At 36.7% G+C, this 67,443-nt stretch overlaps 9 protein-coding genes across 22 annotated transcripts in view; 4 read left to right on the top strand and 5 right to left on the bottom strand.

Annotated features, from left to right (window-relative positions):
• The window catches only part of LOC109718152 (protein MOR1), a 23,915-nt gene extending 15,369 nt beyond the window's left edge, over positions 1 to 8,546 (top strand). For both annotated transcript variants that reach the window (XM_020244179.1, XM_020244178.1), the window contains exons 35-54: positions 931 to 1,026; positions 1,139 to 1,240; positions 1,652 to 1,753; positions 2,084 to 2,266; positions 2,345 to 2,456; positions 3,032 to 3,108; positions 3,255 to 3,334; positions 3,890 to 3,955; positions 4,069 to 4,195; positions 4,477 to 4,599; positions 4,711 to 4,788; positions 5,240 to 5,398; positions 5,486 to 5,644; positions 6,018 to 6,115; positions 6,196 to 6,352; positions 6,825 to 6,941; positions 7,062 to 7,157; positions 7,379 to 7,450; positions 7,543 to 7,789; positions 7,909 to 8,546. In XM_020244179.1, coding sequence (XP_020099768.1) covers positions 931 to 1,026; positions 1,139 to 1,240; positions 1,652 to 1,753; positions 2,084 to 2,266; positions 2,345 to 2,456; positions 3,032 to 3,108; positions 3,255 to 3,334; positions 3,890 to 3,955; positions 4,069 to 4,195; positions 4,477 to 4,599; positions 4,711 to 4,788; positions 5,240 to 5,398; positions 5,486 to 5,644; positions 6,018 to 6,115; positions 6,196 to 6,352; positions 6,825 to 6,941; positions 7,062 to 7,157; positions 7,379 to 7,450; positions 7,543 to 7,789; positions 7,909 to 8,162 — 2,505 coding nt within the window. In that variant the 3' untranslated portion in view covers positions 8,163 to 8,546. The remainder of the gene's footprint in view (positions 1 to 930; positions 1,027 to 1,138; positions 1,241 to 1,651; positions 1,754 to 2,083; positions 2,267 to 2,344; positions 2,457 to 3,031; positions 3,109 to 3,254; positions 3,335 to 3,889; positions 3,956 to 4,068; positions 4,196 to 4,476; positions 4,600 to 4,710; positions 4,789 to 5,239; positions 5,399 to 5,485; positions 5,645 to 6,017; positions 6,116 to 6,195; positions 6,353 to 6,824; positions 6,942 to 7,061; positions 7,158 to 7,378; positions 7,451 to 7,542; positions 7,790 to 7,908) is intronic.
• Positions 9,891 to 12,242, bottom strand: LOC109718726 (E3 ubiquitin-protein ligase RING1-like). 4 transcript variants are annotated; one of them, XM_020245114.1, is made up of 3 exons: positions 12,020 to 12,242; positions 10,413 to 11,591; positions 9,891 to 10,265 (listed from the first exon to the last, which is right to left on the bottom strand). In XM_020245114.1, exon 2 carries the CDS (start codon positions 11,440 to 11,442, stop codon positions 10,426 to 10,428), a length of 1,017 nt encoding a protein of 338 aa, XP_020100703.1. In that variant the 5' UTR covers positions 11,443 to 11,591; positions 12,020 to 12,242; the 3' UTR covers positions 9,891 to 10,265; positions 10,413 to 10,425. The 4 variants fall into 4 exon arrangements, with proteins under 4 accessions (XP_020100703.1, XP_020100702.1, XP_020100704.1 ...); XM_020245113.1 differs by having other exon boundaries at positions 9,891 to 10,270; positions 12,020 to 12,241; XM_020245115.1 differs by having other exon boundaries at positions 9,891 to 10,179; positions 12,020 to 12,241.
• LOC109718617 (gibberellin-regulated protein 12) lies at positions 15,367 to 16,958 on the top strand. The gene is made up of 3 exons (XM_020244925.1): positions 15,367 to 15,547; positions 16,219 to 16,255; positions 16,533 to 16,958. Exons 1-3 carry the CDS (start codon positions 15,464 to 15,466, stop codon positions 16,712 to 16,714), a joined length of 303 nt encoding a protein of 100 aa, XP_020100514.1. The 5' UTR covers positions 15,367 to 15,463; the 3' UTR covers positions 16,715 to 16,958.
• Positions 17,820 to 29,761, top strand: LOC109718619 (probable DNA gyrase subunit A, chloroplastic/mitochondrial). Of its 3 annotated transcripts, none has more exons than XM_020244929.1 (27): positions 17,820 to 18,432; positions 18,782 to 18,851; positions 19,607 to 19,672; positions 20,080 to 20,181; positions 20,730 to 20,774; positions 20,873 to 20,971; positions 21,130 to 21,216; positions 21,565 to 21,635; positions 21,725 to 21,833; positions 21,921 to 21,983; positions 22,345 to 22,410; positions 22,526 to 22,614; positions 22,883 to 22,931; positions 23,457 to 23,543; positions 23,636 to 23,729; positions 25,199 to 25,269; positions 25,374 to 25,463; positions 25,697 to 25,822; positions 26,146 to 26,303; positions 26,811 to 26,892; positions 27,139 to 27,303; positions 27,385 to 27,486; positions 27,734 to 27,870; positions 28,079 to 28,193; positions 28,581 to 28,635; positions 28,725 to 28,824; positions 29,165 to 29,761. In XM_020244929.1, exons 1-27 carry the CDS (start codon positions 18,002 to 18,004, stop codon positions 29,256 to 29,258), a joined length of 2,823 nt encoding a protein of 940 aa, XP_020100518.1. In that variant the 5' UTR covers positions 17,820 to 18,001; the 3' UTR covers positions 29,259 to 29,761. The 3 variants fall into 3 exon arrangements, with proteins under 3 accessions (XP_020100518.1, XP_020100517.1, XP_020100516.1); XM_020244928.1 differs by having other exon boundaries at positions 28,073 to 28,193; positions 28,728 to 28,824; XM_020244927.1 differs by having other exon boundaries at positions 28,073 to 28,193.
• Positions 30,133 to 47,780, bottom strand: LOC109718625 (ADP-ribosylation factor 1). Of its 3 annotated transcripts, none has more exons than XM_020244940.1 (8): positions 47,759 to 47,780; positions 33,903 to 33,988; positions 33,215 to 33,372; positions 32,060 to 32,130; positions 31,648 to 31,767; positions 31,293 to 31,411; positions 30,618 to 30,699; positions 30,133 to 30,399 (listed from the first exon to the last, which is right to left on the bottom strand). In XM_020244940.1, the coding sequence occupies exons 3-8, from the start codon at positions 33,360 to 33,362 to the stop codon at positions 30,394 to 30,396; spliced, it is 546 nt and encodes a 181-aa protein (XP_020100529.1). In that variant the 5' UTR covers positions 33,363 to 33,372; positions 33,903 to 33,988; positions 47,759 to 47,780; the 3' UTR covers positions 30,133 to 30,393. The 3 variants fall into 3 exon arrangements, with proteins under 3 accessions (XP_020100529.1, XP_020100531.1, XP_020100530.1); XM_020244942.1 differs by lacking the exon at positions 47,759 to 47,780 and adding an exon at positions 34,042 to 34,056 and having other exon boundaries at positions 33,903 to 33,991; XM_020244941.1 differs by lacking the exon at positions 47,759 to 47,780 and adding an exon at positions 34,021 to 34,039 and having other exon boundaries at positions 33,903 to 33,974.
• LOC109718623 (transcription factor GAMYB-like) lies at positions 36,892 to 43,659 on the top strand. 4 transcript variants are annotated; one of them, XM_020244936.1, is made up of 6 exons: positions 36,892 to 37,205; positions 38,577 to 38,955; positions 40,487 to 41,432; positions 41,898 to 42,061; positions 43,272 to 43,356; positions 43,425 to 43,659. In XM_020244936.1, the coding sequence occupies exons 2-5, from the start codon at positions 38,587 to 38,589 to the stop codon at positions 43,305 to 43,307; spliced, it is 1,515 nt and encodes a 504-aa protein (XP_020100525.1). In that variant the 5' UTR covers positions 36,892 to 37,205; positions 38,577 to 38,586; the 3' UTR covers positions 43,308 to 43,356; positions 43,425 to 43,659. The 4 variants fall into 4 exon arrangements, with proteins under 4 accessions (XP_020100525.1, XP_020100523.1, XP_020100526.1 ...); XM_020244934.1 differs by having other exon boundaries at positions 43,272 to 43,659; XM_020244937.1 differs by lacking the exons at positions 43,272 to 43,356; positions 43,425 to 43,659 and adding an exon at positions 43,137 to 43,263.
• On the bottom strand, positions 43,753 to 47,798 carry LOC109718620 (rho GTPase-activating protein gacV-like). The gene is made up of 4 exons (XM_020244930.1): positions 47,666 to 47,798; positions 45,066 to 46,828; positions 44,853 to 44,969; positions 43,753 to 44,269 (listed from the first exon to the last, which is right to left on the bottom strand). The coding sequence occupies exons 2-4, from the start codon at positions 46,789 to 46,791 to the stop codon at positions 43,986 to 43,988; spliced, it is 2,127 nt and encodes a 708-aa protein (XP_020100519.1). The 5' UTR covers positions 46,792 to 46,828; positions 47,666 to 47,798; the 3' UTR covers positions 43,753 to 43,985.
• On the bottom strand, positions 48,304 to 53,808 carry LOC109718624 (endoplasmic reticulum-Golgi intermediate compartment protein 3-like). Of its 2 annotated transcripts, XM_020244938.1 has the most exons (13): positions 53,443 to 53,807; positions 52,645 to 52,718; positions 52,154 to 52,237; positions 51,960 to 52,040; positions 51,515 to 51,595; positions 51,017 to 51,109; positions 50,539 to 50,718; positions 50,391 to 50,458; positions 50,264 to 50,315; positions 49,718 to 49,771; positions 49,480 to 49,569; positions 48,829 to 48,895; positions 48,304 to 48,728 (listed from the first exon to the last, which is right to left on the bottom strand). In XM_020244938.1, the coding sequence occupies exons 1-13, from the start codon at positions 53,579 to 53,581 to the stop codon at positions 48,637 to 48,639; spliced, it is 1,155 nt and encodes a 384-aa protein (XP_020100527.1). In that variant the 5' UTR covers positions 53,582 to 53,807; the 3' UTR covers positions 48,304 to 48,636. The 2 variants fall into 2 exon arrangements, with proteins under 2 accessions (XP_020100527.1, XP_020100528.1); XM_020244939.1 differs by lacking the exon at positions 48,829 to 48,895 and having other exon boundaries at positions 53,443 to 53,808.
• On the bottom strand, positions 54,973 to 59,648 carry LOC109718622 (histone-lysine N-methyltransferase, H3 lysine-9 specific SUVH1-like). 2 transcript variants are annotated; one of them, XM_020244932.1, is made up of 3 exons: positions 59,501 to 59,648; positions 56,766 to 58,935; positions 54,973 to 55,685 (listed from the first exon to the last, which is right to left on the bottom strand). In XM_020244932.1, the coding sequence occupies exon 2, from the start codon at positions 58,899 to 58,901 to the stop codon at positions 56,814 to 56,816; it is 2,088 nt and encodes a 695-aa protein (XP_020100521.1). In that variant the 5' UTR covers positions 58,902 to 58,935; positions 59,501 to 59,648; the 3' UTR covers positions 54,973 to 55,685; positions 56,766 to 56,813. The 2 variants fall into 2 exon arrangements, with proteins under 2 accessions (XP_020100521.1, XP_020100520.1); XM_020244931.1 differs by having other exon boundaries at positions 56,766 to 58,916.

Genomic DNA, 67,443 nt, shown 5'->3' with positions numbered 1-67,443 from the left:
TCGGAGTAAGTCACTCCCATTGCCAGTGTTTGGATTGAGGGATTAGCATTCCGATTCTCATTCCGGGGGATTCGAATCCCTCAAAAGTGACTCCCACCTTCATGATGGGAATCAACTTTGATTCCGAAGTGATTAAGATTTTTTTTTCCCACTAATAATTATTTGGATTCAAATCTAAATCATATAAAATATAAATTTAAAATTCAAATTTTAATTTTTTGAAATTTAGTTTAATATTTTCTAGTTTTAAATTTTGACTTTGACCTTGAATTTGAACTGTAAATTCAAATTTTAAGTTCAAATTTAGATTCAAATTTTGATTACAAATTTGAATAACAAATTTAAATTTTTAATAAAAATTCAATTTTTTGGAATGTCAATTTGGACATGATTCCAATTCCGATTCTGATTATGAACCAAACAAATTGTTGCTTTTATCATCCCGTTTTAGATTCCGACCCATTTCCATTCCTATTCTGATTTCTCTTCTAAACCAAACATGCCCTAAATTCAAATATCAAACTTGTATTAGAATTTAAATTTGAACTTAATAAATTTAAAATTAAAATTTGAAATCCATAATTCAAATTCAAATATGAAATTATAATTTAGTCTAAAATTAAACATAGATTTATATTTGAATTTAAATAAGGGAAAAAAGTTCTTTCTCCATCCCTTACGGAATGAAAGTTGATTCCCACCGCCGATGGCAATCATTTTGGTGGTTTTTGACTCTTCTCGAAATGGCAATCAGAATGCCAAACTCTCAAAGCAATCACCAACAATAGGAATTGATCATTCTGATTTCCATTCCACGCCTCAAATCCTTCAAACCAAGCATGCCCGGATAGTAATTTCATATTGCAAAACAATTTCCTTTATACTTAGCAGCATCTGACATCATGCTATATCAAAAACATTTGCTTGCAGTATGATTTAATGAAGCATTTCAGAGAAGACCTTAGCAGGCGACTTCTCTGCGCTGATTTTAAAAAACAAGTAGATGGGCTTGAGTTATTACAGAAGGTGCGTCCATATTTATTTTGATTCCTAACATAGCATATCTATGTTTCTAGACCTGTGCAGGCATTCTTTTCATGTGCATAGCTATTACATTCTCTTTTTCCCAATTATGCAGGCTCTGCCTACTTGTGCAAAAGAAGTGATTGAACTTCTTGATATTCTTTTAAGATGGTTTGTCTTGCGGTTGTGTGAATCTAACACAACATGCTTGCTGAAGGTAACTGGATCACTGCTTGGAGATATTTGCTTTTACGCCCACTGCAAATTATCTATTTATAAATATATCCCAAATTTCATATGTGCTCTTCATGTTCTTACATATCACAGATGTTCCTTGTACCCACAGTATAAGACCCGTTTAGAAAACTCTTTTTTTCTCATACAATTTAACCTTCATGAACTTGATTATGGCTTAAGAAAAGGGTAGTGTGGTCAGAAACTTCGCTTTTGAGGGGGTTATATGAAAATTCCGATTTTGCAGCGGTATACATGTGACTAGATGACTTTACAGGATTAATATGTGAAAGCCTGTATAGCTTGCTTGGAATGCCGTTTTCTTATCTTTTTGTTGATGTTTTCTGCTAGGCATTATGATGGTTGAACATCTACTTCTGGAATTTATGTGCAGGTGCTTGAGTTTCTTCCTGAACTTTTTGATGTTCTAAAGGATCAGAATTACACTCTGACTGAGGCTGAAGCAGCAACATTTCTTCCATGCCTTGTAGAGAAGGTATCTTTATTATTTAGATACTTGGTGCCTGTTTAGCGTGGCTCTTGGGACATCTACTGTGAACAGAAGTAGCTATGCACTCTGTTGAAGGACTTAAATAATCTCTGGGCCTCAAAATTTTGAGCCTTTGCTTCTGTGTTCAAGGATTGGATTTGTTGGGAACTATTTTAATGGAAATGTTGTTTATGCAATTTCTTGATTTTCCTCTCATGTTTCAAAGCAACATATGTGTCAAAATCAGTTATTTAGACTCATCTAAGATCCAGCTCCTGCGTAATTGTTTCTGCTTTAATCTGGACTATAACATACCCTATGTTGGTATTATTGCAGTCTGGTCAAAACATTGAAAAGTTGAGGGAAAAGATGCGAGAACTGATGAAACAAATTGTCAATGTTTATTCTGCACCGAAGCTTCTTCCTTACATTTTGGAGGGCTTGCGCTCAAAAAATAATCGTACTAGAATAGAATGTGTTGATTTTGTTGGCCATCTCATTGATCATCATGGAGCTGAGGTACATTGCTGGGTTTAATTTTGTATAATAGCTTGATGCCGATTCCATAAATTTGTTCATATGTTTTATCTTGTACAGATTTGTGGGCAGTTGAAATCTTTGCAACTTGTGGCTGGGTTGACATCTGAACGTGATGGTGAAATAAGGAAGGCTGCTCTAAATACTCTTGCTACTGCTTACAAGAATCTTGGTATGTGTTCTTTACTTCTTTTGGGTAAAAATAATATGTCTTTCGGTTACATATACTATCATCTTATATTCCTAAAGGATTAAGCCGGAAATACCGGAAATGCTCTTGTAACCATCACAAATGTGGTTTGTAAGGGAATTATGAATACTGTTCTGCAAGGATATTTATGTAAGAATTTGAACATTTACCTGGGCATCTGTATATGATTTTGGGGGTATGTAGGAATTATTCCTTTCTTTCCTAAACTTCCAAGTATTAGCAAGAATCATAAATGAGAGAAGGGTTTTGATTCAACAAACTTCTGATGTCTCTTCGCGGCAAATCATAGGAAGAAATGTGATGGAAATGTAATGGGGTCCCCTACCTAGTCCAAAACCCTTCTTTGCACCTGCGTTTCTTATTTCTTCTGGACCCTACTTCACACTATAAAATTGCTTTTATTGGGCTGAAAACTTCTAATCGATGGATATGGACTACAATAATTAATCAATAAACAAATACTAACTCATCATTGTGCTTTGCATTAGTGCTGAAGTTCCACTTAATATTATTTGGATCACTTCTTTCTCGAACAGGGGAGGATGTTTGGAGGTGTGTTGGGAAGCTGTCGGATGCTCAGAGAAGTATGCTTGATGATAGGTTTAAGTGGAAGGTGAGTATAGTGAAATGCTACTAGTCTTAACCCTTATTTAATTCATTCACGGTTTATAAATTAGTATGCACAATAAGAGAAATAGGGGTAAAATGTAAAGTATATATTGTGGTATATTTAACTATTTTTTGTTGTGCCCCTCACAGGCTCGGGAAATGGATAAGAAGCGGGAGGGAAGGCCTGGTGATGCTAGAGCTGCTATTAGAAGATCAGTCAGGGAGAATGGGTAATGATTTTCATCCCCCACTTATTTTTTTTAAAAAACTTTTTTGGTGCCTGTGTTTCTGCTTGGTTACATGCATGGCATTCTGGTTTTGGCATTGTGACTTTCTGGAAAAATATCCTCTGAGAAAATGAGCCTTGCCTTCACGAAGTAATTTCCTATACAGTGACCATTATAGTACAGATCAGCATCAGGAGGTCAATGCTTTGAAATGTAGTGTGAACTGTGTAGGGCTGAAATGTGAAGAAATTTTTTTCGTAAAAATTTTGAACTAGTGTGTGCTAGCCTGATGTCCTTGCGTAAAGAATGATCTGTTATATTCCTTTCTGACCTTTCAGTTGTGTGTCCTGGAATGGGACGATGATTTCTTTTGCTATTGCGTATGAGACGCGGAGTGGAAAAATTTCTTGAGACACATCATATAAGCTGTAAATATGCTGTTTGATTTCTGGCATAATTTTCTTGCGGTCATTTTAAATTCATTTGCATCCTGTGTGGCAATTTCCTTCACTGTGTATTAAACTTTCATGACTTTTTTTTTTCCACTTTGGACAACAGGTTAGAAATGGCAGAACAGAGTGGAGAAATTCTTTCACGTTCTGTCTCAGTTCCAATGGCAACTAGGTATTTCAAAGAATATGAATAAATAGTATCTAATATGATTTATGTCTATAAACATGATTTTGCTATTGATGACATGACTTTGCTATTGACATCTTATTTTTTTGCTGCACTAGGGAAAACGTAGGATATGCTGATACTCATTTGGAAAGGCATATGCTGGCCCGCCAGCTGGCCACCGCGAACGGTCCCTCAGACTGGCATGAGGCTCTTGATATCATCACATTGGGTGTACCGGAACAGGTTCTCTATTTGCTTTTCTGTAGCACATTATAACGTGAAATCCCTTATCATAATTGTCTTTCTTCGTTCCCTCTCTTATTATTGTATATTTGATCTCTATTACATCTCTATTTTCACTTTTATACCTAGATATATATTTATTTATATATCTCTAAAACACTTTTTCCATAATGACTTATTTTCTATATTATATATATTATATACTAATGTGTGCCTTAAAAATTAATATCACATGTTGTAAAATGATTTTTTTGGCTTATACAACCTTTCTTCTGGTACAGTCCGTTGAAGGCATGAAAGTCATCTGCCATGAGCTAGCCCAGGCCTCAGGAGAGCCCGAAAGCAGTTTAATCGAAGATCTTGTTAAGGAGGCTGACAGATTGGTTTCATGCCTAGCAATTATGGTAGACTACTTTTTTCTTTTTGACACCCTCTAATATCAAAACATACATATTATCCCTTCAAGGAATAGTTTCATGACTTGCACTCGCTCGTTTGTTGATTATATTTTTCAGGTTCCCAAGACATTTAATTTTAGCCTCTCAGGAGCTTCTTCAAGATCCTGCAAGTATGTCTTAAACACGCTTATGCAGGTAAAAATATCCATTGAGCGTACCGAGTGATGTCTACCACAAGCACCTGTTGCGTAACTAAAGCACAAAGCCTTATCTTAAACTTGAAACCCGAGGGCACCCTCCTCATGTTATAAAGAAAAATTGTCTTGTGAATTTGCAAAAATGGGTCTCTTTGATTTTTGCAACTTCAACCTACTTTTGAATGTTTAGGACTATACTGTTCCACTACTGGGCCAGTGCACAGTTTTGAATGTTCAATGACACTTTTGACCTACTGTTGCACCCTTTCTGAAACCCTGCAATTGTAGTAAAAGTTGTGCATTCCAGTTCTTATACTGGAGGAGCAGTTTGGTCCTTTTAAGTTGTAAAGTGGGTAAAAATTGTTAAAGGATCACTTTCATTTTCAGTTTATCTTTTGTTTTTTCTTGGAATTTAGCCACAAGTGTAATATAGTTGGATCATTCTGCAGACCTTCCAGATCAAAAGACTCGCTCGAGCTGTTAAGGAGAGTACTCTAGACAGTCTCATAACTGAACTACTACTATGGCTTTTGGATGAAAGAGTTCCTTTGATGGATGATGGTAGCCAATTGTTGAAAGCATTGAATGTATTGATGCTTAAGATTCTGGTCAGTATTTTTTTCATGGTTTCATTTCTTTTTTTTTTCTCTATTTTATTTTCCTTGTTTAATTCAATTTGCTGCCTACTCGAGCAGGATAATGCAGAACGAACATCATCCTTTGTTGTGCTAATTAATTTGTTGAGGCCTTTGGACCCTTCAAGGTGGCCTTCTCCTGCATCTAGCGAGTCATTTGCTACCAGAAATCAAAAGTTTTCGGATCTTGTAGTAAAATGCCTGATTAAGCTGACGAAGGTATGAAATTGTGTATTTGTGTGTAGTAGAGGAGCTTTTATATTTTTGTCCCTAGAAAATCATCTAGTCACATACATTTGCCTTTGTAAATCTTATTTCATATATAACCCTCAAAGGTGCAATTTCTTAGAAATTACTCTTATTGTAAGTCGGGGTTTTCGCCCAACTTATAGGAGAATTTGTTCGTAATAGAAAAACATTTTTGTTTTGGAAAAGGTAATAGGAAAACATTTTTAAGCATAATAAGAAGTTAGTTTTTGAAGGAGCGAGGTGATATATGTGAATAGCTTACTTAAGGCCGCTATATCGATAAATATTTTGTAAAAGAATTATCCACACATCTTTCTTCCTTGCGTGCTCGTGAATTCTCCAGGTGCTGCAGAGTACAATTTTCGAAGTTGATCTTGATCGCATCCTTCAAAGCATTCATGTGTATTTGCAAGAACTAGGGATGGAAGAAATAAGAAGAAGGTGCTTTATTTCCTGTTTGTGGCTTGCATATGACCGACCCTTTTCTTATATTGACTGCTTTCTGCTAACTGTGTTTGAAGGGCTGGAGCTGACGACAAGCCATTGCGAATGGTTAAAACAGTTCTGCATGAACTTGTCAAGCTTCGTGGGACCGCAATTAAGGGCCACCTCTCTATGGTCCCTATCGACACCGAACCTCAACCTATCATTCTTGCATATATTGACCTAAATCTTCAGGTAAACTTGGCGGTCTTGTATTTTTCTTCAATAGAGGTGGCATTTGGCGGGTGTGTCAATTGTTCAGGTTCAGTCATCTGGGTTTTTGGTGAAATTAGTTTAATAGCCAAACAGGAAAAGCCTATGGTCTGGCATAAACCAGTCCAATTGCCCAGTTAAACTGGTCAAAACGGTTCAGTTGGTTCACAATGTAAAACGCATTGTTCTTCCAGTTTGGTTGAACCGGATAGTACCGGTAGTTTAAGTTGTCTCTCCTTTTTTTCCAATTTTCGGATTAACAAGATCACTGTTACTTCCTGTTCTAGTTGGGCCCAATTCAACCCCCACTAGAAGTGGCTTTCTAAAACACGTTTATTTTTTTGTTGCTTAGGGTTCACTTTGTTTCAGGTTTATGATTGGTTTAGATTTTGGTTGTTGAGTGTCTGTTGAATGAGTTCTGAGACTGACTATTGGAAGCTTGCAACTTTTTCAGACTCTTGCGGCAGCTAGAATGTTGACTCCGTCGGGCCCAATGGGCCAAACACACTGGGGCGATGCTGCTTCAAACAGCCCAACTCCCACGACACAGTCGGCAGATGCTCAACTAAAGGTGCCTACTCACATTTTGTGTTTCTTGATCAAATCAATCCCAATATATTTCCTATTTCATCTTGTATGTTCTGTAATATTTATAATTATTAGACCTTCTGGTTTTGATTGTGCGAAACAGCAAGAACTTGCTGCAGTGTTTAAGAAAATTGGTGACAAACAGACGTGCACCATCGGGCTATATGAATTATATCGGATCACCCAGCTATACCCAAAGGTAAATGAACCTACCTGTTTTTTCATTTTATGAATTTCAGCAGGGACAAGGGATATTAATCTTACAGTGTAATACGATAAATAACTGTGATATACAACTATCATTACATTCTGCAGTTAAATAACTTTATTCCCTGAGCCCTCCGCTTTACTCTCATTATTTCATCTATTATATTGGTTTTTTTCTTAGTGTGAAATGTGATATTCTTGAATTGTCCGTAGGTTGACATATTTGCGCAGCTTCAAAATGCAAGCGAAGCATTTAGAACATACATCAGAGATGGGTTAGCTCAGGTTAGTATGTAACTTTATGTTTTGGTTATTCTTTAACGACATAAAAATAACTTTGAAGAAAATAAATAACCAATTTTATTCTTGTTGCATAGATGGAAAAGAATGCAGCGGCAGGAAGGACTCCTTCTAGCCTGCCGATGTCCACCCCGCCTCCCTTAGCTACTACCACTGGTCCATCCCCGAAATTCGCTCCTCTCTCTCCTGTACACACAAAACAGTTTAACAATGCAAAGACTGAGAACACTAACATCCTAGATGATGCAAATGGTGCAGCAGCAGCACCTTCCGATTTTAGGTCTCACTTTTGTGAGGACCCGAATGATAGATATCCGCCTTCAGGTCATCTCTCTCTCTCTCTGCACCCCCTAGCCTCCATCCCTGCTCCCCACGCCATTTATGTTTTTATATATTATGCCCACAGAACTAATTCTGATGTGGTGTTTGAATACGTTATACAGCTCCGGTGATGGCGGGGACATTGGATGCCATTAGAGAGCGGATGAAAAGCATTCAAGCTGCAGCGGCTGCAGGATACACAGAAGGTGGACCCCGCCCTTTGGCGTATAGTAATGGTATCGCTCTTCATGGACCAGATCATACAGATGGTGAACCTGTTCCACACACTAATGTACCTCCAATGGATGAGAGGGCTTTATCTGGTCTACAAGCCCGGATGGAGAGGCTCAAAAGCGGCGGTCTCGAACCACTTTAGTTGATAAATTGGTAAAGATTTTATTTTATTTTTCCTTCTCGGGAGTCTTATGGTTGTAAATGGGAAAAAGAAAGAAAAAAGGAGGCGTGGTTTACGCCCTGCAAAATATGTAGGTGTTGAGGTGAAGCGAGTACGATGATTGCATTAATATTGTTAAACCCTGCGCTAGTACCGATTCGAGCACACTTTTCTTGTAGCTCAGTAAGGGAAATTCCATATGCTTATTTGTATTGTCCAAAACCATTCGGTTATAACGAATCTGACTGGTCCTTAACAGATGTTTGTCTTTATATTTAATTATCTTGTAAATTGGTGCGCAATTGAGCTTTTAATCATGTTTGGGAGTTTTTCAAGTTCATATGCAATAAAAAGATGAATTTTACCTGTGACTCGTACGGATGTTAATAACTTGCTTGCTGATACGAGCTTTTGGCTTCTCGAAGGGATTTTCCCAGTCCGATATGCTGTAGCAAGATTTTTGAGAAGTAATTATAGGTTTCATAAGTATTAGAATAGTCCTTTCAAAATTATGATGCCTGAAGATATTGTACATCCGTCGAGGGGGTATTTGGATTGACGAAATCATAGATTGGCTAAAAATGAAAGAAGTTTGGAGACTAGTATTTGTTGTTGATAAACTTGATTTATGATCGAATTACAGTGGCATAGCTTTGTATGCCTAATATTTGTTCTGCCGAGCTGAAGTTTTACGCAAGTACTATTTAAATAAAACTATTTGAGAAAGTGCCAACACCTCCATTAAAATCTTCACGGTGACTTCTCACTTCTCAGTGTAGTAGAAGCAGAGTTCCAAGACTGAAAATGTGCTCATTTTACCTTCCTGACTCGGCACGTTTTCCTTTTTCCTTATTTTTTTTTTCTTCTTTCATTTTATCTGCTGCTACTCCTTGCGCCACAAGCATGCAAGCTACTTCTCCAACCAGCAAAACTGGAACCTACTAGTATTTACCATGTAAAATTCTCGGTGAAAATATAGATGGACGCACGAGCGTTTTCATAGCAGTGCCTCTAGATTTCAGAAACACTCCTAATATCCCCCTTGTAGACTATAATTTAGCACAATTGCGCTCACTATGACGTTCAATTTGTTAATTGTTACATTTAATTACCCCAATCAGTTACACCATAAGGAAATTAGTGAAGGCGAGAAATGGCACGCAACTCGTACTATATGCAATCTCAAACTATATGCCACCGCAAATAGCTTTTATGATTTCCACGCAGGTGATTTTAATATTTATATATTCTGATGCCCAATGTGTAGACTTAAAGTAAATAGGAAAAAATTAAACGAGACTAGAAGTTTGGTGAAATTCAAACTCAGGACTTTTTGCTCTGATATCATGTTAAATAATACAAGATAATTTTTATTCTCAAAAAACTTAAAAAGTTATCAAAAAATAATATTTTTTAATATTTATATTCAACAATACTAACAGCATTACAAATGGTCTTTACGGCATTACAAATGTAACAAGAGATACTAAAGTGGCAACAAATAAAACCATAGAATAAATGAAGTGCAAACACACCAAACCACGGGGGAAGTGTTTCAAGGGAAAAAAAAATAAAAAAAAATAAAATAAATCCTAGCAACTTTGCAGTTGATTCTCCATTTACTTCGAACTTTTGAAGGAATAGGCAATTCAACATTTCAGCTCAGTAGCGACTATTTATAAATAATACTCAGCAAGCAACAAAGAGGGGTGAAATTTTACAAAAGCAGACGAAAGAATCTCCACTGAATTCAATTAACATTCTGTACATAACTGATAACATGAAGCAGAGAGGGAAAAGCTTAAATTAACATCTTTTTTCACAATTATTTTGCAAAGGAGTTGCTTGAGTTCCAAATATGTATAATGGAGAATAAGCCTACTTACTTGGCTCGCCTGGCTCCTGGAACAGCTTCTCGCAAAGAAATTCCGGAGCTTTTGATATGGCAGAAAGCCAAAATCAGCTTTTTAGGCCTTGCTCCAATTTGAAGCTTCTGCTCCTACGGCAACACAAAGCTAATGAGGAGATTTCAATAACCATTGATTTTTAGTGCTTCTTCGAATAAACAGCATTTCTGCAGTAACTCTGCACTAATATGCCACAGAAACAAGAGAGAATAATAAAGAACACAACAGATTGGAATTCGAAATACACAAATATATTTATATTACCTCCGCTAACCCAAGGGGGGGAAAAACTGTTCTGATTTACTTTTTTTTTTATTTTACTCACCATTTTATTAACTTCAGGAAGTTGATGATGACGATGAAGAAGGATTCGAAGAAGGATCCCTACTTTCCCGCGATCCCCATGAAGAAAACAAGCCATTAAAAGGCCAAGGTAGAGGGGGCCACGGTCGACTAGTATTTCCTCTATCAGTATTGCTTTCTCTATTGCTACCCAAATCACCGCTATCATTGTCACCATTTTCCACTCTATTCGCAGTAGATGATTCGCCCGAATCCTTCAATTCGTCGCTCGGCAACTGAAATCTACAAACTGGGCAAGAACTATGCAATTTCAACCACGGTAAGATGCAATTCGCATGGAACTTGTGCTTGCATGGCATTTCCTTTGCCTCCGAACCAACTTCGAACTCATCAAGACAAACTGAACAGCTTAGGTTTTCTGCGACTTTCACATTAGGCAACGCATCGACCGCCTCCTTTTTAGCCGGTGGGGAGCCATATCGACTTGGATCATTTTCCGATAAATACCGCAGTAGAAGCTCCAATCCAAAAAGGTAGTCTTCGAACGAGGAAAATGTACTTGCGTTGTTTAATTCATCTCGGTTCGCACTTGATTCGAGGGGTTCTCGTAGAATTGTGGAACGACCAAGAGAATTGATAAGCATCCTACCTTCTCTTTCTCTCTCTAGATCGCTTTCCCTTGGAATTTCACCATCGAAATTGTCCAAATTTAGTCTAAACTCATCCCTTATGCCTTCGAGCAATCGAAGTAGGACAAAGTTCCGCATTCTCCTCCTAAACAAGTAATTGAACTCGCGATCACCTTCATCTTCTTCGCCGGTTTGATCTCTCGATCGAGTTGAAGAACCACCCATCAATCCAAGTAAATTAGGGTTTCTTTGTGAAACGGCTCGGTTTGACCTTCGATAGGAGAGAGATTCGAGGTCCGCACTATTCATTTCTTCCACGAAGCCACTTTCGCAGAAAGGGCATTTAATCTCCGGGTCCGTGATAGGATCAACTACTATTGCACAAAGGTGGCACCAATATCTGGAATCTAGGGTTTGATCCATGTTGTTATTTCTCTCTCTCTCTCTCTCTCTCTCTCTCTCTCTCTCTCTCTATCCTCTCTCCTTAGCAAGTGAAAGCAAATCTAGGGGCAAGACCTTTCTTTTCATCAGTCTCTAGTAACACTTTTGATGACCTACAATGGATGAATAAACTAGAAGAACCAAAAGGAAAAACAATATAAGCTCCAGAAAAAACAAATAAAAAAATAAACATTAATCCCCAAACTGTAATGTGATTGAGAGCACACTAAACATTGAAGAAGCCAAATTTCTCATGGAAAGGAAAATTCCTTATATGACAAAAGGGCAAAAGAGGATGGTATAGATCCTTGATATATACTTTTTTTTATTTTTAGATTCAATCATATGATAACCCCCTGAATCAAAAACCACATCTGAGCACAAAAGACATGGAATCATTGGAACAGAAATAAGCAAAACAATAAAAGAGAAATGTAAAAGATAACCCAAATAAATAATTAGGAAAAAAAAACATTTTCAGTGCTTGGAGTTTAAGATCAGAGCAAAAGGTGGAAACACAACTACAATAAGAGGAGCAGAAGAAGGTTAAGTAGATTACCTTTGGGTATTTTGCCATGGCCTTGATTGGATTCAAACCCTAGTTGTGTGTTTTGGCCCCCTTTTCTTATTTTTCTTTTGGTGGGCAAAGAGAGGAGGATAAAGAAACAGCAAGGTCTCCCCTCTGTTTGCTCCTAGAGTTGATTTGATTCTAATTTTTAATAATTTTTGTTTTTTTTAATCTATATAAATGATTCACATTAAGATATTAATAGATGTTATTATTAGAGATCTTCTTTGGAACTTTCCTTTATCATTTGAATTAGAGAGGCTTGTGGACCTTTATCTCTTGATTAACAAGTTAATATTGTAGGGTCTTCCTCTAGAAAAATGTAATATTTACCTAAAAAGTACCCCAAAATATTATTCATTTATTTTTTACACATTATAGTTAGCGAGTGCTTAAATTGTTATAATTCAAAGTTAACTTTCGGTGGAACATCAACTCAAAAAATCTGAATCAATTATTTTTAAGCATTTTTTGTTATATAACACTTTGATCATACAAATTGTGCAAATATTCCTACAAAGTTAGTGTTTATATGTTTACCTCTGCAATTATTATTTATTCATGCGCATAATTTATCCAATATCTTTTTGAAAAATAACTTCAGATATATACTTATAATTTTAGTATAAAATTTTGATCAGATGCATGAATGCCAATAAGTATGATTTTCAAGGGCACCCACGTAGACACAAACTTTGTATGAATATTTATACAATTTTGTCCATTGAGAGAGTTGTGTATGTGAAAAAAAAAATGGGTCTATATATAGCAAGTTTACTTGTCAAAATCCTATTATGATGTAATCGACCGTCTCTAGCGCAAGTGACAAAAGGCTTGGTGGTTGGTATTCGAGGTTCCAAGTTCGAATCCGAATTGATTCACCTTGCCAACTAAGTTTATTTCTAAATAAAATATGTGGCATGCTATCAATCTATCTCAAAAAAAAAAAAAAAAATCTTATTATGGTGTACCTCCTTTGGTACACAAAGCATTGCTCAATCTTAATTTGCTGCCCCTAATTAATTCTAGGCAAGCGACCCCATTTCAAGTTGAACTCTTTTAATTGTTCTTACAAGCTTTTTTTTAATGATTCCAATGCTGATGGGTTGTCCATTGTACTTTGGCAGCTGTTGACAATTCAACTTCATGGAGTTTCAATTTTTTTTTTTTTTTCCCCCCTTTTTTTCTTTTGTTTTTTTTGCCGTATGGGAATCAAATTTAGCTTGGTCTATTGTAACCCATATCCCCAAGTGATTACTCCGAATCTCATACTTTTCTCATGCCTTGTGATTATCTATTAATCTATTATCTATTAATCTATTAATTAATCTATATGAACTTTCAATACTTGTTCCCACGTGGCAAGTTCTTTTTTACCTTCACTAGCATATCACCCTTCTTCTTCCCTCCATCAAATTTTTAATATACATTTTAACGGTTCCACTAACCAAACTTTCAATTAATGCATTTAAATAATTTCACTATCATCTACAATTCTATCATTTCTATTTATAATTATTTATCATGATCTTTTTCCTTCTCTCCACTAGATTTTCAATTAATACAAACAGTCCTACTACCAAATTTTTAATTAGTATATTTAAATGATCTCACTATCATCTACAATTCTAACATCTCTATCTCCAATTATTCATTATGGTCATTTTTCTTTTCTCCACCGAACTTTCAATTCTTTATCTCCAATCTATTCATCAATTTTCTATCTCTCATCTTTTGTTATATACTATCGTCTCCTTCCCTCGCTCCCTTCCTCCCTCTCATTAATGCGCGCCCACTTTCCCCCTCCATCGTGGTCAGAGGGATCATCGTCGCGGTCACTATCACCATCGTTGGAGAAGACATCGTCGGGCCTATATCCGCAGCCAACAATGAGAAACCTTTCGTGTATGTATCAAGTGAGATACATAAGAGAATGTTTAATATTTTCTTATTATTTATTACTACTACGATTTCTACCCGCTGCAAAGCGCGGGCTCCTTCACTAGTTATTCATTAGGATGCAAATCATGCAATAATTTAGCTAAAGTAGGCGTATTTAACTAGTATACTATTGTATAAAGCATAGTTTAAACTGCTAGTTATTTTTTTTCACCTTCTTATTTTATTTATCATAGCCATTTCTTTCTCCTCAAAATTTCGAATAGGCCTGCTTAGCGTTCCCGTTAGACTTTGATAGAAAAAAAAGAGAGAAAATATTATGGCCAGCTATTTAATAGTCTCAAAGCTAGATTTAAAGGGTTTAAAGCATTTGCTGTTTGTATTTAAAACATCATAAAAGTTTTCTATTGTTAAAAAACACTCACCAAATTAAACATATTTTTATGATTTTTTATTTACCAACGTTCCATTTCATCGACAGATGCTCATAAATCACAAAATATATGGAAATAAATTTAACAATTCCAGCGAGGGAATAATAGCGAACATTTATATAGAACTTTGTATAAGCATACAAGTTCTCGGTGAAGATTGCGTAAAGCATAGGTAATGTAACGGTGAAATCATTTACACAAGAAAAATTATTTACCTTTAACTTTAGAATCCAATCTACTATATTAATAAGCACGAACGAAGATGGAACCCGTGGTAAAAGGCAACACAACGGTGGATTAATTTATTGAGTTTTTTTTTTTTTTTTTTTTTTGAATATGGACAATTGTTAATATATTTTTGAAAAATTTCGGACTTTCTAATTTATTTTTTTTAGAAGATTAATATTGTAAATATATTTTTTACGTTCTAACTTATTTCAAATATACTTCTAGAATTAAATTTTATAAATGAACTATTAGTAATAGTTGTTATTTCTATCAAATTATTATTTTGTTCTTTTTAATATACCTTCTACTATCACTGATTTTTTTTTTTTTATTTGTCTTAAATTAGGGATACAAAAAGTATTGTAATTTTGATCTTTTCAAATATACCCTCCTATAATCACCAATATTTTTTATTTATTCTTAAGTTAAGAACAAAAAAAGCATTTTGATTTTTTTTTTTAACTCTGATAGATAATTAATTTACGTTTAACCTAAATTAACTTTAACGGGTGGTAACTGTAGAAATATTTTGGAATAACGGAGGAACATATTAAGAATATATTGGGAAGAAAAAAATAAGAATAAATGAGATATTTTCGAAATTTTGAAAGATATATAGGTAATTATCCGTTTTGAATGAAACCAAATAAAAGTGGGAAAAAAAAGGGGAACATCCGTACAAATGAGTGTGTGGTTGGATCTGAGCCCAATCTCCCAACTGTGCCCAATCGCACGCGAAAGCAGTAAAAGGTATTGAATGAGTGCGTCGGTGGACGCTTTTAATTCCACTCTCTCCAACTTGCAACAGTGCATATATAGCTTAAGATCACTTGTGAAGTGTGAAAACAACGCTTCTACAAAGAGATCTTACACAATGGGGAGATCACCACCAACTCATGTTTTCATCTTCTTCCTCCTCATACTCCTCTTCTCTGAGGCCATTTCTGTTTCCGCCGAGGTTGATTACCTTTACATTTCTTTTATTTTTTATATTTTTTACATTTTTCGATAAATTGTAGGAAAATTGCTTGTAATGCTACTAGGAGATGTGGTGTGTTCTAAAGTTTAGAATATATATATATTTATCTCATAATATATATATATATTTTTACTAAGAGTAGTCGCGTTCGATTCTTCGTACTTTAATATTATTAGATTAGGCTGCGTTGGATTGACCATCACCGTTGTGGCAGTATGCAGAAAAATTTTTGCGCACCTCATTAATTAGTTGCCTTGGGAATAACATTGTGTCCCAAATTTTAAGAAGAAATGTTGAAGTCTAGATGTAAGTTATTGTCACCATCAAGCACAAAATTTTATTAATTTGCTCAGATGCTGATGGAATAAAATGTAGGTTTTTAAAATTTCAAAGGACATTGTGTCTCCCGCAATGTAGCCCCTTTTTGTTACTTGATAATATCTAATTAACTTATAATATAAACTTGCATTGCTTTAGGACATTATTGGTGAGGATTTTGGAGTGAGTTTGGTGGCAGAGAAGGTTAATAAATAGTAGATACAAAAAACAATATGTTTGCTCACATTTTTTTCTATTCCAATCTACTAAAAATTGAGTAAGCAATGTAGGTTAATTGTGGTCTGATTGTGATTTTTGTTTGTTCATGGCAGCATAAGCAGCACAAGCACTCTGGATTTTCTCAATCAGGTATGATTATAAAACGCGACATCTCTTTCATTAATTTCTTTTTTTCCTATAAACTTTCAAAGCAATGCACAAGGCTATAAACACACATAACTTCTGCTTCTCGACGAGAAAAATCGTTGTGAAACAAAGAGACACAAAGTCCAATGACCTGCACCAGATGTTTACTAAGGAATCACAACAAATTAGAACACCTGTGTATAATTTGATCTGAAGATCTATGCAACTGTAACTAACATTTTTGTGTTTTTCCTTTAAAATTTTTTTTTTTTTTTTCTAGAGTGCCCAGGGGCATGCCAATATAGGTGCTCCAAAACAGCTTATAAAAAGCCATGCTTGTTCTTCTGCCAAGAGTGCTGTTTCAAATGCAAGTGTGTTCCTCCTGGGACTTATGCTCACAAGGAGTCTTGCCCCTGCTACAACAACTGGAAAACAAAGAGAGGAGGACCCAAATGCCCTTGAATTAATCACTCTACCTCCAATTTTCTCTCTTCTGATTTTCTAAAATTTGAATAATATTCTCTGCAGTTTTCTCTTTTTCATTTTCTTTTTCCCTCTTTCGCGAATATGATAGTTTCTATGTGATTGTTCAATTTTAGTATCAGTGTGTCAGACATAAAACTCAAGGGTGTGTACTTCTTATAAGTTGTTGGGTTGTTGTGTGGGAAAATTTAAGTTCTAATCTGGTGTTTTAGTTCTATTTTAATTGCAATCTTAAAAGCTTGAAATGCTTTTCGCTGTGGCAAAATCGGGGCATTTTAGTAGGTCCATCGAAACTTGTAAAAAGCAAGTAATTGAGTAGAATTACTCGAAGAACTGCAATACATTTGTCCATTAGAAATTTTTCGGCTGCAGCAGAAACAGAAGCAAAAGGCTCATCTTATCCACTCTGAGAAGCAACACTAAATACACAGTAGTAATTAAAGACGTCCTTAAATAAAATGTCCCTAAAATTAAGATTTCGTCTTGCTGTTGTTGTTGTTGTTGTTGTTGTACTTACTCCACGCCAGAAAGCTGAGATAAGGTTTTGAGCTTAGAAAAAAAAATAGAAGCTGTGTTTCAAAGCCTTTAGTTCTGCTTCGAAGGAAAGTTGTTGAGGATGTTTAAGTATAATTCTTCGCGCTGAAACATCATTTTATCAAGTAGCACCGCAACTTACAACGGGCCTAACACTGCTTTAAAACCATACTAAATCCTTTTAATTACTTGCAAAGGGCTCACTGATTAGTACTCGAGGTTCTAAGTTCGAAATCTAATTGTTTAATATTTTAAGCTAAAGTTTATTTCTATAAAAAAATATGTATGAAGCAGATGGTGTGATACCTTTTACCTTTCTCACGGAAAAAAAAAAAAAAACCCTCAGGACTTTGGTCCTATATTTTGGTCCTCCAATTTGAATGCCCTGGCCCAACCCACATCCCAGGCTCCGTTGGGTCCGAATCCAACAGTGAAACCGGGCCGAGTTCGCTCAGTTAATAGCCACGTGCTCGGCACGTGCGGCCCACAATAGCTTTTTCAGAGACACGGGCCCAATATATATACGTAACACTACAACAGTACACTCCATTTGTCCCCTTCCTCCTCTCCCGCTCACAAAATCCTCTCCAAAACCCTCACAAAAACCCTACTCCTCCTCTCCCATGGCGATGGCGTACTCCCCCCTCTTCTTCTCCCAGTAGTAGGAGAGAACCCGACGCTTTTGGAACGCAACCCTAGGGTTTCCTCTCGCTCATCCACCTCCGCTCGCAAATGGCCTTCTCCACCGTCCTTCGCCTCACGTCCGCCTCCCTCTCCCGCCTCCGCCCTCCCATGGCCCTCCTCTTCCCCTCTTCCCTCATCGCCTCCCGTCGCTGCGCCATTTCCGACATACGCTTCCTCTCCGTCGCCGCGAGCCCCCGCCGGAGAGGGCCCGTGCGGACGCTAAGGGCGCGGCGGGGCGGCAGGGATGACGAGACCGCGGGCGATGGAGGGGCGAAGGGGAGCAAGGGGGACGACGGTGGAAATGGGGGCGTGATGGTGAAGGAGAGGAGCGGCGGGGTTGGCGGCGAGGGAAGGGTTGTTCCAGCGGAGCTACATAAGGAGGCGACCGAGGCGTACATGGCCTACGCCATGTCAGTGCTTCTAGGCCGCGCCTTGCCGGATGTTCGCGATGGGTTGAAACCGGTTCACCGGAGGATATTGTGAGTTTACGCCGATTTTTTCTGCATAATTGTATTATTCGTGCACAATAAGTTACTAGTTAGATGTGTTGAGCTGGAGTTTCATGAAAGCACTCATGCTTTTGCTGTTTGAAATTTAGTTTTTTATGGTTTTTTTTTTTTCAGTTAATAAGTTTCTATGGGTTATCGCATGTTATTTGTTATCTCTTGAAGGACATTCTTGGCCCTGCTGGATCTATAAACAGTGCAGAGAATATGCTTTAAAACTTGTAGATATTCCTTATAAACTTCTGGCCCCATGAACTATTACTCCATATTTTGGATTCAGCCTATCTCGACTCTCAAACTAATTCTATTCATTTGGTTTTAGGTTTGCAATGCATGAGCTGGGTCTTGCATCTCGTAGGCCTTTCAGAAAATGTGCTAGGGTTGTTGGTGAGGTAAGAGAAAGGAAAGCCTGCATATGTCATATCTTTTTGGGCGGTGGAAATGGTTAGACCGTTGAACTTGAAAAGGCACCCGCTCTGGCTTTGTAGGTTCTACTTCTAGTGTCCATATTGGTCCACCGGAAGGAAAAAAGAGTTTTGTTTCTATATAAGCTAAATAAAATTCCTCTTGTATAAGTGTATGTTTAAATTTTTGAACTGGAAAGCAGAGGAAATTCTGGAAATGGCAAGATGTGTATACAATGGCAGCTTTTGAATGAGGCGTTTGTGATTTTGGTGTTTAGGATGGTTCACTGTGAGCTTGCTCTGCATGCTGAGATACCCTGATTTATTTTCTCAGTTTAAGTTTTTTTTTTGTGTTTTATAAGTTTAACCTCTTAAGCATTATTCCTTTATTTGCATATTGCTGACTAATACTGATCCATTTGATAAATTGTTCTAACTTCTTTTTTTAAGGAATTAATGAAATTGTAACTTTCTTATCAGTTGAATGGTAGTTATTTATAAGATTGTATAAATCTATCCGCTTCACTACAAACCGGAATATTGGATTGTTTTTATTTGTGAGCCATCTAGTTCGGTTGTTTAACTAAGTGAAATGAATGATTGCTGTCTAGCTTGGTCTTGCTTGCTAGTCTATCTTGATAATTTTTAATAATTTGAGGTCTTATGTGAATGCTGATGCTCTGAAATACTCTTCTGTGTCCAATAATAATGATACGGCATTCAATTGTGTACCCTCCTTGCAGGTTTTAGGCAAATTTCACCCCCATGGAGATACTGCAGTTTATGAATCCTTAGTGCGAATGGCACAGGTATAAGCAATACTTCCGTGTGACAGTTACTCAATGGGTGAATCACTATGGTGATGTAATACTGCAGATGTCTAGGCATAATGACTTTGTCGGCATTAGTGTTTTTTGATTGGCAATAATCCTTTCCTAAGATATTTCTTATGGCATTACTTGCATATGAATGTTGTTTTAGGCCAAACACACTTCCTTCTTGGAAGGGATATATGTGAATAGGTAAAACAAAATGACTAAATATGGCCTGTTGATATATGCCCGAGTTCTCTTTCATGCAACAGATATGTTGAACTTGTGTTCTTTTTGCTTCAGACATCATCAGAGTTGTTAAACGGCATATCTATTTAAATCTGAGGCTACTCTTTGTCTGTTTTTTTTTTTTAAAAATCCTTATTGTTCTTCTATTGTTGTAGGACTTCTCAATGCGCCATCCGCTTATTCGAGGACATGGAAACTTTGGATCAATTGATGCTGATCCTCCTGCCGCAATGCGTTACACAGAGTGCAGATTGGAAGTAGGTTTGAGTTTCTTCATTTGTTTTATCGCATTTCTTATTTCATCTCAGCTGTCATACCAGAAAGGGCCTGCCTTCAGGTTCTGCTTTTTGGAATATGTTGTTTTTGTCATTCTGATGTCATTCTGCTTTCTATTTTCATTCCTAATGTATGTGATTTGGGCAAATTTTGGACTTTTTTATGTGGTTTTCCCAGAACATTAAATTTTGTTTCCTGTTGTCCTACTGTTGACAAATTGTCTTCTCAAGTATTTCTATCTATTTCTGATTTTCTTCCCTTTCTGGTTTTTCCTTGGCGTACAGCTTTTGATACTTTTATGTATTCATTATGTTTCTGATTTTGCTGAGAAAAATACTTGATTAATCCGCTGCTGCTCTGCTATGAGTGACTAGTATTAATGCAAATGTCGACAATTGTAGTAGTCTTCACTATTCACAATGAGTGTTGTTTTCTAGCTTGAACATTCTCATCATTTTAATATTGTTAGCAGTATTGCAAATATTTTTCACCGTTGTTGAAGTTTCACTAATTTCTTGCCTTTTTGCAGGCGCTCGCTGAAGCGATGCTCTTAACTGACTTGGAACTGAACACTGTACGGCTTTCTTTTCTTTTCTTTTTTTTGACTATATTGTTGGTCTAGATCTTTGCTTTATTGTGGTATATTTATATGATGAGCTAATCCATCCACAGGTGGATTTTGCTCCGAACTTTGACAATTCGCAAAAAGAGCCTTCTGTTTTACCCGCTCGTATTCCAACATTATTGTTGAATGGTTCGTCTGGAATTGCGGTATACCTTTTTAGAAACTTTTGTTATTCTAATATTATATGTTTTTTTTCTCTTTTTTGCAAAAATAGTTTTTACCCATATATTTGGTTGAAGAAATACTTTTCCATTATCTGAGATTCTGAGGTGGTATTGGTTTATTTTATTTATTATTCTATTAGGTTGGGATGGCAACAAATATTCCTCCTCACAATCTTGGGGAGCTTGTGGATGCCCTTTCTGCTTTGATTCAAAATCCTGAAGCAACAGTAAGCATGCGATATCCACTCTTTCCCTTATTGAGATATTTGCATATACGCCCCCTGAAAAGTTTTCTGTTTCTATATGTAAAAAATCTGAATTTTCATATCCCTTCAAAGCTTATTCTTGTAATTTATCCCTATACTTTTTTTAATGCAAAACTGACTTTTCACCTAAATTGGGTGATTCCCTAGCTTAAGATAAAAGTATTTTAGTAAGAATTTGCATTTTCGAAAGGTTTATATGGAAATTCAGATTTCACGGAGTTTTTGGATGAAAGGGTATATAAATAAGAGGCCCTTTAGTAAATTGATTTGATCCCCATCTTTGTACTTACCTCATCATTTTGTGTGAAGCTTCAAGAACTGCTGGAATACATGCCTGGACCTGACTTCCCAACTGGAGGATTAATTATGGGAAATGAAGGGTGTGATATTTTCCCCATCTATTTCTTTTTTTCTTTAAACTAAAGCTACTTTTATTATTAATTTTTGCGGTTATTTTCTTCCTTTAAAGAATCTTGGAAGCCTATAGAACTGGGCGAGGCCGCGTAATTGTTAGAGGAAAGACTGAGGTTGAAATGATTGATGAAAGAACCAAACGCGATGCCATTATAATCAAAGAGGTTCAAACTCATGTTTAATCTTTCTATAAGCAACTTCATACAAATTTGGTTTATCTTCTTATCGATGTAGATTTAAGTTTGCTGCAGATCCCTTATCAGACAAATAAATCTGCTTTGGTGGAGAAAATTGCTGAACTTGTGGAAGATAAGGTACATTAATGAAAATGGATATGCGTAGTTGCCTTCTTTGATTATTTTTGTTTGCTTTTGCCAAGGCATTCTACACAGAAGTACTACACATGCATCTGAGTATACCTGAACACACTGCATGTACACTGGCATAGTTGCATATCAAATATAAGTAATCTAAGGAGTTGAATGTCTATGAGATAAATATTTTCTCTTGCTACAACTACTAACTCATTGACTATTTTATGCATGATAAGAAATTTTAAGTGCACTTCCTAATTTGGCTTTACGTGCATTTAGATGCTTTAGAGTATAGTGATGTGTTGCTTTGTCATATTGTGGATCTTTGCAAATCTTGATACTCTATATTTCTTATTTACAGATATTAGAAGGTATAAGTGATATTCGTGATGAAAGTGACCGTTCTGGGATGCGTATTGTCATAGAGGTCTGTACTGATAATTTACACATCTGTGTACTTCTAATATTGGCCGCAAAAGTTATAGCTTATACTTTTATACTTGGTGCAAAGGTTGCTTACCTATCTCGTTTCTTTTGTTAAGTTGAAACGAGGTTCAGATCCTTCGATAGTTCTCAACAACTTATTTCGTCACACTGCTCTTCAGTCAAGCTTTAGCTGCAACATGGTAGGGTAAGTATACTCAAGTTAAAGTATGTTTGTGCCTTGAACATTTACTGAATTAAATAATATTTTGTTCTCACTTACCTCATTCTGTTGGAAAATGGCGTCATGGCAAATGTTCACATGTTATTTTTTAGGTACAAAGTACATGTCTAATCTTATTATTATGTTGTAAAGTAGCTAGCTTTGTGCTTTTAGTAATTATAAATATGAAAATAGCAAGTTAATTTGCTTGCAAATAAGACCTGTAACATTGTTCTTTTGTTTTTCCCCTCAGTATTATAGATGGGCAGCCAAAGCTGATGGGTTTGAAAGAAATTCTTCAGGTATAAAAGCTCTCTTGCGTGTGGTATTCCATTTCTTAGACTTTGGTATTTTGTCATGTTGTGGAAGATGCTGTAACTTTCGTGTTATCCGTTTTTAAAACTTATATATGAAGAATCAGTAACTCGGAACTAGTTGTTTACTTGTTTATAGAAAATTGTGTTTGTACTTGGACTACAAGTTACTACACTCTATAATCGAAAACATCTTTTATTGAAAATAAAAGTACCTGTAAATCATGGTTTTTTTTAATTTTTTTAATCTAATTGGAGAAATTAGTGAATATGAGAAATTGGTTGAATGCCTTCATCCTATAGACTTATTTATGTTTGATGCTTAGAGAAATCATTGTTGTGTTTAATTAAATTATTCCTGTAGTCAGAGTAGTTTATCAACCTTCATTCTTTAGAATGAAAACTTGAGTTGGTAAATACTATTTCTGGTAAAAGAAAACTTGTTTCTACATTTACGTAATCATCGGATGTGTCTATGGCATATGGCTGACTGCATATAACTTTATGTTTCAGGCTTTTCTTGACTTCAGATGTTCAGTAGTTGAAAGGCGTGCAAAATATAAGCTTTCTCAAGCACAAGAAAGAAAACATATAGTCGAGGTGTGTAACAATTTTTTTTAGGTGGTGCTTCAAAAGTTTCGTGTTGTTGTTGTTTTTATTATCACTGTTATTATTTTGGCTATCTTTGGTAGGGTATTATGGTGGGCCTCGACAATTTGGATGCTGTAATTCATATAATTAAGGGAACCTCAAATAATACTATGGCGATTGCTGCTTTAGTGAAGGGTAAATTCTCAATTCTACTGCCAGTCTTCTTTTGCACGTTACTAGGTTATATGTATTTAATTCTTCATAAAACTATAATTAGCAATTTAAAATGTATGGACATCCCCTCACGTCCTCAACTATTGACCATTCACACCCCCCCCCCCCCCCCCCAACACCCCCCCCCCAACCCAACCAACCCACAAAATAAAAAACACCCCCAAAAAAAGGAAAAAAAAGAAAGATAAAAGAAAGAGAAAACCTTTACTTTTTTAATGGCTCTGTTGGCTATCAGTTGTTAACAGTTGACTGAAATTGTAGTTTCATCAACTGAAAAGAGGACATAGCTGGAATCACTTACACCCCGTTTGGAATGGTACAAAGAGGGGGATAAAGGGGTTATCCCCCTCTTGTACCCAAACACAATTTGGGGGGGGGGGGAGTGGAACACTTGTTCACCCCTCCCGGGTAGAGAGAAGAGAGATTTTTAATTTTAATTTTAATTTCTAAAATTTATAATTTAGTCTTTTAAAATTTAAATTTATAATTTTAAATTATAAATTTAATGTTTAAATTATAAATTTGATATTTGAATTTTTAAATTTTAAATTTAATTTTTTAGATTTAAAATTTAATATTTTATATCTTTCAAATTTAAATTTGATCTTAAATTAAAATTTGATATTTAAAATTTAAATTTGAAATTATAAGTTTAATTTTAATTTCAAATTTAAAATTTAAAAGTTAAAATTTTTAATTTAAAATTATTAGTTTAAAATGTTAAATTCAATTATAGAGGTAAAATTATTATTTTCTATCTATAACTACCGACTATTCCACTTTATACTCAGATTTTCATCCAAACACAATTTTTCTAATTCCAGCTTATACTCACATTTTCATTCAAACAAAAAAATACTCTTGTTCTTACGAAAATCCATTCTTGTACCTATCCCCGGTATAACTAGTTCTTGCTTATACCCGAACCAAACGAAGCGTTAGATTTTAACTGATTGCCAAATTTAAAATCCGCTGAAATCATAACAAGTAAAGGTTAACAGGATTAAAAATCAATGAAAAAGAAGCTAAATCTGGCTTCATTTCAAGTTGGTATAAAGTAGAGCGGTCTCCCTGTGTTCTTATGTAGTAGTTCTATTCTCTCTTTTTTTTGTAGCTTTTTAATTTAACTATTTACCACACAAAAGAAAATATATGTTGATTCCATTTTTATATTCTTGTTACCTTGGAATGAAAGCTATGGTGTCCTTGCCGCACTTTGCTGGTCTATCTTTTCATGTTGAGTTTATACAACCTACATATGAATTTTGTATAGATGTGAAGTACAGGTAGTCAGGCTTCATTCGTGTTGTCTTGAAGTATTCATTTGCCACTATTGATATGGACCTTATATTGATAGATAGATTATTTGGCCTGTTCCCTCACCTTTTGGTTGGTTAGTGTTGCTAATATTGCCTTATCTCTAATTACAGAATATGGTTTATCTGAGAAGCAAGCTGAAGCTTTATTAGACATAACCTTAAGGAAGTTGACTTCTCTTGAGGTATGTACCGTATGATTTGAATGCTACATTTTGCTTTGATAGTTGCCATCTGTTTTTTCGTTTTTCTGTTCCTTGTAATGAGTTGATTCTCCCACCTTTTGCAGAGAAAAAGATTTGTTGATGAAGCCAAATCTTTATCTGAACAAATTTCTAAGCTAAATGAGCTTTTGTCTAGCAAGAAGCTCATGTTTCAGGTAACACCCCTTATCATAATTTTAGCTGCTGCGGCAGACTTTGTGCTGAATTTGAAGGCCAAATAATGGAAGCACAGAGTAATGTAATTGAAATAATTTCAATCAATCAATTTCCCTGCTGCGTACGAAAGATGTGAAATTAAACTTATTAATGTGGGCTGCTGACCTGTGAAAACTTCTCTGTTTGAGCTGTATGTTACATAGACTTTTCATTCTTCAGTTTCTTTTTTCAGCTTATTGAACAAGAAGCAGTTGATTTAAAGAATAGGTTTGGGACGCCACGCCGTTCATTATTGGAGGATTCAGCAAATAGTCAACTGGAGGACATAGATGTCATCCCTAACGAAGAAATGCTTTTAGTAAGTGCTTCATATCCAACCTAAGGCATTTTCAGTCTGTTTGTGCGAAGAGGAGAAGAGGGGGGCTGCTAGCGGTGCATTGACTTCTTCATTAAATTTCCCAAACTGCTTCTCACTGCAGAAACAGAAGCAGAAGCTTGAAATTGGAGTTTTGCTTTTGGAACTCTGAAACTATTTCAGCTTCATGTTACGAGGAAAACTTTGTAATTTTTGTTTGGAGTAGAGAAGTTTCAGAAGCCTGGCGAAACAGGCACTTTATGATTGATGTCTTACAGTTATATGTACCTGTACATGACAAAGAAATATTTATTACTTTCTGATAGATCCTCAGTGAGAAAGGATATCTTAAGAGGATGAAGCCTAACACCTTTAATCTACAACATCGAGGTACTATCGGGAAATCTGTTGGAAAAATGCGAGTAAATGATTCTATGTCTGACTTCATTGTCTGTCATACACATGATCACATCCTTTATTTCAGGTACTTGAGTTTTGTCTAATATTCTGTTATGATTCTCTATCACTATCTCCATTTTAAGAATACAGGGCTTTGTCAAATATATGTGTATAGCTGAGGAATGATCTACTTATATATAAATGCCTGCAAAGTCTGAATTTTCATTTACCCTCGAAAGTGCAGTTCCTTGCAACAAAAATACCCATATCTCAAGTTTAAGGACGAAAACAATCCTGATAAAAGTGGACTTTATTTGAAAAATGTATATTTTGAATCAACTATTTAGGAACAAAGTGTATTGTTATACAATAAACCATTTTGCATTCCTGGCAGATAAGGCACCAATCATATCCATAGGTTGGTGAAATTTATAGGTTATAGTGGGGTGCAACTGCCATTTCAACCAATCAATTAGCCCCATTTGGTTTGAGCATGTCCAAGTTCATGGATATATTATTTCTCATGAACAAATAGTTGAAACTTGAAGCTAAACCACATATAAACATGTAACTAGTATTATACATGCTGCAGTGATAAGGGAGTAGTTTATTCTGCTCGTGCTTATCGGATACCAGAATGCACTAGAACTGCTGCTGGCACTCCATTGATACAGGTATTTTATGGTTTGTTGTGCAGGATTTTTTTTCAGCTATACCCTAAAATTTGTATTTTTGCACTGAAATGTGTATTGAGGGGTTATACCCTCGAATTTGTGAGTTTGCATTGAAATGTGTATTGAAGGGTATATATACCCCTCAATACACATTTCAGTGCAACCACAAATTTTGTCGGAAGTTGCCTGTTTTACTGAGTCTACTGATTTTTCTTTCTTTTTCCCTCTTTCTTGATCTGGATGTAGCTGTTATCATTGTCTGAAGGAGAGAGAATAACATCCATTATTCCTGTTAGTGAATTTGGTGAAGATCAATATCTACTGATGCTTACATTGAATGGGTATATCAAGAAAGTGCCTCTTAATGCTTTCTCGGCAATTCGAGCAACAGGGATCATTTCGATTCAACTGGTTATTTCCTGTAACCTTATACACATCTTTTGCAAAAATTTTGATTTTTGATACATCTTAAATCTTTTTTGTACATTTCAGGTCCCTGGTGACGAACTTAAATGGGTCCGTCGCTGTGCAAATGATGACCTGGTCGCAATTGCTTCCCAGAATGGGATGGTCATAGTTAACTACTGTAATAAGGTGAGTTAAATATTTTTTTTAAGCGAGAGTTTAAACATTTATTTGCCGAGCTTTGACGTTCTCAGATGCCTGAATTGATATCTCACAAAATTTAAATACCTTCTCAAGAAGGAAGAACATGAAAGTAAGTCAGTTAAAAAAAAAACAATACGACTAGCCAGCTTTCTTTTGCTGATTAATTAAATGATTTTTTGGCATGTTTCTTAAACTCTTTCCATCTTTGAATGTGTCCACTTTGTTGGTCCAGCTTCGTGCATTTGGAAGAAGAACAAGGGGTGTGATATCCATGAGGCTGAAGGAGGGGGATAAGATGGCGGCGATGGATATAATACCCGCAGCCGTGCAGAAAGATCTGCAGAAGCTGACTGAAAGTTCTGGCAACAGGTAATTTTTATTACATTCCCCAATCTTGAACACATTGAATGGATTACATCAAGATCTTAAGGTCTTGACTGTTGAGTTTAAGGCCGGTTCTTGGTGGACCAGGTCGTTGCATTCTTTCTTGTTCTTTAGAAGCTCAAATGCGTTTGGAAGTACTAATGATGCCTATTTTGATATCTTTGGCGACGTGCCTGTTATGTGACAGGGGTAGAGATCTTGGCCCACCATGGCTTCTTTTTGCGTCTGAAAGTGGTCGAGGAAAGCGTGTTCCTCTGAGTGCATTCCGACTATCAATGTTTAATAGAATGGGCTTGCGAGGTTACAAGGTACAGTTTGTGTTCTTTCACTTCATTGAAGAGTCTATTTGCTTCAGCATAAAATCTCCCATCTCTTATATAAATTTACTGGCACTTAATTTGGGATTTTAATTTCTTCAATTTTTTCTACATCCATCTGAGCGTTTCTTTATAGTTGCCACTTTTTTCTGTTCTCTTTATTGGGAACAAAAGATAACACAGAGTCGAAGATACATTTTTTGTGCACTTTTTCTTTAATATTTTCAATAAAATCTCAGTCAAAGCAGATGTATAGGATCTTATATCCTTGAAGAAACTAAAACACCCTTTTTGCAAATGTTTTCTCTTTCATTATAAGTGTGCTTTGTCGTGCAATCTATTAATAATTGTCTTGAATCTATACCCATATATTTGCAGCTTCCGCCAGATCATCGTCTTGCTGCAGTATTTGTTGTTGGGTTTTCATTAGCAGGTGATTTTGCCAGTGCATTTCCCTTTTCCGTTGGCACTCTGCTTGTAATAGATTATATCTGCTAACAATTGAGACTATTTGACTTTCAGAAGACGGTCAAAGTGATGAACAAGTGGTTTTAGTTAGCCAGAGTGGCACTGTAAACAGAATAAAGGTTAGGGACATACCTATCCAATCACGTTCTGCGAGGTAAAATCTCTCTCTTTCTCTCTCTCATGGCCAAGCTTGATGTTATATCTTCATTAATGCTTTCCTTGATAGTTAAATGACTGGATTAGTTTGCTGATTCATTGTACTGTGTCAGTATTGCCAATTTGTCGAAGAAATGCTATTCTTGTTTCTTTATCGTAGTTTGTCTGGACTAGCTACTAGCTAGGCCGTGCATTTTCTTTTTTGGTTTTTGCATTCTATGGTTATTTTATGATGGTTTTTTTTTTTTTTTTTTTTTTTTGACTAGTTACACATTTATATTTATTACTATTCTCTGTTTGCACTTCTTATTTATAATCTTACTCTCTGACATCCCAAGGGGGGTGATTCTGATGAGATTGGAGCATGCCGGGAAGATTCAGTCTGCTTCTTTGATTTCTGCTGCGGCAGTTGATGTTGTTGCCGATGACTGAAGATGCTCTTCTACATACGGAAAGTTTTGGATTTATTAGCAGTGAAGAAGAATTCCTCCAGAGATTGGATGTTAAATATGAAGTTACCTATCCTCTTCGACTAACTTTTGCTGCATACAGTTGGAGAGGGAAGAAGAATATAGTATAGTAATTCGGTGGAAACCCAGTGAAGGTGCAGAGCATTCCATATGTGACAGGCTATTTGCCTCCAAAGATTCGTTGTTCCGTATGGTATGGTCTGGCCCCCACTAACCTTCACAGACAAGGAATTTTCATCATCTGAGATTTGACGCAGAGGTAATCTGTTTGTGAAACGTTTTGAAGGATGTTTGTGAAAATGTCTGCAGCATTTATTTACAAATAGGGCTGATCTGTTACTGATCAATTCGAACACCGTTCCAATTGTTGTAGAACTATGGTCGAGAATTCTTGTACTGTGATTGGCATGTAGTTCATTTGAAAGTAGCATTTAGTCGCAAATTCTATTCATGCCATTTAACCAATTTTCTGTCGTACGTGACGAGTTTTCTTTTCATAAAGGCCATTGAGAGATGCTGTTGACAATGAAATGACAAAAAAAGAGCCCATAACAAAGGGGAAAAAAATGCTTCTCACAAGTATGCTGAAAACTTGCGAGAACTTCAACGAAAACCCTCCAGACCTTCGGTTTATACGTTTACACGTGAGGCGCTCCCCACACTAGTTTATACTTTGTTCAACATTTACTCAAATTACTCGGTCCTATTGTGCGGCAGACGTGTTGATAAACTTTCACCGTACTGACGAGATGTATTTTATTTTAATGAATAAATAAAAACCGTGCTTATCAAAATCTAGAAAAGAATGTTTCACCCTGAAGAAATTACACAACACGAGGAAGAAAAGGGTTGTGCACTAAAACAGCGACATCACAGAGTCAAATTACTACTACAAAGAAAGACATGCAGACATGTACTGATTGATAGGCAAGTACATTAACAGCCGAAACACAAAATATTAGGAAAAAACAAACCAAAATATGACCAATTCATCAAAACAACGAAAGCAACCCAAACTAGTTAACGTAACAAAGTAGTACTATAATACTTAATAACACCAAGATCTTCAGCCATTTCAAAATATGCTTTTCACATCTTCAACCCTGAAATACAGCAGAAATAAAAAAAAAAAAAAAAAGGAAAAGAAAAGAAAAGAAAAAGAGAAAACCGATTAGTTAACTAATAAGAACCTATAGTATAAGGAGTAAAAGCCTATAATAGGTCTTAGCAAATTTGAAATCAGTAAAATAATTTCATAAAATTTGAATATTTTGATTTCGCTGCAAGAGAGAGATAGATGCACAGAAAACAAAGCAGTTACCTTGCTGGCGATGTTGTTGGAGAGCCAGTCAAGCCCCTCATACAACCCCTCACCAGATGTAGCACACGTGCTCTGAATGTACCTGCAATCACCCCCACAAAACAAATTCATAATGAGGATTCAAACAATAATAAAAGCTTTTCTTTAAAAAAATGAGGGGGCCAGATTTCAACAACTGAAAGAGATTACTGTGGTAATTGTTATCTGTTGATAGATTTGGACCATGATTTGAATTTATATCACTTAAGAATTTGAAGAAGTCTTGATGAAGGGGCAGCAATCTCATCATTGCCAAATATATATTGCATTATTTTCGTTAAATATGGACCCTTGTAAAATTACCTTAATTTTCATATATGCCCTTAAAATTCTTTATTTCTTATGTGCTTAATTCCTGCAAAAATGACCTCTTAAGACACTCTTTGTAATATGAAACCAACTTCACCCATGAAGCGGATGACACCCCAAGGGGAACATATGAGAAAATCCATACATTATGGGGTTAAATATGTTTATAGATGATCTGTGGGGGCATACATGTAAAAGCCCTTAAAATTTAAGGATTCTTCTTCTATGGACGTACACATCAGAACAAACAAAATTACAATAAAAAAAAAAAAAATTATACAGCTTGATTAAGAACGAGTGGTATATGATGCATAGATTACAGCATACCAGTGCCTCTGACGTAGGGAGTGAAGGCCAAGCTTATCGGTGATCTCAGCAGCATTCATAGCATTAGGGAGATCTTGCTTGTTCGCAAAGACGAGCAACACGGCATCGCGCAACTCATCCTGTCGCCATTACAAAGAAGATCATAAGATTTTTTTAAAAAAAAAGAAATATAACTAGTTAGTACTACTTTTGTGGAATTTATATTTCTTTTTACAAGACAGAAGAAAGTATTCTTTCCATTATACATTTTTGTAAGTATCGAAAGTTCGTAATATATTCCTATGCAATATAAAACAAGGGGCATTGTAATATATGAGGAATAGTCAAAGTTTGTCAAGGGAGAGGATGAGTCGACCTCATTGAGCATCCTGTGGAGCTCATCTCTAGCCTCGACAATACGATCCCTGTCATTGCTGTCGACGACGAAGATAAGGCCCTGCGTGTTCTGGAAGTAATGCCTCCACAATGGGCGGATCTGTTTTTAAAGAACATAAAATATAAACCAAAATCATCACCTTGTTAACAAAAGGGAATAATAATAATAAAATCCCAACAATCAAAATGGTATATCAGGATTAAAAAATGTTGCTCTCCAAAACTAATAGATAACTTAGAAACCAAAATTTTTTACTGCAGAATCTTCAACAGTGCCTAATAGACAAAAGGAAAGCACAAGTAGGACCAAAATTTGGTCAGAACATTCAACCAACTCCAGCAGTACATCAAATCCTTAACTATAAAGCAGTGGTACAAAAGAAAGAGCATACCTTGTCCTGGCCACCAACATCCCATACGGTGAAGCTAATGTTCTTATACTCCACAGTTTCCACATTGAATCCTGCATATTTAAGCCCAAAAAAATTACAATACAAACCGACAGAAGAAATCTGAAACAAAGTGCAATATTGATACATAAGAAATATATGGCAGAGAAAAACAGGTAAATAAGTCTTGATCATGTCACAGGGATAAAATAAAAACAACAACAAACAGTGAATCATTTCTATAAATTTGAAAGTCACACCAAGGCTAAATCAATCTAAATCTACAGCAGTTACCAATTTCGCTGTATCCGCCTTTCCCTTCTCTTTAAGACCCAGATCCATTTGTAATTTCATCCACCACTTTCATTTATTTCCTTTTTCAGAACTGTTTTATTTGTCATCTAAAGACTCCTACACTGAAAAGCATGTGCGACTAATTTCTTTTTTATTTTTTGGCAGCCATCTATTTTCTATCAGCTCACATGGCATCTGTAGCAGATAAAACTTGGTTATTATAAGAAATACAATACAATCTAAGTTTAATTGTAATTTTTTTTACTGCAAATGAGTTGTAAGCATTAAATATAGCAATAATGAGAACTTCCTAATAACTTAATTTCTCACATTATTTTTCTCATAAGCAACACAAGGGTAAGAAGCTTTTCCCAAAAAATCAGATTAATAGCATTTCCTCGTGGACCTCCTAAAATAATTCAATAGATCCACACGAACAAAAGAAAGAGCTATCCTAATTTCGCTGCAAAAGGACATGAAAAAGCCTATGAAGGGGAAATACAGTTGTTGCCTCCCATCAGCATAAAGAATTACAGTTGTTGACATTGACGGTCGCTATGGCAAACCTTTTTTAAAACATACCCCTAACAAAGCATGATTCTACTTTCCTAGCAATGTCCGCACATAACCATATAATACAGCATAACATGATTGCAAGCATTAGAACTTGATTCATAGCATTGGAACTTGAATCAATTAATAGCTCTCTACAAATTCCATTGCTTCCTCTCTGTTCTCTTGCTATATTGACGATGAAACAAATGGCAATTCGATGTTACCAAGTAAATATGTTGCAGATCAAATCAATGTAGTAGCAGGCTTCATCATTGCATAAGGAAAAAACTAAAAGGATCAAAGGCTCACCGATCGTGGGAATGGTGGTGACGATCTCTCCGAGCTTGAGCTTGTAGAGGATGGTCGTCTTACCAGCCGCATCAAGCCCAACCATCAATATCCTCATCTCCTTCTTCGCAAAGAGGCGGCTAAAGAGCTTCGTGAAGGTGAGCCCCATCTTTCCTCTCCTGTAACAACACACCACAACAATTCAACTTAGATCTCTACAGATCCCAGCAGATCCAAACCCTAATGCAACAAACTAACGCCAAAAACATATCAAACCCCCCAAATCTACAAGATCTAACAGGAATGGGAAGCCGAAACCAAGATTTACAACATCAAATTCAAATACTGCATTCGATCAAATAGAAAAGCTATTAATCGATAAAATCGATCAACAATAGTAATTAAAATCAACCCATCTAACAGCTAAGACGGAATAACAGGACTAAAAGACCACAAAACCTATAAAAAAACCGAGATCGATCGAAGACCCATGGAATAATAAAGGAGAATGATCGGAATCGAAGATCCAATCAAAATAAACATAGAAATGGAAGAAAAACCGATCAATCCATCAGTTACAACGATTTAAAAGGTGAATCGGAGATCCGAAACCCTAAGAACAACGAGATCGATCGCAGATCCAAGAGAGAATAGAGGAAAAGGATCGTAATCGAGGATCGGATCGGAAAACAGAGGTCGATTGGATTACCCGGACGATCTCTCGCTCTCGTCGCGCGCTTGGGATCGGAGTCTCCGCTTCTTCTTCCTCGCTTCCTCCTCCCTCTCTCTCTCTCTCTCCATTGCTCGAGATCTCGAGATCTCAAAATCTCTCTCTCTCTCTCTCTCTCTCTCTCTCTCTTCGCGAGAAAAGGAAGGATCGGAGAGAGAGAACAGAGGAAAACGAACGGTGGGTGGCTTAGGCTGATTCGCCACTCCGTTTTTATAGTGGGTGTGGTGCGGAAAGGAGAAAATTCCCCGTAGAACTGGTCTATAGACCATTAACTTTGTAGGTCGAGAAAAGAGCCCCAAATGACTAAATAGTCCCTGTACTGACCCGATTTTTTGGCCTAGTCCCTGAACATTTTTATTTAAACATTTTACTTTCTTCTTTTTTTTTTACAAAAAAGCTTCTACTTATTTACTCCTCACTACTAATTAAAATTTTTAAATTTATTCTGAAATTATAAAATATTTTTCCTGAAATCCAATCTATTTAGTAAATTCTAGAAAAATGAAGATATTTTAAGAAAAATCTTAAAACCAACAAGAATATTTGGATCCTCAACAAAAATATTTTGATCCAGTAATAAATAAAATATTTTTAAAATACTGAATAGCATATTAGATATTATCCCTTAAAACAATATAATTATGAGTGCTAGAAAAAATAAAATAATTTTTAGACATATAAAATCAATATTGAAACATTATTCTAGATATTAATATTTTTTTAAAATTTATTTTATGTTAGAAGTTTTAATTCTATTCTACACGAAAGTTTTAAAAGATTATATCAAAATTAAAACTCTCGTTATGTTCTGGAAGACAATAAAAAAGTATAGAGAATTAAAGGATTAAAATAAAAAGTTCAGGACTACGTTGTAATATTGGAATTTTACAGTGACTATTAATTAGATTTTGCTTTAGAATTGCTCAATAATAAAACAGCGGTGGGGGATTTGTTGCGCCTATAATTTGGTTGGGCTCAGGGATTACGTGGTGAAACGGGTGTAGGGATATGTATTATTAGGCGGAATATGAATGCGATGCTTCGCGTCAACCTTACGCACATGAGAAGCGTTGTAGCGCGACCGAACCGGACCGGAATCAGCATATGCTGTATAAGTTGGACCGGGCCGGATTTGGACCGGCACAGTGTAATAAATTTAAAAATTCAAAATGAGATACGAGAGATTCCAAGAGTTAAAAATTCAAAGCAGAGCTTCTTCAATTTATTGTATTTGAAATAGGATTACAATAACACAAAAGAAAATATAGATTTTCTTTGGTGGCCGTAAGTAAAATTTCAATCCACTTAAAACTTCAGAGCTAAAATATATATAAAATATTAGAGACTAAATTGCAATATCAGAATACTTGGGCCACTATCCGTTTATTTTACTATATGAATAGCAAATTTTGGGGGGAGAAAAAGAATTTAGGCTTTGTTTGGATTTGCGGGGAGATTGCGTTACGTACGGTGGGAAAGTACGTTGGAAAAATATTCTGTTTGTTTCTGTACGTAATATTGCATTCCGCATATTGCGATTAGTCGGTTACGCTATATTTTCTGCGGTCCCACCGGAGAACGCGAAAGCATATCCCTATATGCTTTTTTCACAACTCCATTTTATCTAATAGCGTTATATAGGCCTCAATACCAAACTAAGCCTTATAAATCGTAAGCAAGGTTCGTTACAATGGAGGTGGTAAGTCATTTTCAAAAAATACTTCTCACTTATAGTGAAAAAATCAGAAATGTTAACTTTATGTTATAATTCAAGAGCATGAGAATTGAATTTTATATTATCTTGTTGAAAACACCCTGCAATGCACTCTTTAACTTTAATTTTTTTTCCCTTGTCAAAAGAAAAAATTTTTTTCTATAATCCGCTACTGACATGTAAAACTACTGAACTAGCAATGGATTAGACAGAGAACACAAAACATGATTTGGGTGGAAAATATTATACAAAAAATGTTCACCAAATCAACAATGTGATTTACATGATTGCGGATCTCATCGCAAATCGCTAGTAAGATCGCAATGTTTTTCTCAGAGCTTGACACGATCGAGCTAAGCTAACTTAAATTCTTGTCATTTATAGTAGATCAAAACTCAATCTGGCTCATTTAATTCGTGTCAAATTTACATTACCCATAAAGAACTTATTAGGTATCCACCCACAGTATATACTTAACTAAATTGAATTGTGTAGTTCTGAGTATAAACATTAATATCACATCTTGAGATTATTTTCTCAACATGGCTGACGGTAAATTTTAATATTCTATAGTCTTTAGGTTAAGAGAGTTTACACGTGTTTAGTTGTGCCTTAAATTAAAAGAGCACGAGCTCAAGCCCAATCTCAAATCCAACCCAGGTTCAAGTTATTTTACCCTGAATCCCATTGTGTCAAGTGTCCTTTTTAAGTGCACGGTGCAATTTCGTCCTATCATATATTTCAATTATTTTCAATCGTGCTGGTACATTTGCGGTATCTATGAGCAATATCAAGCTCTAATTTTGTACATCCATTTAAATTTAGAGCCAATGTTCCATTCCAATTATGGTACCTTTTTTTTTCAATTAAATCAAATATTTCGACTAAAATGTGTAGGAATTTTTGAATTAAAAAAATTCAAATCTTAGAGTGCAAGGAGGCAATTTATTAGTTTGAGTTTCGAAATTTCCAACCCCTAGATTTTTTTTTTTTTTTCAAAAAGTGGTACAGCTCTCGAAATGAACATAATGAACAGATTTTTTTGTTTTTGTATACAAAAGATGACCATTATAAAAATTTTTAAAATTTTGAAATTCGAATAAATAGCAAATAATAAGGAGAGGGATGAGGCATCTCTCTCTCTCTCTCTCTCTCTCATGTATCTTAGCTATTTTCTTGGAGTAATCCTATATCTCTACAATAAAATCTCTATTGTTTTCCCAAAAATCTCCATCTCGCCCCTCCTATACTGTATTACTGTAGTCTATAAATCACATCACAAATCTCTCTCTAAAAAAAAAAAAATACAATTTCTGCAAAAATTAAAAAAAAAATCCCCTAGCTTTTCACTGCTACTATTTTTACTCGCCCCTTTTCTCCTCCATATCACCCCGACTCCGTTCTCTCTTTCTCGCTCTCTCTCCCTCTCTCTCCATTTCGTTCTCCATTTCGCGGAGCTCCTTCGAGGGAGAGGAGGGGGATGAGGCAGATCCCTTAGTCTCTCTGATCCCCGTCGATTTATCGCTTCCCACAGAGTTCGATCGCGCCCCCAATCGGTTTGATTCGAGGTGATTTGCTTAAAATTTCCGATTTTTAGGTTTATAGATGGAGTTCGGAAATAAAAAAGCTAAATTTTCACTACTTGTAGTTGCTAATTTTGTGCGCTTTCTCAGATTCCTGGTTTAAATGTGCACAGGCGGAGAGTATTTAGGATCTATACATGGTTTCTATTGAGTTTTAGGGTTTTTTTTAAAAAAATATAATTTTTGGCTTTAAGTTGGTTTAGACTTTTTCTAGAGTTGCTGCCATATAAAGAGACCCCATTTATGTGCTTGTTGTTAAGTTGTATTGATTTTCTTACTATATTTTTGGCTATAGAGTTGATTTAGAGTTTAGCAGGAGTTGTTTTTATGGAGGAAAAACAAAAGAATTTTTACTAAAGCAGTTGCTAATTTTGGACTTTTATGCTGATTCATGGGTTTATTTGTGTTGTGTTTGAGAGAGATTTAAAATCTATCCATCGTTTCCATTGAGTTTTTGTTTCCTTTCCAATTTTTTGCTTTAAAGTTGATTTATACTTGCCTTGGAGTTATTGCTATATAATGAAACTTCATTTAAGAACTCATTTTTAAGTTTTCTTTGTTACTTCTTATTGATTCCTTAGTGATTTTTATGAATGTGGGAGTTTTGGAAGGATTTTTTTTACCCCCCAACAGCAGTTACTACTTTTGGATTCTTACTCTATTTGCTAGGTTTTAAATGCATTGGGTCCAACAGGATTTAAGATCTATCCATTTTTCGCTTTGGGTTTGAATTGTATTAAAGATTTCGTCATGAACTTGGATTTGTTATTATAATTTTTTTTGGCAGAAAATGATAACTTTTTGTGTGTTTCATTCTTTGTCCATATATAAGCAAGGACTGCCTTTTTATTTTTGTCGGAATTTTGCATTAATTGAGCCGCTGTAGTGGCGAAAGCTCAGAAAATTCTTATCTTTAGAGAGAACTAATAGGAGATATTCATAAAAATTTGATTGAGATTAAATATGAAAGGATTGGATTGGATAGATGGCTCCAGAAATAAAGAGATAAAATTCACTGTGATCATGATAGATAATTAATGAACCATCCACATAGAGAAAGGTCAGATAAACTTATCTTTACTGTCCTTTTTTTTTAAAAAAATTTGTATATAATCTTATAATAGGGTGGTGCGGAGATTTTACGATCAAATATACTTAAGACGGTTCACATAATGTTTAGGATATGTACAAATTGGTGAATATATTATCATGATAATATTTTCATTTAAAAAATTTTGCTCAGTTTCTAATGATTGAGGGTAGCTTCATGGTTTTGGTCAGAAGTCGTATCATTATATATAATAGATTTAGATGCTCTGTGTGACTGTGTGTTATCTTACCTATCCTTGTAATCAGGCTTGGACAAATGACTAATGCAAAAAAGGGAACTGAAACTACAATCATGCCAAAGGATCGGATTGATTCTCCATCCTTTGATGAAGGTAGCAGTAGCGGCGGATCAGCTAATGGAGGAGCCCCTGTTTTAAAGAAGGGACCTTGGACTTCTGCTGAAGATGCCATTCTCATCGACTACGTTAAGAAGCACGGGGAGGGGAACTGGAATGCTGTTCAAAAGAATTCGGGCCTGTCGCGCTGCGGTAAGAGCTGCCGTCTCCGATGGGCTAATCATCTGAGGCCAAACTTGAAGAGAGGTGCCATCACTCAAGAGGAGGAGGATAAGATCATTCAACTGCACGCTATGTTAGGGAACAAATGGGCTAAAATGGCTGCTCGTGTAAGTAAATATTTTGTCCTTTGTACTGCAACCTTATTTAGCATAGTGATGCCTAATGACAGTGCATTTTGCAATAGGTCCACAAACTTTAAAAATGTTTTATTACCTAACCTTTCACTATGTTTGATTTAACTACCTCTCAATCAAAACTTGATGGTATTTGGGAACCTTTCTAATGAAATATTCTGTTATATCATGGAATGTTCTGTTACTTCATGGGATATTCTGTAACTTCCTCTTCCTCTTCTTCTTCTTCGTTGGTTTTAAACGACAAGCATCAAGTTCTAGCAGAACATAATATGAGTTTCTGTTCTCAAAAGTATCGAAACAGTAGGTTGCAAGATTGAAATATTTTACTCAATAAAATGCAATATAGTTGAGGTGAGTTCTATGCATTTTACCTTCTTTATCCTTGGTTTTGTTTTAGCCTATGCTTTTTGGTTGCAGCACATATGTCCGTAATTTTGTCATAAGTCTTAGTAATATAAACTGAACAAGTCTCACTTTAGCTTCTACCCTTCTTAATATATTGATTCCTCCTCCTCGGAATCTGTACTTGGTCATGAATTCATTCTGACGCATATAAAGCTGTGTTTAGTACAAAAAAATCCTCATTGTATAATAAATTCCAAGTCCTCCTTTGCCTGCGACTCTATTTTATAAAAAGGCATATTATGCATACAGTTAGCTTGCATACTCCCGCTGTTTGATAATGCTCTTGATGGTTAAGTTCTGTTGTATCTATCGATGAAGTTTGGATACTCCATCTGTAAAGAATGAAGTACATTTCATATAAAGTGACAGATAAATTTGCAAAAGAATAGTTATATATTTGATGTCTCAATATTTTTGGGTATGTGGAGAATATCAATAGACACAAGAACTATATTTCTTCAACATGGGGTTTTAACTGATTGGATATCTGGCACTCGTTTGGCTTCTTAAAAGCTCTAGACATCTCCGTTACTTGTATATCTTAGTTAAAGAGAAGTGACTTCTTGCTTTCTCATATGTCTCGATCTTGTATGAAGATCTATACTTCTTTTCCTTCAAACAGTTGTTTTCTGCAATTTCATTCTATGTGCTTTTTTTTCAGGTTATAGTGACAGAGGATGAGTAAATCGCCCTAAGGCTCCTTAACCTCTAATCATAGCTTTAGTTTTGTCCTTCGCCTTAAAATTTATGGATTTGAGTCCCTAGCCTTCGCTATTTGTAGCAATTCCATTTATTTCCTCCAAGTTGGATATATCCACACAATCACCACATAACTCCCGTGTAAGTGGCTTTTGACTTCTCATATGGTGATTATGTGGTATTCTATCCAGTATAAGGAAAAAAATGGGAACATAACAGAATGCTAAAGAGTACAAACAAATGGAAATGTTGGGGAATCAACTGAAATATTTTAGAGGTTGGGGGCCTGCGATGCAATATATGTGAAAGAGGACTATTTTATACAACCCTGATAATTTCTTTTTGAGATTTGTTTAAATTTTCCAGAATTAAACTCAAATATGCTTTTTTTCTTCAGTTACCAGGGCGGACAGATAACGAGATAAAGAACTATTGGAACACCCGGATAAAGAAGCGTTTGCGAATGGGGTTACCAATTTACCCAGAAAATATCACTGTTCAAGTACAAAACGAAAATCAGCAATCTCACGTCGCTAGCAGCTTTAGCAGCAGTTTCCCTGAAAGGCCAAACTATATTTTCCACGGAAACAATGTTGACTTGCCTTATATCATCTTCGACAATTTAAATGCCAACCCAGGAGCCTTATCCTACCTACCGCCACCAAACTCTAATTTTTCTCTCTCTAGCATGCGTATTCAGAGTTTGGGGGTGCAAAATCGTTGCTTCACGAATTCAATGAACCACACAAGACAGCTTAATGAAACGATCTCTCTTCCCACTGGGCTTCCTGTTGTTGAGCAACTCTCCAGTTATTCTTATGATCCTGACCCTGGCAGTAAGAACCCAGAAGCGCCTCTAGTGAGTGCTTTTGGTGGTGGCCATTCCCTTTTGAATGGCTTCTCCTCTGCTTCTAAGCCCCTTCAAGGGGCCGTGAAGTTGGAGCTCCCTTCACTCCAATATTCTGAGACTGATTTTACCACGGATGATCCTTGGTTAGATAAAGCAGTTGATACTTATCTGCAATCTCCTGCTACAATTCATTCGGTGCAAAACAACACTTTTGCCTCTATGCAAAATACCGGTCTTTTAGAATCCCTTATTAACATATCACCAACTGTAAACAGCTTGGAAAATCGGCCATGCCCAAATAGTTCTGGTTCTTCAGTTTTGACAACCAATGACTTGGCAGAAGCTCCTGAGATTAATGTCTACAACCAACGCTTGGTAGGTTATAATGAAATAGCTTCTCCGTGGAGTAAATTTCCTACTTTTTTAAATGAGTGCACGCCTCCTCTTTGCAGCAGCCCGCTTGATGAGCTTCCACCCCCCAACTCGCCTTTTGGTAAGCATCTGTACTGCTTTATATAATAATCTCGCTTTGTGTGTCTGGCCCTAGCTTATGTTGAAGCTTCTCTGTTCCAAGAAGTGGGACAGTCTAGCATCAGTCAAATGGAAGTTTGGACTTCTTGTTGTGGTAAGAAGCTGAAATGAACTTTTGAACCCCAAAGAGCATAAACTCTTAACTTGAAGTTTCTGCTTTTGTTGTCGTGGGAAGTTGTTGCGATTAGTGTTTTTTCAAAGAGTTTTGTAGAATTATTCTATCTAGGCCAGAAAGTTTCTGGCTTCTCCAAAAGCAGGAAGTTCTACTTCGTATCTTCTGCTGCTAGCTGCAGCACAAGGCTGTTTGACAGGGTTTTTCAATGTAAAGCAATTAGTCCTTCAGACAGCTCTACCTAGCAAGCATTTCTCCTGAAGCTCTTTATTTTAGATGCGTAACTTGAAATTCACATTACTAAAACTTCCACAGGATCGAATATTATCTTTGCTTCTGGTGAGCAAATTCCAGGCCCACGGTCAAGCGAACAAGAAACCCTATCTCGCCCGGATTTCTTAAGGCCAGACGAATTGCTTGATTCTAACTGGTTTCATGGAAGTTCTGAAATTGCAAAAGAAGATTATGATGTCAACGAGGTAATAACGGCACTTTTAGCTGAAGACTTTTGCAACAGGCCTGTTTCTATCGATTCAACTTATATATTCAGTAATGGGCTCGGCCTCAATGCCTTCCCGTGGAAGAACATGCCTCAGGCTTGTCAAATGTTCGAAAATCCTTGAGATCTTTTATCGAAGGGCTAAATTGCAGGAGACCCCTTATAAATATTGTGATTTTCACATTACCCTGCTGAAATTTAGAAACAACATCTTATCCTATTGGCACTCATGACGGAGGGGACGGGGGGAAGATGATGATATCTTGGAGTATGCAGGATTCAATATTTTAGCCGGAATTAACGGAAACTGCGATGTTTATTGGGGATTTCCTTCAATTTAGCCTGTACGTGAACTTAGATTTATTTCGGCTTTGGGTGATTAATAGTACTTTGCTAGTGTAGCCATTGCTTATGTTTCTTGTTTGTAACAGTAAAATATTAGATGTTATATGCTTGCTTTAAGCATTCGACGGGTTAATTAGGGCTAGTAATTTACTGTGAATTGTTGTTGAATAATATGAGGGAGATTAACGATGTTACCCGTGATACTTCAATTTCACATATGGAGGAGTTATTTGTTTTTCCTGTTAAATAGTTTACTGCTGCATGGCTTATTTTGTTTCAGCATTCAGAGTATTCTGTAGCTTTTGTTGCATTCAGGGTATTCTGTAGCTTTTATTTCAAGTGAATATCATTCGGAGCATGCTATCCGTACACTTTTAGATTACGTGTTCATCTCACATTCTATTCATCCAAAGATTCTTATTTTTCACTTGTTTTATCAACTTATTTTGTAAACTCTAGGATGCGTGGGGTGTAAAATTTATACCTATGCATAAGAGTCCAGATAGGTAGCATTTTCCTATCATTTATTGTTATTTTTTTTATTCCACTTTATTATTGATTCTATGGTTTATTTGATTTGAATTTGCATAACGTTTTTATATTATTGCATAGTAAATAAGTTGTTGGTCTCTCTCTCTCTCTCTTAAGTTGCAATAGTGGAGTGCCTCTCCATCAATCAGAATATATATATATATCTTCTGCTTTCGCAGTTGCACTAATAATCATCCAGATCATGTCCCATGCTATTGCAATCTCTGTGAATCATATCAAAGCTCCTTTTGCCAACCTTTGTTTCTCCTGCTACCTCATTTCACCGTTGCCGTCGAATTGTGAAACCTGCACAGAAAACAGCTTGGCTGGATCGTCGTGGTGCAGTTTGATGGAAAAGAGCCCTTGACGGACATCACTGCGAGAAGCGCTGTGAAGCTGGTCAGCACTGCAGTCCTTTGATGTAATCCGTCAATACAACTGTAATCTGGTGATCGATATCGATGCAGGCAGCATGGAAGAGAAGAGATAGTTGGTCTTACAGTTCCAGTTTGCAGTGCGCAGCATCGATTCGACAAGCGAAAGGGGACAATTTGTGCTCAAAGCTTACAATCTTTGCCGTCGCATTCTAGTTCCAAGGTTTCTTTTGAGTTTTTGGTTTCTTTGATTAGTGGAATTCATGTTTCTTCCCTTCTCTATATTATTATTATTATTATTATTATTATTTTCGCTTGTTTGTTGGAAGATGTAATCCAAACTTTCTCTAAGATTTGATGAGAGACATGGTTTATCTCCAAAGAGGTCAGATAAAGATATGATAGTTTAATGCCATCAAGGTGAAAGACATGATAGTCCAATGAACACAATAAAGCCTTATCACTGTACGTGAAAGAATTCTTTTTAGCTACGTTCAGTACAAATATATAATAGAAAGTTGATCAAAGCAATAGACATTTCCGCTGTAAGCAGAAACACATTGATGAAATTTGACATGTTTCTTTTTAGTAGGAAACATCAAAATAAAGAAAAAAAGAAGTCCAAATAAACAAATCTAACCACAGTTGAAGCATCTAGTTTGAACTACCATCACTCGACTCAGCCTCCATAGAAGACAAGCTTGAAAGACGCAGCGGCCGACTAGCTGCGCGGGGAGGCAAGACGGGCACGATCGGAAGGCGGAAATCTTCGCGAATATCCTTCAAGTCAGTGCCAAGAACATCGCGCTCTCTGATTTGAGATACCTCCCTCGATCTCGACTCGTTCTCCTCCACGCAAGCCAAACTCGGCGCGACCCAAATCACTCCTTTTGTAGATGAATCCACCTGCGGAGGTGAGTGACTGGAGCCACCTTTATCTGTAAAACAAGAGTAATTGCATGTTCGGCCTAACTTTTGAAACAACTTTACTATTCCGAAAAAGCAACATGAATAGCAATTCTAGATTAAAGTTTTTGCCATTTGCTAAACTGTTCAAGGAGAGGATATAGTCTATTAGCATTTCTAGTATATTTTCAAACAGTTTTACTCAATAGCACTTATGCAAAAACTGTTCAAGCTAAAAGTCCATTCCTATCGAGAAAAATGGTAAATAATGGCATAATCACACTATGATCCTACTGTCCAAGTATTCACAATAATTTCACGTACTTTTGGTTGGTCTGACACTGGGACAAGAAGGAAAGAAGAACAGGAGAAAACAATGATAAGATAATTGTCAATTGGCAGATGATAAATTACTATTTTTCGAAATTCCGTGACTCTGAAATAACAAAGATAAGATAATTACATGAAAACTCTTTATTTTTATATACTTTAGTTCGATGTATACATATAATTAACCAAATTACTCCCAAATTCTTTCTGAACTGAATTTTGAATTTTAAAGCCTGCATAGAGCAAAGCTTGTGATTGTGATAAGAGAAGTAAATCACTCCTCACCTGCATAGAGCAAAGCTTCTTCAAGTGCTGAAGCATTTGACAGCGACCTTGCCGACGGGCTAGAATCATAAACAGGGTCTGCGACTTGACTCTCATCGGCATGCGCCGCTTCGTTACCTGAAATATCGAGTAAAGAATCGATAAGCAACGATTATTATAATCCACCATAAATGGTTAACTATCCAACCATTACTTTTTAAAGATTATTATCACCTGGTTGTTTGAGATTATTATCTTCAGTCACTACCGCCTTCTCGTCATCCGAAATTGACGAAATTGACGCCGATTCTTCAGTTATTTCCTCCTCCATAGCTTTCGAATTATCTCCGCCGCTTCCTGCTGACTTGATCTCAGCCTTTATCTGTTCGTCGTGCATTGACTCGCCATCGTCGGACGATTCGCTCTCTACTTTAGGAGCTTCATTGTCGTGGCTCGTAGCGAGTTCACTCTGTTGGCTATTCACTTCATCCTCAACAATCTCCTTGTCGCATTCTTGATCATTTCCCGACGAAACCGTGTCGGAGTACTCTTGGCCTTCGCTCAGCTTGGATTCGCTCTTCTCGCTGAATTCTCTCTCTAAATCAGCGAAATTGGTCTCCTCGGTGTTCTCTTTCTCGGCAACGAAATAAGGTCTGAATCTCGAAGGCCTTAAGTCTTGTTTCAAGTCCCCGAGAAATGACTCGCCTATTGTGAAGCTCTCATGCCTTCTATATAACAAATCCCTCGGCGGAAGTGGAACAAAACCCTGATGGGTAGAATTGTTATTGTTACTGTTGTTGTTGTTATTATTATTATCATCATCTTTCCCTGCAGGGTTATTACTCTCATCTGCTTGTTCATAAGGAAGATCAAAAGGATTTCTGCTTGGTAAGAGGACCGAAGGAGCCGAACCCGGAATTGTGTCATCTGAATCGAAAGGAAGATCAAAAGGGTTTCTTCTCGGAGCGAAAACCTGAGGAATTTGGACTTGAAATTTTGATAATTCCTCTATGGTAGGCAAAGATTCATTACCATCCAAATCAATCAAATTCTTTTCCATTTCCGATCTCACGAACTTCCTTGCCCTCCTCCTGGCAATTAAATTTTCCAATCTCTGATTCCTCTCGATCTCAGAAGACCCGACGCTCATGAGATTCTTTTGATCATCCGCCGTCCATTCCACGACTTTAGCATGATCATCATCCTTCTCTTCTTGTGCTCCTTCCTCTTCTTCTTCGTCCTCGTCTTCCTCATCATCGTCTTCTTGATTTTCAGTTTCTTCCTCGATGCTATTACCGTCTTCCGATTCGCGATCATGAGACGATTGTGTTGACGCCGCATCAGAGCCGTCCTTCGATGCTGCTGACGGCTGAGGAGCCTCAGAATCCAACAGAGGGTGGAGCTCGTCAAGCATCGGGATGATCTCAGAGGCGTCGGATGAGGATATCTCCGACTGATCAGGCTCACAATCAGAAGCAGCTTCGCGATGATCAACATGATCAATCTCTACCTCTACCTTAGGCTTTCCACTTTTCTTTTGATCCTCCCCAATCTCACTTGGTATATTTTCGTTCTTTCGAGAAAAACCGTGATCATCTTTCTCTCTAACCGATTTTTTCTCGCTACGGCTCGCAACTAAAGCTCCTTCATGATGCTTTCTCACAAGAGAAGCATCCTTTGCTTCACCATTTACAAGCCTTTTACCCTCCTCTTTAGTTTCAGGCACATTTGGTTCACCATAACTTAAGAGGAGTCCGAGAAGAACCGCGGTGCATAGAATTGTAGGAAATGAAGCCAACAGAAGAGCGAAAATCGAAGGAAAATACCTGTATATTATGAGGAGAAAACACACAATACAAAGAATGAAAGGATGATCCCGAACACATCCGCGACTAGCCCTTCGCATATGAATTGGAATTTTCTTGATGTATCCCACTATTTCCTTCGAACCGATCGCCATTGCCGTCTATTAAGCTGTCCAATCTACATTACATAACCTGAGATATTGGAAACAAAAGAAGGAATAATGAGACTAATTCTACATAATATATATACACATTACACTATTCAATTCGTTGTGCGAAAATAACGAAAATAAGGTTTGCTTCAAGTAATACTAAGTTCATGTTGAATAGCTGTAGAAAAATAATTCATGAGGATCCAAGTGAACTATTATTAGGAACCACTATTTCACTATATATTGGAACAAACATCTTTAGGATCCAACGGGATGAACCAAATGTAGAACACAAACTTACATTCGTAACATAAATATAAAAACACAAACAATACTTCGATATAAGCGTAGTTTTATTATTCTGATTTAGCTCGTTACAATTGCAACATACAACCTCACAAAATGAAAGCACTTAGAACTAATAATTACCTGATATATTATCGACATTAGTTAAATAAAAGTCGAAATAAAACATTACATATGGATTACAAATTTGTACAAAATTTTTTTAAAAAAAGCTTTACGGATTTTAAATCTGTACCTCAGAATCGTGCATTGAAAATGATATTGATAGTTGTGAGAGAAGAAATTAAATGTATCATATTGCGACTCTTTTGAATCGAATTTTAATCCTCAAACTAATAAGAAATATATAATATTGATTAAATAAGAAGATTCATATACCAAAAATTAGGAGAAGGTGTTTCAAAGCCAAGAAAATTTGAGAAAAGCGAATGAAGGAAAGGAATAATTACCCATCATCCTCTTCATCATCATTTTACACCAAAAAAAAAAAAAAGAATTTTCACATCATCATATTTATTAGAAATAAATTTTTTTTTTTTTAAAAAGAAGCGAGAGAAGAGGATATGATTACCCAAAGCATCCACTGGAATTTTATTGGAATGGATCATAAGCATATATCAGATTAAAATAATAATAAAAGAAAATTCTGAGATCTCCTCCTAACCTCTCTTTCTCTCTCTCTCTTTCTCTCTCAGAAACAAAAATGAGCACGAATTATGGGGCGGAACCACGGCTAGATTTGGGCCCACCAGGCAGCCACGTGTCATCACGTCACAGGCTGGGATTGTTATGCGTGGCCATTTTGCAAACAAGGTCCTCCTCTCTTTCTAATTTGCAACGCATGGTCTCGATTTTGGATTTTTTTTTTTCTTTTCTGGAATTTGAGCCCGAATTTCTGCTGAAAGGTGATTTTTTTTTTTTTTTTTTTTGGGGGTTAAGAAAACCTTTCTCAAAACTGCAAAAACAGAAAAGAAAAATGATCCTATATTGCGAAATTAAAATAATAGTGTATTTCTCTTCTCATTGGCATTTAATTATTCTAATTTTTGTTTTCTTTTTTTCTTTTGAATTTAATAGTTTCTCGACATATTTTGTTCAAATGAAGGATAATAATATGAATGAAATTTCATATAGGAAACTTGTTACTGGGTTTGTTTCTTTAAACATTACAGCTGATCACTTCGTTGCATTATTAGAAAAAGCACCAAATGATCAATTAAACATATCGACATTAATCCAGCGTTTTCATTAAAATAAAACATTCAGATAGAAGGAAAAAAAGAAGAAGAGAGTTCTGATCCTCGCTAAACAGTGTTTAGATATAATTTTGTATCTCCAATTAACCAATAAATACCACTTATGAACACAAAATTTTATCGGGCTAAAAGAAACTAGCACTCTAAAGTTACAAAGTAATGTTTGGCCACCAGAATATTGTTCATGTACAGCTTCAGCAGCAGCATCCTCTTCTCTGTTGATCATTTCTTCCAATAAGAAGCCCTGAAATCTGAAACACTCGGATGTTTTCGGATCTTAAAGCGATTATGTATACTTTCCAATCTCCATCTTCTTCTTGATCGCCCGCTGTCCATGGTATATAAACGCATCGATAATTCCAGAAACTGTGAAGACACCTGGACATTGTTCATAAGTAACCAAAAATTCGGGTTAATAACTTTATGAGCAATCGTAAGTATTCGGTAAAACTGTACTAATCCATAAATCAGGTCGAACCTCCAACAATGGCACACAAGTTAGTCAGATAGTGAAGAAAGGATCGGTTTTCTTCCGTGAAGATCACCTGCAACATAGGTTCCAGTAAACCTTTGTCCAGATATTTTAAAAAATAGAAACGCAAATAAATGAGGTTGGGATCACAGTGTATTGGGATTATTCACGCACGCAGACTAATTAGCTGCAATATAACAGCACCAATCCAAGCACCCCCGCGCGCGCAAAAACAACACACACACACACACACAAAATAAAAGAAAAAGAAAAAAAAAAAACCTAAGGATAATTCTTTTGCATTATAGATGTTAAATATAAAATATTTTTCTACTCATATCTAGCGATTCTTCACTTCTAGTCTCTACCAGACACATCACATAACACCATAAGAGAAGTAGATGGGACTTAAAATTATCATATTGAGAACAGATAAACCAAACTAGCTGTGCATCAAGTCAGTAAAATATCAAGAAATTCATTCCACCTCTAACAAATATATAGGCGTACGTTAGAGGGGCTGATTTAAAAGAGTAATTCTGAAGATTTGATATGGGTGATTCTCATATTAGTCATAATACCTTCGACAATTTAGGACACTATGCCAATTGAAAAGATTTGAAGAGCGGTATTAACATTAAGGATATTTTTATTCACCTTAATTGGTGAGAAGTCATAAAAGAAGAATACGCCAGGAACGGGCTTAGGATAAACATTTCCATCTCTGAAGTGCTCTGTCACTGAGAACTGTGGGTTGAAAAAAAATAGAGGAAAGAAAGAAAGGAAAATGAGGCATCATAATGTGTACAAAAGGTAAGATATATAACAGGCACCAAAGAGAGAGAGAGAGAGAGAGAGAGAGAGAGAGAGAGAGAGAGAGAGAGACTAACTTTACCTGGTTGGAGTGGATTTTGTGCCCCCTTATGTCAGTGTAAATTGTGGGGACAACCTGAGAAAGTAAAGAAGATCCTTCAAGATGCACTCGCATGTAATATCAGAGCATAAACAGCCTACCAGTCCGATCATATAAGATGCAATATCCAGATAACATGATATCGACCAAGCATGGAGAAAAGAGCATTATCGTCCCCAGCCTTTTACAAGATTTAACATTTTCAATTGTTACTATTTCGTTCATAAAATTTGTCCTTTTTTCTTTTTCTTTTTTTTTTTCACAACCATGCCCTTTAGGGTAAAACATATATTCATCCCCAAAAATGGATTGAAAACATCGTCATAATTGCCATGTATATGCTCACGTAGCTGCCATTTTTCTACATGGCAATTATGAACATTTCATCCTTTTTCAATGTAATGAAAATGTACAATAGATGCAAAGGTTGAGGATCAATCTGTAGCCGTGCTAAAATATTGAGGACCGCCAATGGAATCTACCCAGAATAAAAGGACTAGCATAACAGTAAGGCCAACAATTACTCACCTTGATAAAGTACTGATATGCCCCAGATGATGCTTGCTGTGTCCAGTGCGCACTGATATGTTCATTGAACTGATTAGAATTATGAATAAAAGAAACAAAAAAAAAGGAACTGTAGATTCCAACTTACCCATCAAGAGGATTTACAGCACCTGGGAACTCCTTTCCGAAGGACAGCTTGTTTATTTTGTGAGTAATCTGGTATTTTTCAAATAAAAGAGTCATTTTATATCTTCAATTTATCCAACAAGTCAAATGAGTTCATGAATGCAACTCACATTGTAATTTTCTGCTTGAAAGGCCAACAAATCATGCACATGGACATTTGATTGATGGAAGCTTTTTCCAGCGGCAAAATGGAAATTTCCAGCTACTTTACCAACATCCAAGAACCCATGGATGTTGCATCCTTCCCCTTGTTCCTCTTTAATCTTTTCAATTAAGCCCTCCCTCGTGCACTAACATAAAACAAAGACCACAAGATCAAAATCAAACAAAAGGGAGATTTTCTAATGTTTTATGGACGAACAAATTATAAAAGGGGGCGGTCAGCATGAGATTGAGATTGGGTAGGGTTTTTGTAAGTACAATACTAAAGTGCATAATAGAATAAATTCAGAGGGGTTATCTGCAATTAGCGTAAATATATATATAGATCAATAAAAGCTTCCAGAGAAACAATTATAAATTACTATGGCCAAACTTGATAATTTATAGCAATCAAAAGCTTAAATTGTCCAATATTGATAGTTATACCTGGTCGATTAATTCTGGATTTGACAAACCCCATCCTTTATTTCTATATGCTTCACGAACTTCTTCACATGAATTACAGCATTGATCATCCAACTGCATTTAGAAAAACAATTATTTTTGAGTTTACAGAAAATCAAACAGCCAACGGCCAAGCACAAAAGAAACTATTAAAAAAAAACTAAACACAGGAAAAACACAGTGAATAACTAGGTATCATGATTTCCTATTTGCCACCCTGAAATATTGAATCTAACACAGCAACTCCTCAAACCATATATTTTCATACTTTTGCCTTGTTCCAGCAGTGTTGCTTCACCAATATAAATCACTTTGCTAATATGCCAGCAAGGTAAAAACTAAAAACAGGTTTTAATATTTCAAGGGGGCAATATTAATAGGAGGGTATCATATGGTTAAGCCAAAAAGGAACAATTAAGCACCTAAAGAGACGGCATTAATATTTAAAAAAAAAAAACAACTGCAACCATATTTCCATACCGTTTCAGCACCATAGCAGGAACCACAGTACGTCTCGTTATGCTCAAGCCTCCCCCCATGTCTCTGTAGAGGCCTCTCAATCTACATAAGAAAAAAAGGGTAAGAAATTATAATTTTAAACAAGGAATTTCAACCTCTTAATGTCATAGTTACCAAGAAATTAGAAATAGTGGCTGATATTTTGCTTAAATTTTTTTTTCTGGCACTCTGCAGGTTTTTATTGCCCAAGTCATTAGGCAATTAACATAAGCTCCTATAAGGTGCCTAAGCGTTTCAAGGAGAGCAAAACTTTTCAGAAGCTATACAAAAAGGCCAAATTCAAACATTGATGCCTACATTCATATAACCTGCATAGTGGCCAAAAACAGGGAAAAAAAAAAGAGGAGGAATTCTCAAGTATAGATTACATGCTTACATGCTAATCATAAGTACAAAAGTTACTAACCTTTGGGGCACCAACACCACCTTGTCTTGACCCAATAACATTTCCAAGATGGTCCAACCTTTTCTTTAGAATGTCATGCCTCTACAAGTGGACAGATATAATACATGTAGTATATTCTTTGAAGTTGCGGCTATATAAATCTACAGCACTATATAATCAATTAAAGACAACAAAAGAGAAGGGTGTGAACATACTATGTCCCAGTGTTGCTCCCCGCTAATATCCATTGTATCAACACTCAAAAGTGAGCAAGCAATAGCTGGAAAAGTAATATCAAACTGCGGGAGAACAAAAAGTCATCAATACTCGTGGCAAAAAGAATGAACATTTGATATGTGCTGAAAAATTTTCATCATAAGCCTCTATATGAATGTCTCTGATATAAAGGTATGTCCAGTAAATATATATAGAATAGTTGCAATTTCAACCTAAATGTAGCACTCACAAGGCAAGTGAAACTATAACAAACCTATTAGTATCATCTACTCATCATAAGAGTAGTTATAATTCGTTATTAAAATTAGCAGGTGAAAAGCATGATATCAAGGACTTCTACATATTCTTACGAGTTTGAAACGGAGATAGAAAAGTTAAGACAATCCAAATGTACTTCAATAATTAATCAGCCCTAAAACCAAGCCAGCAATTTCAATTTTAACTGATAGAAAGAAAGTGAAGTACTAACATTGACACGTAGTCTTTCGCCTCGTGATGTGTCAACCACCAACTTAGTCTCAGTTGCTGAGTAAAAAAATAGTCCTGGAAAAAAAGGATGAAATTGAGAAATGATGATTAGATTCACACTATACAAGCATGTAGGATACATCCAGGAAGGCGACAAGAACACAAGTATGCATTGATATGTAGGTATGCAAGAAGGTATGCAAGACTCACCAGTTTCCAAGTATGGCCTAATATTTAATTAAGAGACACAAAGAGGAATCCCAAAATGTCAGATCAAGCTTATATCATATTCATCAACCATTAGATATGATCACAGTACTTCACTATCTGGGATTATACCATATAATGCCGCTCATGCAAAACTATTTTCCCTAATTGCAATAAAACACAAGCACACCAAATGCCTTCTACATGACCACTAAATCCGATTATAAAATAAGTTGATAAATCAACAAAAACAATTCAAAATCCAATTTTTAATAGAACCCACAAAGCACCAAAACCAAAATCTTCGAAAAATCCTACTATACACAACTCAATCAACCATACGAAGGAGCAATACACTACATAATGAGATGAAAAAAGGAGGAAAAAAGTTAAATCCCAAACCAAAAAGCGTCTCACTCGTCTCGATGGTGAAGAGGAAACAGTAAATCAACAAAAATCCAATTTTTAAGACAACCAACAACCCAATGGCCTCAAAACCTCCGGGAAATTCTACTACAGAGCGTCCAATGAACCATCCAAAGCAGCAAACACGCAACATAGCGAGATCAGAAGAGGCGAGGAAGCGTCTCACTCGTCTCAGAGATGAAGAGGAAGAGCATGACGAGAGCGGAGACGATAGTGACGATGCCCCCGGAGAGCGTGCGGCTGTAGAAGTCCTCGTTGATCTTCGGGTACGCGTCGAGGTTCTTAAGCTTGTTGAGGATCTCCATCTCCAAACACTAATCCAATCCAATCGGGGAAACAAACCCTAGCCGAAGCAATCAAACCCTAGCACCGCCCTCTCTCTCTCTCTCTCCCCAAAGAGGAAATCTAGGGTTTCCGGGGCGGAAACAGTGCTCCGATCTCAGCGCGGCGGAGTCGCAGAGGAGGCGACGCGTCGACACGCAACGAGAGAGTCCTTTGGCCCTTTGACCACCGTCGTATGATATTAATTAATTATTTCTATAATAATGATTAAAATATAAGGCAAATGCTACATTGCTATGCTTACATACAATGTATCCGATAATGCAGCGGATGAGCAATATTGCGTAAAATTGCGTACGTGGCAGATAATCAGTGGATCGGTATTGTATACTTTGTCCACGTCGGATTCCACCGAAGCATCGGCTTGAGGTCAGGTACATTATGACGTACCCATAGTATTAGTCTTCGTATTGATTGAGCGTGTAGCGCGGGGAGATTTACTGCTGCCCTTTTGTAGGCTGCTAATGGCATTTTCCCCTTTTTTAACCTTTTTTTTTTTCCCTCTCATTCACCTTTTTTTTTTTTAATTTATTATCATTTTGTTTATTTATTTATTTTGAAGAAGCACTCAGAATAATAATCTCGTTTTCGGATGTCTTGGATATCATTAAAACAATTTGAACCATCTTAAAATCACGGTATTATTGCACTAGAATCTTAAATTTTAAGTATTAGGGGATTTTTATTTTTTGGGTTACTTTGGATGCACTTTTTGGATATTTTATTGGGGATAATTTTGGGGTAAACTGGATAATGATCTAGAAAAGTTGCAAAGCTCAACTTGTGAGAACAGAATCAAATAATACTATCCTATAAAACTATTTCACAAATAATCCAAATGGAGCGTAGTAATTGGATTACATGAGCTCACTATTTCCTTTTTTGGAAACTCTTTACATATAACTTGGAGGATTTTACACGCGCAATTAATTGCAGCATATGCGTCGGACCATTTAGTACGAAAATGGTGCTATGGATATATAGAAATACATAATTAAAAAAGAAAAAGATATATTTTACAGTAACTAGTATTTTAAAATGCCATTTACAAGCAAGCAAATAGAAGGGCAAAAAGCATTTTACTCTATCAAAATAATAATGACTTGTCTTATTTACTTAGCATCACAGTGCATGTCTCCATTCACCACTAATGGAGAAATTAAACCTGCAGGTTTAATAAAATATTAATGAAATTTAAACCTGCGAGAAATTCTCATCTGCTTGGAGAAAGACAACTATTTCTTTCCTCTTTGAGATAATCATTTATACTCTGTTTGGATGGAGAGAATAAAAGGAAAAAAAAAATAAAGAAAAAAAAGAGAGAGAAACGTTTTTACCTGTGAAAAGAGGGAAAGAAAAAGAAAAAGAAACTAAAAATACACTACTACCATATAAAGTTTTACATATTTAGAACGGAAAAGAGAAATCCATACATGATACACAAGCCACAAATTTTGCTAAACTATGAAAGTTTGGATCACCTACATGGAACTGAAAGAAACAAAAAAACACAAATGAAAAGCTACAACAGGAATTACATGAAACCTAAAGCACAACATGCCCCGAATTTTGTCGAAAAGCCCTAATGGTTTTCACCAATTTAACTACAAGTCACCATATAATTTAAGGAATACCTGCATGGTTCGGACATTCTACAGTCCTAAAGTTAGGATCTATTAGCGAAATTTTAGTTTGATTCTCAACATTTCAAGTTTTGCAATTTGCATCCCTTATCTTCGAGTTCTTTTGCAATCTTAGTACTCCTATAAATTTGCTTGTTATAATGAATGGAAATTTTCCAGTTAACTGCCACATAATCACCACTTGGATGGAGTTACATGGTGTTTATGGAGATACTACCACCCATTTTAACAAAGATATTTAAAGGACTAAGACTGATATAGAAAACAAAATTTCGGGACCCAATTGTAATACTTGAAAGCTCGAGTACAACAAGTGCAATCTACCAATAACTTGATATCCAGTGTTGCAAATGATTATGCGCCATCTCACTGTTCTTGTCACCATACAAATCACAACCCCGTCGTTTCAGGAAGGCAAAGTAATCTGGTAGAGAAAAAAAATCCAAAATTAGTAAGACAATTATAATTAAACTGTCAAGTATGCATCTCTTGTCGTTATTAACACTCAAAAAAGCGAGACACATAAAGCGCTTGATATCCTACGCACAAAAATAATCATTTTAATTTTCTAAGCCGTCATAGAGTAAATATGTTGTTTTGCAAAGAGGCAGATGACAAGTATATATAATTACCACTAGCACAGAAAAAAGAGATGAAATCCGGGGAGAAATATGCTATTCAAGATTAGCTAGCATATGCACACACAATTCAATTACAAATTGCCGATGTTTGTATCTGAAAGAAGACTCTGGCACAAAATGCGGTGATAGAAGAGATTTCTCCAAATATATGAATATTGGAGAATATCCTCTTGTTTATACATGTTTATAAGATATTACTTCCGAAGTAACTATTCCGAGTGCTCAAATGCTCTCACAAACTTACCAAATCAGAGAAGCTTACTTTACTAGACTTTTTACCATAAACAGTTAAGACCGACCTAAAACGGGAATGATTATTTTTCATTTTGGAGTATCAAAGTACAGTAGGCCCGGTTTAAGCTTCAAGGATGAAGAGATTGAACGGTAAAAGTGAATGGTTATGTACACGATATCGCAGAATTGAATTCTTTCTGCGAAATTAATTGATCCAGACTAACATTGAATCAGACTAACCAAAAGAGGTCACGAACTAGAAAAAATTTAAGATTGCTTGATTATTGGTATCACTTAGAAATAACTACTAGAACATGAAAAAAAAGTAAGTATTGCTTGGTTAACAAGAAACCAAATGGGTTGAACTACAGAAATAGAAGGAAGCAAGAACAGTGCTACATAATAGTATTATCTATCAAGCCGTGAAAAAGATTCAACAAAAGACAAGCAAATACACTATCTATTTTACGTCAAGCAATAAAAAGAACTAAATTTCTAGAAAAATTCTAAAGGATCAATAGCAATAGCTTTAGGAACTGTACGGCTTATAATCTACAGATAGAAAGTTCAAGGCATAGAAGATCATTATTTGTAACAACATTACCAGAAAAAAGAAGTAAAAGAAATACCAGATATAAGTTAATGCACAAATTATAGTCGTCAATCCTGTGAAAGGATTAACCGAAAAATCCGCGACAATTTGGTGATGCACATAAGCACTTCTTAGCTCTGCGGGAGCCAAAACCACCTATTCTCTCATCATTACTGCCACTCACACCATAATCGTAAGTCAATTCGGTCATGGGAGGAATGTGCTTGAGCGCAAAGAACATTATATGTGCATGCCCTTCATCACCATGATCATGTAATACCGGCTGCCATAACACATTAGGTGAGCAACTATGGTTCATAAAACGTGCGATATTGCCCATACTTTTTGCAGTTATGGTAATGGGTAACAAATTCTGGGCTTCCGTTGATTCATTCGTACTTGGTTCACCCAATAACTCGGTCCCACGATTCCATCTTGAAGTCTTTTCGCCAAGATATGCTGTTTGAAAGATATAATCATCTTCCTCATCGTTCATGTCCACTCTAACCTCATCAATAAGTTCGCCCGTATATTCACAAATAAATGTACCGGCCCGGATCGGGTCCCACGAACGTAGGCCCCAACCGCGATCCCGCGTCTTAAAAACCTCAAAGTGAAGCCTAATTCCCTTTTGGGTCACTCTATTTCGACAATTAAAAGAGCATTGACAAGAAGAACCACATTCAGCAATAAGAGGCTTTCGGCTCACAAGCAACCCTAGAGAACTATAGGGAAGGTCGCCTTCATTTTGTTGCGCGCACGAGCAATTAATGTCACCAGGGAGACAGACGCTTTGGCACTTGCAACCTTGTAATGGTTTCATTAAGCTGATTGGTTTTAAATATTTAACCTTAGTGATATATGTGAAATGAGTGGGTCCTTTCTCATTGTCAACATCATTAACAAGGCAAACAGGTATATTCTCAGTGCCAGAGGATAAATCAGATAGTATAACTCTCCCCCTCCCCGACGGGTTCTCTTTCCATTTTTGAGTCATCTTCCAAACCGCAAGACCCTCGGGTTGCCCTGGCTCTCTCAGCAATTTGTACTTGAAAACATTGATACCAGACTTCGCTTTCTCCTTCCACGAGTTCTGAATCTTGTAGAGCCCATCATAGTAATAGATTTTCCCGGTTTGGCAGTTGGGGTCTTTCGCGCTCCGCACAACCCTAATTTGGTTCTTTCGGTACAAGCTTCTTTCCAAAGCAAGATTTCCCCTTTCAAGCTTTTGGTCCTCGTTCTTGGTGCTACCTCCTTGACCAGTGTAAATCAAGAAATCGACATCGTCTTCCTCATTCTCGTAACCGCCGGAGGAAACAATACATATTGCCACGGGATCATCTTGATTATCGAATTTGGCGGTCATGTAGTCAATACCTGCCATGCTAGGGGCGTGTAAACCAATGATGCACATCTCCATCCTAAAATAGAAAATATCCCCTACTTCAACGCCAGGTACTGGGCCAATCCTCTTCCCTGCATTAGCCTTGAGATCGTTAGCCAACATGATTGCCCCGGCCTTTAAATCCTGGCGCCCGTTCAGGTTCGACGACTCGTCCAACTGCAGAAGCCGCCGCCTCAGTGCATCAAAAATCATCATGATCGCCTCCACATTCTCCCTAGGGTCATTATACGAAACCCTGAGGGCCGCTATCTCATTTTCCGGTACCTTCCTTACTGGCTTAAGAGGCTTGACCTTCTTGACTTTTGCCGAATCGGAGCGCTCCGCAGAGCTGCTCCCTAGGCGGGACGGCCTTTTGATTTTCCGGCCTCTAGAAGAGGTCTCCGTAACGAAAATGGACTCATCCTCCTCGTCCATTTCAGTGAAGCTCGGCGGGGTGTGAAACGCAGAGATTGGCGTGGCTTTGATGGGGCCGTTAGATCCATTACTAGCAATTTTCGGAGGCCGTCCTCTTGGTCTTTTCACCGGAGTCACTTGAGGTTGTGCAGCGGCAAAAGACGGAACGGGCGGGGAAAAGTTAGAAGGAATTGGAGATCCAAAATCGCCCGAAGAGGGACCAAAGGGGGTTATGCAAACTAGTGGTGGATTGCTTGATTGGTTAAAGTTGTCGAACACCAAATGGGCGGGGAAAAATGGAGCCAGAGTTCTTAAGGGCTTTACATCCAAAGCATCCTGGTTTGAACCTTGCGGGTTCTTCGGGTGCCTCCCCATAGCAAACCAAAGTACCTGTAGAACAAAAAGATCACTATATAGTTCTCAGCAACTATAAAAAACGTAATTTGAACATATAATTAATATCTAAGCGTGAAAAATATATACATACAAAGAGGAAGCAGTAACAACAATAGTAAAGAAATTATGATTAACTGTAGAAATGAAAAGAACAAAGTGACCATATAAAATAGTTTAAAATCATCAGGAAAAAAAAGAAAAAAAACAGAGAGAAAATTTCTCAATGAAACTACAAAATAAGAGATAAAAGAAAAAACGAAGAACAAACCTAGAAAAAGTTCCTAAGGCACAAAAGTGAGGATTTACACATACAGTGAAACCCTAGAAAAGAGCTAAGGAATATATTCGACGAAACATACAAAAACCAACCAAACCCTAGCAAACTAAAAACCAGAAAAAACCGGCGAACGTAGCAGAGATCCAGAAAAATTGGAAGCTCGTGAGCAAAAAAAATCGGATTTTCGAAGTGGGTCGAAGAGATTGAAGCAATTCGACGAAAAAAATAGCTTCGGAGATCAAATTAGTGGATAAATTAGGCGAGTAAATCACAGGAAATTTGGGGAAAGGGAGGGGATTACCTCGAGGAGCCGGAAACCCTAGAAATTTGCAATTTTTTGCTCGTATTTAGATCGGTGAAAACCCTAGAAAAGAATCCGAGAATTGGATCCTCGATCTATTTTAGAAGCCTCACCAGCGTTCGGGTTCCCTTCAATGGATTTGTTTTTAGGGACAGAGGCCCTGGCTTTGACGGGGAGACACGAGTTTTGTACGGACGGCGTCCGCATGCGGAGGGGGAATATGCGGTGGAGATTGAAGAATGAGTGATTGGACGGTCGATTGCACGGGTCCGCATGTGGCGTAGTTCGTACAATGAGCTCTGCCATTTGATGGGTTGGGAGCCGTTGGATTGTTTGGAGATTCGTGGTGCCCAATATCTGTCGACCGCTTGTTGACGATAGTTAGAAGCTAGATTACGCTTGTCCTCTGCTGACTTTGCAACGGTGCAAAATGTACTTCAAAATGTAATTGGTTTCTTTCTTCTTTTTTTTTTTCCTTTTTCTAATATATACACAATAAAACTATTTACCTATCTAACCTCTTTATAAAAAAATATTTCCTATCTAGCCTCCTTTTGAAAAATATTCTCCATCTAGCCTCATTTTCAAAGATTAGAGAAAAAAAAAAAAATTTTTTTAATATATATTAAGGGGTTAAGTGAAGGAGATTATCTTTTTCTCTCTCATCTCCTATTAATTTTTATATCAAAATAATTTTAATCCCATTCGGCCTATAAATTTCATGTTTTAATGTATTAAAACCTAAAATACGAGAAATCCAAATAGTTTTTGGATCAAGATCATTATAATCAACTCCTTTCGAACCATGCATAATATTTTCATCAAAATATAAAAAGATTAGAATTGGTTGATGCGCCATGTGAAAATTTTCTATTTTGAAATAAATTGATATGAGATAAATTATACACAAAAATTAGGGAGTGAGAAGGGATCTCGGGGAAGGAGAGAGAAAAAAATAATTTCCTCCACTTAACCCTTTAATATATATTAAAGGTATTAATTTCTCTTTTTTTCTTTAATCTTTGAAAATGAGGCTAGATGCGGAATATTTTTCAAAAGAAGGCTAGATAGGAAATATTTTTTTGTAAAGAGGCTAGATAGGTAAATAGTTCTACACAATATAGACAAACATTAACCGTACACGTTTGAAGCGTGACATAAACTCCAAATATGTTTTTTTTTTTTTTTTGAGAAATAGGTAGCTTGCTACCTGCTTCATTCATTAAGCAAAATGAATTAGGCTTACATATTGGAGGCAGCCAGGGCCTCCGAGGCGAAACCAACGATTACAAAAACAGAAAAGAAAAACTAGACTACCTTATAGCTACCCTTACAACTAAGATACAAAAGGGCCCTATAGCAACCCATTCAAATAAGATACGAGAGGGAGAAACTCCTCAGTCCGAAGAAACTGGTTACCTGGCCTCAATCCAATCTGTGATCAAAGAAGTGACTCGTTCAAGAACCCGGATAGCATTAAGACTCCCCTCGCAGAAGATCCTGTTGTTTCGCTCTGTCCAAACCACCCACCAGATTGCCGCCAATCCGGTTAGACTTTTTGCTCTCAACTCGGCATTGTGTATGTTACCTAATTCAGCCCAAATCCTCCTGGCACCCCCTACTTCCGATCCGCTTATGTCTGCAACTCCCGTACAAAGTAGAAGGTATCTGACGAATACACACTCCCGAAAAAGGTGATCACTGGTTTCTGCTAACATAGCGCAAAAAATGCAGTATGGATCGACATGGCCCCCTCTTCGGATAATTCTGTCTGCGGTAAGCAATCTCTCGCGGAGAAGTATCCAAATGAAAATTTTGATTTTGACCGGAATTCTGAGCCTCCAGAGATGAACGTAGACGGAGTCTCTCAGCCCTGCATCAGTGATGAACTCGTAAAGCGATTTGACCGTAAAGATTTGATTCGAAGTCCATCTCCACTTAATTGTATCTGGTGCATCCGATGGACTATACTGAGCAATCAGATTTTTGAGCAAAGTCCTCTGCCGGCGGGCGTCGCTGTCAGTATTCGCAATAAGGGCTCTGGTTATAAAACGCCATCTCCACCCTTTATCATTCCAGCATTTTGAAACTGTGGCCTCCTTGTTGGCAACGCTGGAATGAATACCTGGAAATCTAGTACTGAGAGGGGTTTCTTCAATCCAAATATCAGACCACAGCCTAATATTTTTCCCGTTGCCGAGCACGTACGAAACACCACATCTGAACACTTCTCGACATCTCACCACACTTCTCCACCACTGGGAGTGGGGTCGGAAGGCTCTTCCCTCATATAACGGCCTTCTTCTGGTATAATATAAAGATTTAATCAACCTCCCCCATAGCTGATTCGGCTCTTTGAAGAAGCGCCACCACCATTTGGTTAGTAGAGCCGTATTCGCTGCTTCCATGTCTTTGACTCCTAGCCCCCCTTCTTTTTTGCTTCTACAAATTAGTTTCCAACTCACCAGACATGAGCCTCCCGTAATTTTCGAGCTACCTTTCCAGAAAAATGCTCTTCTCAAACCTTCTATACGGTTCAGCACCCATTGCGGCGCTTTGAATATACTGAAGTAGAAAAGCGGTAGGTTCGAAAGTACTGAGTTGACCAGGATCAGTCTACCCCCGTGAGAGAGGAGTTTTGCCTTCCAACCCTCTATGCGTGCCTGAATACGATTGATAATCGGGACCCAATCTTCCTTCCGAAGGGTTCTGGTGTGAAGAGGCAGCCCCAAGTACCGAAATGGTAGCTTGCCTACTGTACATCCCAAAATTTCGGCGAGTCTACTAGCTCTACTAACGTTGGGTCCCAGGTAAACTAGTTCCGTCTTATTCGTATTTATCTTGAGACCTGAGGCCCATTCAAAAATCTTCCAGATGAACAGCAGATTCCGCATTGCACCCTTCTTTGGCTCCGAGAAAAATAAAGTATCATCTGCGTACTGAAGGAGTACTGTCTGGCAATTAGCCGAAGGCCCGATTCCACGAATCAGGTTATTCTTCCTAGCTGCTTCCGTGATCCTAGCAAGACAATCAGCCACCAGGATGAAAAGGTAAGGGGAAAGCGGGTCTCCCTGTCTCAGCCCCTTCCTAGTTTTGAACCACTTTGTCGGCGTTCCGTTTACCAATACAGCGATTTTGGCGTTGCAGATACATTGTTCGATCCATGACCACCAAATCTCGCTGAACCCAAGCCACCTCATTATAACATGCAGGAAGTTCCATCTCACGTTGTCGTAGGCTTTCTCGAAATCGACTTTAATGCTGACACACTCCTTACCGGCTTTAGCAGACCAATTAAGGAGTTCACTTGCAGTAACGAAGGAGTCAGCTAGTAAACGACCCTTCAAAAAGGCCGACTGGGCCGGAGATATAATCGACGGTAAAATGGCCGCAAGTCTATTCGCCAGCACTTTCGATATGATCTTCTGAATTCCATTTATGAGGCTTATCGGTCGGAAGTGTTTGACTTTACTCGCTCCTTCCTTTTTCGGGATGAGGCAAACGTAAGCATAATCTGTCGAGGTCGTAAGCAACGCGTTATTTTGCAGATCCAAGAAGATATTAAAAATGTTCTCCTTAACTGTCTCCCAGAAGTGTTGGAAGAAAATAAGAGGAAAACCGTCCGGTCCAGGTGCCTTCTCACCGCCCAATTGAAAGGTTGCCTTCTTCACCTCTTCCATTGTAAAAGGAGTAGTAAGGGCTCCCGGGTTATCTAGGGTGTCCTCACTATACAAGTCACCCCAATCTCCTATTGAAGTAGGGCCATCGTCTTCCTGTCCAAACAGTCGTTTGAAGGACTGAAAGAAATGGGCCCTCATTTGAACGTCATTGGAGATATGTCTACCCGTGTCATCTTCAATACACTCTATTGTGTTGCTTCGCTTCCGTCCATTCGCCACCGCATGAAAGAATTTTGTGTTGTTGTCCCCTTCTTTAAGCCAATGCTGTTTCGCTCTCGTTTTCCATAGAATTTCCTCCTCCTTAAGTATTATCTGGAGTTGAGATACGAGGTCTACCCGTTTGTCCCGTAAATCTTGCGTCAGGATATTCCGTTCCTCCAACTGGTCAATCCGTTGGATTTCCACCTGGAGGCACTTGATAGCGTTGTCTATACTGTGAAAATTCGTCTTACACCATTCCTTCATCCTGACCCTACAGTGTCTGAGTTTGGCCGTCAAAGTGAGGATAGCCGACTCCTTATTTGCCACCTCATTCCACCAAAATGGAACTTTGTTGGAGAAATCCTCTTTAGAGAGCCAGACCCTCTCGAACCGGAATCTCCGCGGAGTATGTCGGTTTCCTGTAGTGAGAAGTAACGGGGTGTGATCAGAGGTTATCCTAGGCAGCGCGGAAACCCTGCTAAGTGGGAAAGAATGGTCCCACTCCGTCGAGACCAGAAACCTATCTAACTTGGCCTGGGTTGGTGTGCGCTGCATATTTGACCAAGTGAACTTCTGATTAAACTCCAAATATGTTTATCAGTTTAATAATACTTTTGTGTATGATTGGTAAATCAGTTATATATATANATATCGAAAAATCACAAAAAATATTCTCTAAATACTTCAAATACGTTAAATCAAGTTTATCGGAGTTTCATCGATCATTGATTCAAAAGTTCTATTATAAAAAACGGCCTAGGAGCGCAGAGATCTCCATACTTCTAATATATATATATATATATATATAAGAGAGAGAGAGAGAGAGAGTTGAGCTGAAATGCTATCAGTAGCAAACGGTCTCCGTAGTCATTCATTTGTTTTCGATGATAAAACCTTCAAATCGACGATCGGTACCGTTGAATATGATCTATATCACTTGAAGTATCTAGAAATCAAATTTCAAATATTTTCGACATTATTGACCTAATGATCAAAGGGTTTCAAAATTTGTAATTTTAATAGTCGATATGAGACGTTTTCTCGTTTAACGGTGTAAAGTTATCCAAATCAATTAAATTTTGGTAGAAAATTCTTTAAACTATTTAGAACAAGATCTATACTCTCGATCTTGATTACAAAATTCCTATCATCACTTTTTAAAAGATATTCATTTTTAGCTGTTCATTTTTACGCCCACTTGATGAATAAGAGAACAATATCGAAAAAGTATGAAATTTAATTTCTAAATACTTTAAGTGGTATAGATAATTTTCAACGATACCGATCATCGATTTAAAGGCTCCATCATCGAAAACAAATAGATGGCAACGGAACTCGTTTGCTACCGATAGTATTCCAGCTCAACTATATATATATATATATATATATAGAGTGGGCTGGTATGCTTATGGAAGCACGGAGCCCTCCGCGCTTCCAAATTGTTTTCGATGTTCGGACTTTCGAATCGACGATCAGCTCCGTTAGAGTTGATCTAGAGTATTTGAAGTACCTAGAAAATAAATTTTGTGTTTTTTCGATATCATTTGCCTAGTGATCGAAGGGGTTCAAAATCAATAACTTTAATGGCCGTGGCGAGCCAGTTGCAAGTTTAACGGTGTAGAAATATCCAAATCACATGAAATTTTGATAGAAAATTCTTTATAACATATAAAACAAGATCAATAGCTTTGATCTAAAATTTTAATGTCATATCATCATATTTTGTAAGATTTTTATTTTCAGCCGTTGATTTTGAGCCACTTCGATCACTAGGCAAATGATATCGAAAAATCGCAAAATTTATTTTCTAGATACTTCAAATACTCTAGATCAAGTCTAACGGAGCCGATCGTCGATTCGAAAGTCCGAACATCGAAAACAAAGTGGAAGCACGAGAGCCCTCCGTGCTTCCATAAGCATCCTAGCCGCACTATATATATATATATATATATATATATGATTATTAATTCTACAATTTAACTTTTTAAATTTTAACGACCGTTGAGACTTTTTAATCTTACTATATGGTGAAATAGTATTTGGCTAAATCCTTTTTAAATAGAGTTATTAAGCAGAAGCACTACTCTTTTTTTTTTGGTACAATCACAAATTCTTAATAAGTGAAACTTATGCTTGGAATCTTATTTATGAACCGTTACAAACGCATAAACATTTTTATTGGCAAAATGCTCATAATGGAAGCGGAATGCAAAAGTAAGCCAAATGATTAATTCATTTATTAGACTTCGAGGTCCGGGTACACTTACGAGCAAGCTTCTCCCCAGGACCCAATTATAGAGCATTCATTGAAGCAAAAAAGAGTTTTACAATTTTCGTGATTAATTATCATGACGATATAACATGTTTTATGTTGTTAGAAACCACCACAAATATTTGAGAAAAGATTAAAAAAAGGAGAGTGGAAAGTGAGGATTCAAGTTTCAAGTTTCAACCACTTGACAAAGAAAAATCATACAAATACTTCGAGATTGTTCACAAAATAATATATACGAACTAAGGATTTGACATCTAGGTCCACTAAGTTTTGCACAATTTTTTGCATATCCAATTGCAAATTGGATATTTGGATATTTCTCTGCGAACAAAAATGACCCCAAGTTGAATCTCTGTTGCAAACATTCATCACAAGGAGTCTTAAGGGTCACTTCAGTTCATATAAAAAAGGTTTCAGTCAAAACTCATAAAAACTCAAAAAAATGGATCAAAATAGCAAAATCTTAAAATAAGGCGGATTACTCCGGCAAAACCCCTGAATACTATAATCTATACATCCGAATGAATCACTCGGTGCTTTTAAATCGCTGAATCGTTAGCATGCTCACTTCGGCAAAGCGTTTAGCACAGTTAGAGAGGCAGGAAGCTTCACCGCGACTAAAGCTGCTCCCGATGCTCCCAGTGATGCACTTATCCCAGCAGACATCAGTAATCTTTGCGACCATTTCATTCGCCATTGCCTTCCTTTTCTCCTCCTGAAAAATTATTGATTCAGTTTAATCAGTGTGAACTTAAAAAAAGGAAAAAGAAAGTAATAAGATTCAAATTCTAATAAGTTACTATTTTATCAGGCGCCTCAATATATACAAATATTAACCAGGTAAGTGGTACTAAGAAGTTCTTCAAACAAATAGGATAAGAACACTAGCAAGAATGAAAGGGCCAAATAAACAATAAACAAGACAACTGCTTTGCATCGAGAGTAATAGCCTTTTTCTATGTATTCTTCGTTTCTTGTAACTGCTGATTTTACCCTGCTTTTGAGAACAACTTCTCTACTTTAAGAAGTAACAGCTAAGCATTTGACAAATAAAACATTTGGAGCATTCATTGTGGCAAGAAACCAAAATAAGCTTTTGAATCCCCAAAAATTGATAAATTGAAGCTTCTGGAGTAGCTACAATGAGAAGTTGTTGGGAGAGTTTCTATTGAAATGCTACTAGGGTTTCTTGAATAACTTTACTCTAATAGCACTTCTAGAAAAACTCAACCTGATGCCTCTGAAGAGACAAAAACTCGAACCTGAGTCAAATTGATCCTAAGTGGTATTACATTCCACTTTCATAACTCATTCCAGATGTTGTTTAATTTAGGTTGAGAATATACATGCCTATGCGCTAAACTTCCACAAACTTGACATTGTCCTAACTCTGAAGATCTAATATAAGCAAAAACTATTCAACCTATAGCGAGGCTTTCCCCAAAACCATGGATTACAAGTTGACCACATCATTTTTCGGATTAAAGCACTCATCCACCCACAATAGCTCACATATTTTAGTTGTCAGCTTGGTCGAGAACCCCCATTAAGATGCGCGTTTTCAGAAGAAATCTACAAACAGTGTGAGAGGAACGTTGAGGATTTACACGATGAAATGATTTAGATGAATCATGATAACATGGGCCCCAAACACCTTTCATACCCAGAAATGCCCTGTCCCCCTTGCTTCTGAACGCACAAAAAATGGTTCTTTATGAAGCATTATTCATAGCAAAATTAGTCCACCTTTCGCTAATGATTTTGCAGATTCGTCCGCTCTTTCCTTT

Source organism: Ananas comosus, linkage group 12, assembly GCF_001540865.1.
Source record: "Ananas comosus cultivar F153 linkage group 12, ASM154086v1, whole genome shotgun sequence".
NCBI lineage: Eukaryota > Viridiplantae > Streptophyta > Magnoliopsida > Poales > Bromeliaceae > Ananas > Ananas comosus.
The sequence above is the reverse complement of the archived record's forward strand: the minus strand, read 5'-3'. Positions and strand labels throughout refer to the sequence as shown.

Bases quoted from the DNA above. Each gene is read 5' to 3' on its own strand.
- LOC109718622 (XM_020244932.1), bottom strand. From the start codon at position 58,901: ATGGGGAGGCACCCGAAGAACCCGCAAGGTTCAAACCAGGATGCTTTG.
- LOC109718623 (XM_020244933.1), top strand. From the start codon at position 38,587: ATGACTAATGCAAAAAAGGGAACTGAAACTACAATCATGCCAAAGGAT. The intron at 38,956-40,486 runs GTAAGTAAATAT...TTTTTTCTTCAG, and splicing joins GGGCTAAAATGGCTGCTCGT to TTACCAGGGCGGACAGATAA. The intron at 41,433-41,897 runs GTAAGCATCTGT...AAACTTCCACAG, and splicing joins ACCCCCCAACTCGCCTTTTG to GATCGAATATTATCTTTGCT.
- LOC109718625 (XM_020244940.1), bottom strand. From the start codon at position 33,362: ATGGGGCTCACCTTCACGAAGCTCTTTAGCCGCCTCTTTGCGAAGAAG. The intron at 31,768-32,059 runs GTATGCTCTTTC...CTTTAAAAACAG, and splicing joins ATGTTGGTGGCCAGGACAAG to ATCCGCCCATTGTGGAGGCA. The intron at 31,412-31,647 runs GTCGACTCATCC...TAATGGCGACAG, and splicing joins TCCACAGGATGCTCAATGAG to GATGAGTTGCGCGATGCCGT.
- LOC109718619 (XM_020244927.1), top strand. From the start codon at position 18,002: ATGGCCTTCTCCACCGTCCTTCGCCTCACGTCCGCCTCCCTCTCCCGC. The intron at 19,673-20,079 runs GTATAAGCAATA...CTATTGTTGTAG, and splicing joins CCTTAGTGCGAATGGCACAG to GACTTCTCAATGCGCCATCC. The intron at 21,217-21,564 runs GTAAGCATGCGA...TTTTGTGTGAAG, and splicing joins TTCAAAATCCTGAAGCAACA to CTTCAAGAACTGCTGGAATA.
- LOC109718620 (XM_020244930.1), bottom strand. From the start codon at position 46,791: ATGGCGATCGGTTCGAAGGAAATAGTGGGATACATCAAGAAAATTCCA. The intron at 44,970-45,065 runs GTGATAATAATC...TCGATATTTCAG, and splicing joins TAATAATCTCAAACAACCAG to GTAACGAAGCGGCGCATGCC. The intron at 44,270-44,852 runs GTGAGGAGTGAT...CTTGTTTTACAG, and splicing joins AGAAGCTTTGCTCTATGCAG to ATAAAGGTGGCTCCAGTCAC.
- LOC109718617 (XM_020244925.1), top strand. From the start codon at position 15,464: ATGGGGAGATCACCACCAACTCATGTTTTCATCTTCTTCCTCCTCATA. The intron at 15,548-16,218 runs GTTGATTACCTT...TGTTCATGGCAG, and splicing joins CCATTTCTGTTTCCGCCGAG to CATAAGCAGCACAAGCACTC. The intron at 16,256-16,532 runs GTATGATTATAA...TTTTTTTTCTAG, and splicing joins CTCTGGATTTTCTCAATCAG to AGTGCCCAGGGGCATGCCAA.
- LOC109718624 (XM_020244938.1), bottom strand. From the start codon at position 53,581: ATGGAGATCCTCAACAAGCTTAAGAACCTCGACGCGTACCCGAAGATC. The intron at 52,041-52,153 runs GTATGTTCACAC...GTCCACTTGTAG, and splicing joins GGGAGCAACACTGGGACATA to AGGCATGACATTCTAAAGAA. The intron at 49,772-50,263 runs GTGAGTAATTGT...TTACTTTCTCAG, and splicing joins CATATCAGTACTTTATCAAG to GTTGTCCCCACAATTTACAC.
- LOC109718726 (XM_020245114.1), bottom strand. From the start codon at position 11,442: ATGGATCAAACCCTAGATTCCAGATATTGGTGCCACCTTTGTGCAATA.